The 72089-nt window shown below is 39.2% G+C and overlaps 2 protein-coding genes and 1 long non-coding RNA gene across 3 annotated transcripts in view; all 3 read right to left on the reverse strand.

The window, feature by feature from the left end:
* Positions 1-4402: 4402 nt before the first annotated feature.
* LOC111659689 (sphingosine kinase 1) lies at positions 4403-46661 on the reverse strand. Its single transcript, XM_023412691.2, has 5 exons — positions 46179-46661; positions 29617-29766; positions 16318-16412; positions 15344-15459; positions 4403-9527 (listed from the first exon to the last, which is right to left on the reverse strand). Exons 1-5 carry the CDS (start codon positions 46600-46602, stop codon positions 8639-8641), a joined length of 1674 nt encoding a protein of 557 aa, XP_023268459.1. The 5' UTR covers positions 46603-46661; the 3' UTR covers positions 4403-8638.
* An 8349-nt stretch (positions 46662-55010) lies between these two features.
* LOC111659670 (uncharacterized) lies at positions 55011-58369 on the reverse strand. Its single transcript, XR_002761088.2, has 3 exons — positions 58297-58369; positions 57050-57100; positions 55011-55898 (listed from the first exon to the last, which is right to left on the reverse strand). It is a non-coding gene; the product is annotated as an uncharacterized LOC111659670 (long non-coding RNA).
* An 8820-nt stretch (positions 58370-67189) lies between these two features.
* cygb2 (cytoglobin 2) overlaps positions 67190-72089 on the reverse strand; it is an 18616-nt gene continuing 13716 nt past the window's right edge. Inside the window, exon 3 of the mRNA XM_023412676.2 lies at positions 67190-72089. This exon is cut by the window's right edge and continues 1210 nt beyond it. The gene's annotated coding sequence lies outside the window, so the exon portion shown is untranslated.

Here is a 72089-nt window from a genome sequence, read left to right on the forward strand (position 1 = left end):
CATAAAAATGTTAAGAAACTACATAGTATAGTATGGCATAAAAATGTCAAAAACGTCATAGTATAGTATGGCCAAAAAATGTTAAAAAACGTCATAGTATAGTATGGCATAAAAATGTCATAGTATAGTATGGCATAAACATTTCAATAAACGTCGTAGTATAGTATGGCATAAAAATGTCATAGTATAGTATAGCATAAAAATGTCAAGAAACGTCATAGCATAGTATGGCCTAAAAATGTCAAAAAACATCATAGTATAGTATGGCAAAAAAAGGCCAAAAATGTCATAGTATAGTATGGCCTAAAAATGTTAAAAAACGTCATAGTATAGTATGGCATAAAAATCGTCATAGTATAGTATGGCAAAAAAAGGTCAAAAATGTCATAGTATAGTATGGCCTAAAAATGTTAAAAAACGTCATAGTATAGTATGGCATAAAAATGTCATAGTATAGTATGGTATAAAAATCATAAAAAAAAGTCATAGTATAGTATGGCCTAAAAACGTCATAGTATAGTATGGCATAAAAATGTCAAAAAACGTCATAGTATAGTATGGCATAAAAATGTCAATAAATGTCATAGTATAATGTGGCATAAAAATGTTAAAAAACATCATAGAATAGTGTGGCCTAAAAATGTCAAAAAACATCATAGTATAATATGGCATGAAAATGTTAAAAAATGTCATAGTATAGTATGGCATAAAATGTTAAAAAACGTCATAGTATAGTGTGGCCTAAAAATGTCAAAAAACGTCATAGTATAATATGGCATGAAAATGTTAAAAAATGTCATAGTATAGTATGGCATAAAAATGTCAAAAACGTCATAGTATAGTATGGCATAAAAACGTCATAGAATAGTATGGCCTAAAAACGTCATAGTATAGTATGGCCTAAAAATGTCAAAAAACATCATAGCATAGTATGGCATAAAAATGTCATAGTATAGTATGGCATAAAAATATCAAAAAACATCACAGTATAGTATGGCCTAAAAATGTCAAAAAACATCATAGTATAGTATGGCATAAAAATGTCATAGTATAGTATAGTATAAAAATGTCAAAAATGTCATAGTATAGTATAGTATAAAAATGTCAAAAAACGTCATAGTATAGTATGGCCTAAAAATGGCAAAAAACATCATATTATAGTATGGCAAAAAAAGGCCAAAAATGTCATAGTATAGTATGGCCTAAAAATGTTAAAAAACGTCATAGTACAGTATGGCATAAAAATGTCAAGAAATGTCATAGCATAGTATGTCCTAAAAATGTTGAAAAAACGTCATAGTATAGTATGGCCTAAAAATGTCAAAAAACGTCATAGTATAGTATGGCATAAAAAGGTAAAAAATGTCATAGTATAGTATGGCATAAAAATGTTAAAATATGTCATAGTATAGTATGGCAAAAAAATGTCATAGTATAGTATGGCATAAAAATGTTAAAATATGTCATAGTATAGTATGGCAAAAAAATGTCATAGTATAGTATGGCATAAAAATGTTAAAATATGTCATAGTATAGTATGGCAAAAAAATGTCATAGTATAGTATGGCATAAAAATTTCATAGTATAGTATAGCAAAAAAATGTCATAGTATAGTATGGCATAAAAATTTCATAGTATAGTATGGCATAAAAATGTCAAAAAAAAGTCATAGTATAGTATAGCATAAAAATGTTAAAAAACGTCATAGTATAGTATGGCATAAAAATGTTAAAAAAAAGTGATAGTATAGTATGGCATAAAAACGTCATAGTATAGTATGGCATAAAAATGTCAAGAAATGTCATAGTATAGTATGGCATAAAAATGTTAAAAAAAAAAGTCATAGTATAGTATGGCATAAAAATGTCAAGAAATGTCATAGTATAGTATGGCCTAAAAATGTTAAAAAAAAAAGTCATAGTATAGTATGGCATAAAAATGTCAAAAAACGTCATAGTATAGTATGGCATAAAAATGTCATAGTATAGTATAGCATAAAAATGTTAAAAAAAAAAGTCATAGTATAGTATGGCATAAAAATGTCAAAAAACGTCATAGTATAGTATGGCCTAAAAATGTTAAAAAAAAAAGTCATAGTATAGTATGGCATAAAAATGTCAAAAAACGTCATAGTATAGTATGGCACAAAAATGTTAAAAAAAAAAGTGATAATATAGTATGGCATAAAAATGTCAAAAAACGTCATAGTATAGTATGGCACAAAAATGTTAAAAAAAAAAGTCATAGTATAGTATGGCAAAAAAAGGCCAAAAATGTCATAGTATAGTATTGCCTAAAAATGTTAAAAAAAAAGTCATAGTATAGTATGGCATAAAAATGTTAAAAAAAAAGTCATAGTATAGTATGGCATAAAAATAAAAATAAAACGTCATAGTATAGTATGGCCTAAAAATGTCAAAAACGTCATAGTATAGTATGGCTTAAAAATGTCATAGTATAGTATAGTATAAAAATGTCAAGAAACGTCATAGTATAGTATGGCCTAAAAATGGCAAAAAACGTCATAGTATAGTATGGCAAAAAAAGGCCAAAAATGTCATAGTATAGTATGGCCTAAAAATGTTAAAAAATGTCATAGTATAGTATGGCATAAAAATGTCAAGAAATGTTATAGCATAGTATGGCATAAAAATGTCAATAAACATCATAGTATAGTATGGCATAAAAATGTCACTATACGTCACAGTATGGTATGGAATACAAATGTCATAGTAATAGTAAGGTGTAAAAATGACAATAAAAATCACAGTATAGTATGGAATAAAAATGTCATAGTTATAGTAAGGTATAAAAATGTCAAAAAACGTCATTTTATAGTATCAAATTAAAATGTCAAAAAACTTCATAGTATAGTATGGAATCAAAATATCATAGTCTAGTATGGCATAAAAGTGTCTAAAAACATCATAGTATAGTATGGCATAAAAATATCATAAAACTGAGTTGATCCCAACAAAAGTGGTAGCAAACGCAGTGTAAAAACAAGATGGCGGCCATCTCAGCCAAGTCACTCTACCGCTGATACCGAAATCAGTACAAAACCTCATCAACTTTTATGGTTAAAATGTTATTATTTATACTCAATAATGCTTTTATTTTGACATGGCATGGAAATTTGACAATTCTTAGCAATAGTAAGAAGCTATAACGCTTTTAAACATGAAGTACTCACTTGAGGACACTGGGATTTTATTACTGTTCATTTAGATCAGAAGATGTAAAAGTAAGGAAACATAGCTTGAGAAGATTTGTGAAGAAACCAACATTTAACAAGATTATAAATAGTTCTTGCATGTCCTCCAAATTAGTCTGACATTGATTTGTATTTTTTTTTTATCTAATGTGATACATTTCCAGGGTATATTTCATATTCATTCATTCATATTTCATACGTCAAAAGCAGGACAGTTGCTTAATGCAATATAAGGTGACAACTTTCAGGTGGAAGATTTTTCTGATTGTGATTCTGATGATCCTGTTGTGGATGAAGAATAAATTCCACCTGAATATATTAACCTTGACCCAGAATCTGATCAGCAGATGATAGTGACAGTGAGGCACAACTCCGTCCACATGCATCTAAACATGTACAGAGATCTAAATGACGTATTCCCAAAGGCTGGATTAGTATGGTGTCTCATGTCAACAAACGTCATAGTATAATAAGGCATAGCATTTTAAAAAAATGTCATAGCATAGTATTTCATATAATGTCAATATACGTCATAAAACAAATCATAGTATGGCATGAAGATGTCATAGTATAGAAAGGAATAAACTTATTTAAAAAAACACAATATAGTAAGGCATAAAAAAGTCATTGTATTCATGACGACATTTTCATGGGATTTTTCAATAGAAATTAAACTTATACTTTGATATACCCACCCCTTTATGTTTACTCCTGCTCGCAACCTGACAATAGACAGATGCCTGAGTTAGCTTGCTGCTTAACGCTAGCTAACATGGTTAACATCAGCTGACATTTTTTTTGGTAATGTTAGGTACCACTGTGACATTCTCACATGATGTGAGCCTCCAGATAGACCCCGCCCTTTTAGTAAATCAAATGCTAGCATGCCTAAATCAGTTATCTTGGAAATATAGTCTCTTGGAGGGCACATTGAAATGATCTAATATGACTCCAAACATTTCACAGTTCACTCAAATATTGGTAGGGACAATTCTGTCCTTCCAAAATATTGAAAGGGACATGTCCCATCCATAAGCAAACCTACGCCCTTGTGAGAAACTGTGAACATACACATCAAGGCCAAAAACTGCTCAGATGTTTCGAGCTAGCAGCATCAAAGAAAGCACTTTATCTTAGTGTCCCAAAAGCAGACGCAGCAAAAGTTTCATAAACCAAATCTCAGACAGGTTATTTGTCATCATTTATTTCATTTTTTGATCAAAAACACTCCAGCAGAATGTTCGATTTGATGATAGAAAATTACAGACATTTGTCTAAATGGAAAAATAGATCTCTCTTGGAATAAAGAATCATTCAATCTTCAGTGTGCAAGAAAAAATAAAAACAGTTTTCCCTTCACCATAAACATTTAAACACACAATACAACAATAGTTCAGAAGCAGCAGATAAAGACAATTGGCAAATCAACAGTCAGACGAAAGTGAGTTTCTTCTATCTCCAGGTTTCTGACAGAGGAATGTACATCAGGTCCTTCTTCCTATTTTGTTTTATTAGTCTGATTTACCTGTGACAAACAGACTTTCAATCACACTGGCCTGCAGAGGGAAGCTGGACTCACTCCAGTTTCTTCTCCTTGATGAGAAGAAATGCTGAAGATTACATGATGAGGCGGCACCTTGGTCTCGTTATTAAACAGTTTCTGACAAGAGTACAGATGATTTCTTTTGACTCAGTCTTTAGTTTTTGTCTGTTCCTCTGAGCGTATCAGATTTAAAAACGGTGATGATAAAATTAGTTGACTTTCAAATTCAGCCAGTTGCAAATGGTAAATCAGTGGATGCACCACCAAGTTCTAACCAGCAGGAGGCAGCACAATCAAGGCACATCAAACAGATAAATGGACCGCTGCATCACTCAACAAATCCGACTTTGCATAGCAAAAAAAGATGAAAGTGGTCTGTAGCTCTCTGTGGTGTAAAAAAAAAAGAAGAAGAAAACAAACGTGTGGTTCCCAACCAGGAAAAAACAACCGAAAACACAAAAAACTGTTGGTGTCTCATTTTTCTGATGAATTATTGGATCATTTTACACCTTTTTTTCAGATGCAACAATTTCAGCAGGTAAAATCAAAGGTTTTGTTACCACAGGCCACATTTGTCCACTAAAGCAAGAGCAAAAGCAAAGCGCAACAAGCATGTTTTCAAGTACTGTTTCCATCTTATGTGCTTCTCAATTTTCAGATGAACACATGTTGTCATAAGTAAACATAATTTAACGAAATTAAAGCCTGTTTAATGAACTCAAAGTCATTGGCAACAAACTTACATTGTGCAGAAACATGTATAACAGAAATAAATGTTGGTCTTTCATAATAAATCACTTCTTTACAGTGTCAAACGTAGTCGTGGCATGTTGATAAAAACAGGCACATCAAGGCTTCACAATCTGACCTTCCTCGTTCATATTTAAATCGACAGACATCATCTTTAAAACCAGATAATGGTTCAGGTTCCCTAATTTTACTGTTACTGTGTTTGTGTGTTCGTTCATCAGGTAGAAACACCCTCCTCTTTTTCTCACAGCGTCAGAACAGTTCGCTAATGCTCCCGAATGATTTCTTGTGGTGAGGAGGGAGAATGAGGGCGCCCTGTCAGAAACACAACGCCACTCCCTCATGCAGCATTTAACAAGTCGATACCCTTCTCTCTCTCCTCCCTCCTTTTATTCTGTCTTTCTCCACACACTTACTAATGTGCTGTTTCAACCAGCTTTAACCCCCAAACCCACCGTTTAAGGCAGCACCTACAGTATATTTCACGTTGACTATTGTACAGTCAGAGAAAATTTGTGTCCAGATAAGATATTTGTTAATTTAATTAAACATAACTCATTCAACCCGAAACTAAACTTTTCTATTTGGATTAACATGTGTAGGCCAGAACACTTAGTCATCATTTCTTCCATGTGACTTAAAGCTCAATGGTAAGGACACCTAGGTGATGGTTATTAATAAATCCCCCACTGAGAGTCTGTCTGCGTGTGTGTGTCTGAAAAGCAGCTGAGGCCTGGGACTGCTCTGCAGAGCACTGCAGTACTCTGAGCAGCAGTTGAATGGGTGAAAGCAGGAGAGAAGGAAGAAGAAGACGAGTAGTACGTTAGGATGCAGCCGTGGAGCACATCAGTCAGCCGAGAGCTGCAGCCACTGAACACTTTCACACAGTTACTGTCAATCTATGACGTTCAGCTCGTCTTTTTTTGGAGCACCACTTCAAACCGTCATTGCTGCATCTACTTCAGTTCAAGGATTTCTTTTCTTTTTCTTCTTCTCTCTTTAGTGCCATTGAAGTGGTCGCTGATTTTAGCCACTGACACACAAGGACAGGAGAAATGCCAGCAACCAATTAAATGAACCCTGTGATTACACAGAGTGCAATGAATAGCTGGATTAACGGCTCAGTATTTTCTTTGAGCTCTAGTAAAGATCTAGAACTAGAAATGAATCCTCCACCGGGAGTGAACGATGGAAACATCATTGTAAATGAATTGTTACTGTTATTATTTAATGCTGCAAATCTCTTCCCAATAAAATAAATTTACCAAAAAAATGTTAAAAATACATGCCACTAGAGGTTCATAAGAAAATGAAAATATTGAAGTGACCCTTTAAATACGTTGAAGTCTCGCTGTTCACATTCATTTCACTGCTGCTTTTAACGAGTTGTTTTAACTTTATATGAGAATAAAATCAAGATATAAAAAACGCAAGATAAAAGAAGTGGAGTGACGGAAATGATTCTGTTGTCAAGTGAAATTAAGGTAACATGGTTGGTTTAGGAAACAAGGTTGACGCTAACGTGATTTTAAGGCAACAGATCTGAAACAGTACTGGTCTGGTGACCAAACAGTGGGACCTTCCCAAACAGCCTTGATGTGAGGTAATAAATTAAATATAAATAGTTACATTTAATGATGTATTACACAATATGCCTTCCTGGGATCATTTTATCTCTGTTGCAGCACAAACTGGAGGTACATGTTCCTCCACATTACTCAGCAACGTGCCGTGGCAGAGTAGATGAGCACCATCCTCTCAGACTCAACTACCAATAACCCTGTGTTTTCAATAAACAGTCACAAAGCCTGATCACCTCTGTTCAAACCAGGGCAATGACTCCACACACTCCACACAAACTGTCTCCATCGTTCCGCAGAGGAGCTGTGAACGCATAAATCCAATCCTTAGCTGTTGCATAAGATGCTGTAATTCAAGCTGGTATGTCAGATTCAGGACAGAGAAGACATGCTCTCCATGCAGCGATAAACAAGATGAGATACTGTAGGCTAAAGATGGTGATGGATTTATTTCCATGGAGGCTAAACACTTCATCATGAGATGATGAAATGTGACTTTGTATGTGTCTGTGTCTGTAAAGTGAGGCTAACACTACTACTACAGTACGCTCAATTGTGGCTATGGAGACACCAAAGTGTTAAATATTAAATCAAGATAGGCATTAAATTGTAAAATCAGCTCATCATTATGAAATTGTATATTTTCTTTTCACACTAACGTACGAGTATTTTGCAGGTCATTTCCACTATTCCAGCAGTTTTCTTGGATTGGCTGGTTGTAAAATGTACATGCATAGCAGATTGCAACCTGTTAATCAAAATAATTTCATTAGAATCTAAATTTAATATAATAAAATGGCCTTAAATGTTTAGTCTGCTGCATACGGAGCCCCTGAGAGATGATTTTTTATTATTTTGATTATTATTATTATTTTATAAGACAATGACTTAAGAAGTTTGTTTTCTTTTTAAGGTAATATCTTTACCATAAATATATATATTATTCAGGGCTTCCGTGGGTTTGTAACAAAGTCTTTGACTGTCAGTCAACACAAACCAGTCAGAGCCTCTTACGTCTTTCTGGGTATTGAGACAGAAGCCACAGTCACATCACTGGTTCTGCCCTGTTTGTCTTGATTGAAAGATAAAGACGGTGTGAAACAATATGTGATCAAAGAACAATTTAAAATAATAATACCTGCAATACATCCTCTTATTGTGAAAAGAAGTGGGATTAAATAACATTTCATATTAATAAGTTTGAAAAATGCATTAGATTTTGTCACAATTTCATAGTTATATTCCATATTTTTTCTGCATTTATTCATATGATTATTCATCCTTATTCATTTATCAAATATTGGACACTTTGGGTCTCCATACACGGCACTTGTTGGCTGTAATATCCCATCGAAACATCACAGCATCTTCTATAAAAACATGGGTGTACCGCTGAAAGCACAACATTGCAGATAAAAGTGAATGAGTCTTACATCCATTGCTTTGCTGCTGTACCTGTTCATTTCTGATTTGAAATGCTAAAATTTGTTTATTAAACGCCATCAGCCTTTAAAAGCAAAGATGAAAGCTGGTGATGTTTGTTCATTAAGTTCATCCAGTGATTAATCTTGTCAAACCTCGGTGCACCTCTGCTTGCACCGGCCCATATTCCACCACTTCTCCATCTACTGTTATTATCCCCTTGGGTGAATACGGCTCCAGCCTGAGTGCCCGCACCTTAGTGTGAACCAGATGTTGACAATTAGTCGCCAGATGTGTGCCTTTCTCCATAGCTAGGAACAGCCTCAGCAGAGCGGTGCGTGATATTCCTGCTCTGACGTAGAAAAGATGGATGACGCCGTCGTCCAAGGTGGCGTCCGGTGCTGCCAGCAGGTCCTCTGCCAGGTGGGACTGGTACATGGCCAGCATGAGGACAAAGTCTTCCTCCTGGACCACCACCCAGTCGCTGGGCAGCGGCTGCTCCAGGGGCAGTAGCAGGGAGTCAGATGGGCCGGGGACAGCTTTGGTGGCGCTTTTGGAAGGCGTGCTCTCTCTCCTCCGCACTTTGAGGGAGTTGTTGGAGTGGCAGGAGTTGTGGAAGGTGTTCTTGCAGGGAGAGTCTCTGGACTGGCGGCACAGCAGAGAGGCTGGACTCAGGGAGGAAGCTTGATAGTTGCAGTGCAGCGTCTTGTTGTTTCTCAAACCTCTCTCGTTGCTGTAGTCCTTGGTGGCGGGCAGGTAAGCCAGCTTGCCCTTGTAGACGCGGAGAGAAGCCAGCCTCACCAGCGTGCCCACAGTGAACCTGGCAGCTCCCACATGACGGTACTTCTCACTCTCTACGTCCACGTCTGCGACGAAGCCCCAGGCCAGAGAGAGGAAGGAGAAGAGACGAGGGCTTGAGGAGAGATGGACGGAGACCAGGTCCATGTGGGACACCAGTCCTTTACAGAGCAGGAAACCACAGCTGACCAGGAGCTCTTCACTGGACACCGGAGAAGCTCTGGAGGAGCAGAGATGAGAGTTAGTCACAACAGGCAGAGCTGGACTCTCGAACACCACAGAGTTCATCTTGTGCTGCCTTCAAGGGCTATCTAAAGTCGCGCTCATATAAATTACACCTGAAAGGTGTTTGAATTGCCTTTTTATCTGTCATTCTCTCTCACTTAAAAGTGCTAAATGTGATTGTTGTAAATTAATTGTGTAATATGTTAAGATGATATGATAATTAATAAATATGTCTGAGAATGTAGCTTCAGTACTAACTAGCACTAGTGTCAAAACTTAATGAATGAAGCTGGTCAGACTGTTTGATGTGTAATGAGAAAGCTTACCCTATTTTAAACTGACGCATGAGTGATTTGACATATTTTGCTAAATGGAAAAAAAAGTGAGTTTCAACCTTCAAACAAAGACAAGTACTTGCATGGCGCGAAAAACAACAGTTGAGAAAACGATCCACCTCATGACACTAGTGGTGAGATCGTTTCCTCAACTGAAAAACAGTGTTGCTTTGGTGCAGGTAATGTCACTGAAGAGTTGTAGCAAAATTTCTGTCACCACACCTGACCCAAGAATGAAAGAGAGAAAGAAAGAAAGAAATTGTGACAACCACAACCAATATTAATAACATGCTTCTGTCCGGACTGCTGCTACAGCGCAGAGCCGCTACGTGCAGCTCTAGTTTTAAAAGGAAACAACAGGCACCACAGAATTACTTCCATCTCATCTCTCATCTCTCATGTCTTTAAATAAGCTATATTGTCCAACCAACAGTCCAAAACCCAAATACATGTAATTTGCAGAAATAAATATAACCAGGTGAAAACAGCAAAGAGCTAATTTTTTCTTTTGCACTTTTTCTTCATAAACAATTAATTGCCTAATCGTTTCAGCCATACACCAGTCCTCTAGGAGCAGATACAGTTAAAAACCTAGCTTCAAAAATAGAAACTGCAAGGTGCACTTAATATTTTTGGGTTAGGAAGTGGGTCAAGGCTCGTGTGTGTGTTTTGGGGAGTGAGCTTTAAGAGGAGTGTTACACAATACCAGAGTAACTGTGACCTTATTGTGTAATCAGAAAAATACAGAGGGGAGAGAGGAGGTAGATGAGAAGGGTGGAGCCCCATGGAGCTATGAAGGGAGACGGATGAGGGTGAAGGGGGTAGGGTGACTCAGGGGGGTGGGTTCAATAAACCAAGAGGCTCGGGGACAAATGTTGGAGGTGGGAGAGAATCAGCTTATGGGCCTTCAGACATGACAGACCAGTCAGACAACAAAGACAACCCCATCTGGGAGAATGGAGACAGAGGTGGAAGGTCATGCTAACACCCCTCATACACACACACACACCCCTCATACACACACACACACCCCTCATACACACACACACACACACACACACACACACACACACACACACACACACACACACACACACACAGATTTGCCTGCTGTTACCACCCAAATCCAATTACAGTGATGACTGGACGTCTCGGTGGAGTTCGCTGGCTGTGGCCCTGCAGTTATTCTACATATTCATCATCCTGAATATATTCACCAGTCTGGACATCCAAACAATCTCATATACATTTCCTCGGATTTGTTTCTGTCTAATCATTGTCTGGCAAGAAGAGAGATATAATAAAACCTACAGCTCGCCTCCACCCACAGTCCAGTGTCTATATCATCACTGGTGGAAAGTAACTAAGTACATTTACTCACTTTACTTAAGTGTTTCCAGTTAATGCTTCTTTATTCTCTTACTCCACTACCTTTATCTGACACTTAGAGAAAATACTTACTTTTAAGATTAACTTTTTATATGAAACAAACACATGATAGGTTTCTGATTTAAGATAAAATCAGTGGTTTCCGACCCGTCTGAATTGAGACCTCTTCCAAAATAGTTTTTTTGTTTATTAAGAGCACCTTGTCAAGTTTCAAATGCCCATGAGATATCTAGGGGTCCACTTAAAAAAGCTTCGCCCCTTTAATGTCACACACAGTTTTATGTAGATACACTGTTCAAGGCCCGAAAAGGTCAAATTATCCAATATAAAAAAAATATATACATAAAATATATATAAATATATAAAAATGTCTGAAAAATGAATATGAATTTGTATAGCAGCATCTCTCTGGAAAGCAAAGGGAATCTTTGCCTTTCATTTGCCTAAATTTGACCACGTTACTGTTTGTATTCACTCCAAACAGCCAGTGTACCAGCTTTTCAGATGTTAGCCGTGAGCTAGCCAGCAAAGGCAGAACCGACCGAACTCAGAACTCATCAGAAACAGTTTTTTTCTTTTATATCCAGGTTCGATGTTTTGCTGAAATTGTAATGATTTTCAACTCAAGAAATGCAATTGCACCGCCTCCAAAATTTGCATCAGGTCCTGTCTGAACACACAGTTTGGGAACCACTCAACTAAAGTACCAAACAGTGTATAAAGTAGTTCAACTGGCTGCATTTCGACCAGCTACCGCAGTAAAATGCTGCTTATACATTGAAGAATTATGTCATTTATAATAACATCTCACTCACAGGGGACTTTTCTGACTGAAGAGTATCTGTACTTTTGATAATTTAAGTCCACTTTGCTGAGAATAGATCTTGTAGTTCAGCAGGATTTTGAATGCAGTACTTTTACTTGTAATGGAGTATTTTTACATTGTTTTACCAGTAGTTTTACTTAAGTGAAGGATCTGAGCACTTCTTCCACCACTTACAGCGCAGCAACAGTTTTGCTCACAAACTAGATAATCTAGATCCTCTCCATGTATTTTAAGCTTTTCATGCAGTGCCTGTAAACCACCAGGGGAGGGAGACTCTCCCTCACATCGAAGTGTCACCTCTGTCACTTCAGAAACCACCAGCATTCAGCCTTGCAGATGATGTTCCAGCTCGTGCTCATTATGTTTGTGTACGGAAACACATTAAACCCTCACTCAGCGAACTTGTTCACTGCATTGCATAATACCAGATACATTCTGGCTGTCACTCGTTTGATCCACGCAGCCTCTGTGAACCCTACATTCAGCTGGGAATAATACCAAATACACTCTGGCCAGGGCCACTGCAGGACAGCCTGCAGCAACCACACAGAGAGAGAGAGAGATGTTTTCTGGATGCCCCGGGAGTGTGAGAGGAGAGTAAACAATACAGAGTCTGGTCTCTTCCTCTCATTGTTGCTGCCGCTCCGGCTGGAAGACCATTGTTTGATGAGAAGCTGATTGGCAGATGCAGTCGAAGGGATGAATGAATGTGGCTCTTTGGTGAAGACAGAACCATCAGTGTGAGATGTTTTCCTTCATTTCATTTTATTGTTCATTTATTCAACTTAGCCTTGATTTAGTCAGGGGTCAAAAATCCCAAACAGATACAAAATGACATAAAAAAATAAATGAAACAACAAAAGGGCAAGATAAAGCTTAAAGCGACCTACAAAGAGTAGGAGCAGCCTAAAGGTTGAGGTTTTTCATTTCCTCGTGACACCAGGTGACTTCAGAGTAGAAAGGGCACAGAACACAGTCGGTAACAGTCTCCACACTGTTAACAAATGTAAAAGCAAATTTATGCAGGGGTCCGTAACCTTTTTTGTACCACAGACTGTCATTTCAACTGTCAGGGTTTCACAGCTGGAAAAAAAGGTCAAACATATGGATGCTATACGACATGCTAAGCCTGAAGAATCTGGTACGAGCTCTCAATCTCATTCTGATTTGTACTCATGTTCACTATGTGACTCATGTGACAGTAACAGCAAAATGGTAATCATGGAGTGATGAGCCTTTAGATCAAAATCACTGTCCTGTTGTGGGCATCACAGGTCGTGAGGAGGAAAGACCAACGTAATTATTGCAGAAAAAGATTATAAGAGCCTAAAAAGTTTGATAATCAATATTCAACTCTTTTTTTCCCAAATCATATTGTTTCCTTGCAGCAGGTTAGCAAATGTCTCATGGCCCTGTACTCGCCAATGGCCCAGACAGTTAAGAGTAACATACGAAGCCAAAGACTTGCTGACTTCATGTATCCTGGTTCAGGGAGTTACTGCAAACTGTTGCATGAATCCCAGAGAAGGTGAGAAAAACTGACAATAATGAAAAACTGTCTGTAATTCTACAGGGTGTTTAACTGAGACTCGCTGGTTTCGTATCGCAACCACTAAAAAGCAACTCTTATGATTAAAATATTGTTTAAACTTTAGATTATCATGAAGGTTAGCCGAGACTACTTATATGAATCTTATTGTTTGGGGAATTTTATGTGTTCATCATTTTATATCTTTTTCACAAAGTAGATGAAGGTGACAGGAAATGAGGCAGAGAGATGTAACAAAGGTCTCATACTGACTTGAACCAGGGTCAAGGCTGTTGTATCAAACCGTAAACCACAAGGACACCCCGATCTTTTTATTGATGACGGACTGTTCACAGTAGTTTTCCACTTTTTTCTGACATTCTATAGACGATGTGATTATTTAATTAATTGAGAAAAAAATCTGCAGATTAAGTGATAACATGATTGTTAGTTGCAGCCCTAATATCAAATATATTGATCTAAAAATCGCCCAATACTTAATATATAGTGCACTATATTTACCCTCTGCCATTTAGTATCCAAAATCTGATGCGAATGTATGAACTGTATAATGCTCTCAAATATATATATATAAATAAACAGTTATGAACAATCCCACAAGTCTGAAATGAGAATTTACTGATCACTATAAAATAAACCACAGACTGCATATAATATAAAGAAAAGTCTATGAGTAAATGAGGCAGCATTAGCTTATCTACCTTTGAATCTCATGAGATCAGATACTGTTCATTCATTCATTTGCTCTCTCCTCCTCTCTTTAAGCCCTTCGGCTTCTTCTCTCTGTTCTTTGTTCTGGTTGAATGATCTCCAAACTCAAATGAGCTAATCATTAATAATTAATACAGATGAGATAAGTGCATTTTACACTGAAGAGCACCAGGGAGCAGAACCGTGTGTGTCTGAGGCTTGGTTATAGTTATATGCTACGTCAGATTTTTTTTAATCAGATGTTAGCCAGTATTTCTGTCTGGAGCTGGAGCAGCAGAAATACCTGTTTTTATAATAGGACAGTTGAGACATTGCACCATCAGTATTACAGGCTCTGCCGAAGTACAACAGACTCAAGGGGATTATGGCCTTTACACACAGCACGTCCTTGTCAGCAAAGCTCCCACTGTACATTCTGCACTGCTTTTACTGACAGCTACATCAGTTTCTTGTGTCTGCTCCAGTCTTTCACAGAGCACAGGTAGCTCTGTCTGACGGGGGACAAGCTGAAAGTTTTGGAGAAAATCCTTGACAACTGTTTGAAACTATGAATCAGTATGTCACCTAACTGGTCAGACTGGTTTCTGTGGAGCTCTGTTGAAGGCGATTCTTGACAGAATAATGATGTTACAATGCAGATGATATTTTTTACAAGTTGATGTTCTCATCTACAATAAATAATTATTTTCGCTATTGATTAATCTGCCGTTTACTTTAGCGAAAATTGTGAAAAGTGCCCCTTATTTCCAGTCCAAATTAAGCAACAAAATTCAGATTTACTATCACGCAGTTTAGTAAACCAGGAACCAGCCACTAATCGATTAATCACTGAAGCTCTTCTCCAGCAAATCTAGTGATGCTTCACCGAGCCAGAGCTGTGTGTGAGCAGCCCTGAGGACACTCAGTATCACAAGCACCCCAACATATTTCCACAGCGCAGGTTAGATCTACACATAACGTGCTGATGTTTGGTTTTATTCATCATTCTGCATGTGGCTCACCCAGAGTAGTGGTGTATGGACGCCGCCAAGGCATTGCCTGATCCACCAGGAAGGATACCCAGCGGGGTCTGGATGGCGTCCTCCCAGTCTGGTCTCTCCAGCAGACCATTTATCACCTGAGAGACACAGAAAATACATCTTTAATTGGGCGGACACATAAAAATACAAATTAATATTTTCTATAAGTGACAGAAGAAACTAGACACAGCAGCAGGGTTGAGTATCGAATCTCAACACTGTTACGGTACAGAAGTGACAACACCTTTTTAATCAGATATCTACTGATTAAAATCATAATTTTGACAGTTTTAGACTCTTGAATTCTGTTTGTATTGACCTCTGAAGAAAATAAACATGCTTTTCTACAAAAATCTTTCATTTAACAAAATAAATCTAAAAGTAAAGTTTTGAAAACCTTTTCTGAATTACAGTTCTGAAAATCAAGTATTAGGCTGCACTAGTATAATAAAGGAACTAATTTTGAATTTACCTCACACTGCAGTCTGAGCAGTGTTCACGGACAATACAACTTTAACCACCCATACCATACTAACAAAGGCTAGTTTATAAATGTAAAACATATCAAACTATTATATTTATATATAGAACTGCATAATTGATCTCTGAAATACCAGATACCATACTGCTCATGTCTGACCAACTGTCTAAAACCCAAAGATATTTAGCCTTCAATTATTAAAAGAGTTGCTGTTTAATTTTCTGTCGATCATCTAGTTTAATCATTGTTTCAGCTCTATTTGTAACCATAACCCTTCAGGTTCATAGTAATGTAAAATTTTCATGAACATATGCAACATAACGTTCATCTTTATATACAACAGCAGGAAACAGACATTTGGTTTAAAATGATGACAGAAGTCTGTAACGTTGACTTCAACTGTTCTGAGCTAAATCCAAACAGTCGTGAGTTTGGATGTGAATATAGTGAACATGTACGCCATGTCTCTCTTTACCTCGTGCAGAAGTCCGTCGCCTGACATAATGACTAAAGCGCTCCACTGAGACAGGTCGGCCTCTTTCACCAGCTCTCGGGCGTGGTTCTGCCGCTCTGCAAAACAGACACGTACACAGAAATGGTGAGTGTGTTCGTATAGGTGTGTCTTTCCTGTCCGAGAAACGAGGGATAAGCGTCTATATTTCTCTCATACTTTTACTAAAAGAGAAATTTGTCCTGTCAGCTTCCTCCCTCATCAGCGAGGTCAGAGGTCATGGTCAGCTCTAATGGAGGTGTGACAGACTGCAGGTGTTAGCTGTTGGCCCCTACTGATGATCCAGTTGTAATACAACCTGTCCTGTGTGTGCCTAAATTAGCAATGAGGTTACACATGACACACATACGTACATCGGATCTAAGTCATGCCATAAAGAAGACATTAAGATCTGAGGTGACAGAATAGTCCTAGTCCTCCATACTTTTAATCTTCTTTCTCTTTTCCCCTTCAGTTGCCAAATTAAAGTATCACCTTGGAGGGGAAAGTTGATATATGGTCTTAAATGAAGCGTCTGTCACACTGCCGATTACATCGGAACAACTAAATTACCCAGGAGCACTTCATCAAATTAATCTGGGGCTGTATAATCTGATGAAGTGGGTCTTTGGTGTCAAGGCCAGGTGCCTCTTTAGGTGGATGACACAAGAGTAACTCCAGAGTCAGGACACCACATGACTTTTAGAGTAATGCTTCATTTAACAGATCTGTAATTTCCCTGAAGTTTCCTGGAGAGAACCTTGTGATTTGGCCCCAAGTATGGAGAGAGTAGAGACAGCCTTTAATTAGTACACTTCAATTATTTAATTCTAATTAATTGCATGCATAAGGTAGAGTCTTTTAGTCAGTGGCAGGTCAGCTGAAGACACAAAAACCTGTCTACAGGCAAGCATAATGAAACAAGCATGAAGAATAAAATATCCAATAATAAAGGAATAATTCATAAATATTAATTTGGGTTTAAATTAAATTGCTTCATCAAGGAAAGACCAGTTTTCCTTATAATTACAGTTCTTTTCAGGAACCTTCCTTGGAATGTATATACCCACAGAATAAAGTGTATAAAGTATCTCGGGGTCTTGTTCACAAAAGAGGGTAGGATGGAGCGAGAGATTGACAGGGGGAACGGTGCGGTGCCAGCAGTAAAGCGGGTGTTGTACCGGACCATTGTGGTGAAGCGGGAGCTGAGCCGGAATGCAAAGCTTTCGATTTACCAGTCGATCTACGTTCAAGAGATTATACATCTCATCTGGCCTGGCTGGAGCTGGAAAATGTTGTTGGGGACATCCAGTCTGCGATGCTTAACCTGCTGCCACTGTGACCTGACCCCGGATAAGCAGCAGAAAATGGATTGATGGATAGAAATTTACTGAAGCCAATACACTTTTGTTATTTTGTGGGTAGTAATAAAATCTGTAACTGCTGACCACTGTCTGTGTGGAGATACTGGCAGTGAGAGTGCAGAATATCATTTTAATAGTAATTTCCAGTCTAGTAGTGAAGTTTGGAGAAATTACAATGTTCATGTTTTTATTGGTGGATGCCCTAAAAACTCCTTAAGGATGTCTGAGGGACAAAAGATCACACTTTCAAAAAACAAACTTAATCTGTTTTCCTCTCAATTCTTCGAGTTTTAGACAGAGGTGGAAAAAGTACAGAAATTTTGTATTCAAGTAAAAGTACCAATACTTTGATGAAATATTACTCAAGTAAAAGTAAAAAGTAGTTCATTTGAAATGTACTTTAAGTAAAAGTTACTTAGTTACTTTCTTTGTGTGGGGTGTGAGGGTAGTAAAAATAGGACAAGGGGTCAGAAATCCAAAACTATTTTGTTTTTAATTAAAGAACAAGTGTAACAAATGTAAGTGCAAAAACAAAAACTTCACAACAACTGAACTTCTTGTTCAGTTTAAGTAGCAACTTAAAGTTAGTTGTTTTGTAAAGTTAGTCACTGTTGGTTCTGGCGCGTATTTTTCCCCTGTAGGTTGAATTGTTATTTTTACTCAGTAACGGATAGGATTTATAAAGTAACTAAGTACAATACTTGAGTAAAAACGTACTCAAGTAAAATACAAAATACCGATTTTAAATTGTACTTAAAAAATACAAAATACACAAAAAAAGTATTCAATACAGTAACGTGAGTAAATGTATTTCGTTACTTTCCACCTCTGGTTTTAGAGCTGGTGAGTTTAAACAAGAGCTCGACCAGATATTCAGATATTTTATTAATTATTTGAGTTAGTGATGAGCTGCCACTTGATGTGAGTTTTTGTGCTTGCACCACGTGGAAACTTTGTGCAGTGTCACTGTACAGCTATATGCACAGTTGTAAATGTAATCAAACACTATAAAGTTGAAGAAAACAGATTCACCGATGAATCCAGTTCTACATACTGACTTCAGTTCTGTTTTCTATCTTGACCCTTCAGCTCAGTTTAAACTGGTTCATCATGTGGACATTTATCAAACTAACTTTGACTAAACTCACTCACTGTCACTTATCATATCTTAACATATTTTTGGATTTTCTTGCACCAGCCACGTTTTTTCTCTGGAATCAGGTTTTTGAATATTCATGTTTAGTGTTTACCTATGGAGGGATGTATCTCTCTCTCTCTCTGTCTCTGACTACTTCTCAATGTCTGCGTCCTCTGCCTGAAGGTTAAAGGACAGCAGGAGGGCTGTGAGGTGTGAAGAAAAGCCAGTCGAGTGCACCGAACCGTCACAGCTTCAGTCACAACTCTCCTCTGTTTTTCCCGCTGAGGTTCAGTAAAACTTGCCTCATACCATTCGTTCCTCAATATCCTTCTTGCATTTCTTTCACTTTTTAAAACAAACAGATTTTATTTCGTGTGCTTTTCTCTCTGTTTTTGTTGTTGAGAGAAGCACACAAGGCAGGGCGGCATGTTTTGTTGGTAAAAAATAAAAACAGACATGGAGGCGATGGAGGATATGAACGAGACAAAACACAGAGAATGTATGAGACTGAGAAAACAGATCATAGTGTGATGGAGCGATGGTTGTGAAGCTGTTGCAAGTGGATTTTTAGAAACGTCTGCTACAGCAACAGTTAATACTATAAACCTACACACAAAGATACAGCAGACCTGCCGTAAGGAAGCCATTAACTAGGTTACTAATCAATATCTGGTGTAGAAGCTGAGACTCTAATAATCCCCAAATCACACAAAACTCACAAAGGGTCTACTCCTCAACCAGTATGTTTCTTCTGTATCTGTATTTGTATCTCTCTCTCTCTATCAACAATTCCATGTCTTGAAACTGGACCAGTTTTTTTATGTATCCGTGTTTTCCCTCATTACATTAAAACATTTAGGATGACGTCTGCAGGACAATGTTTATATCTAACACTTTTAAAGTGTCAAAACAAGACTTGTGGTATTTAGAACAATTTTACTGTCAGTCTGATGATAGAGTTGATCTTTAGGGAACAGTTCAACATTTTAGGAGATGCCTGCATTTGCTGCCTTGCTGAGAGTTAGATGAGAAGATGGAGACCACTCTAATGTCTGTAAACTAAATATATATACATATGTATATTTGTGTTAGCCTGGCTCTGTCCATAGGAAACAAACCCCACCTACAAGCACATCTAAGGCTCCCTACAGGTTTATCTCATTTGTTTAATCTGTACAAAAAAAAGTGTAAAATGAGAGTTGTTTGAGGACTTTTATAGGTATGTTTGGAGTTTTTGAGACTGCTTTTCTTTCTCCTTGCACCTTGCAAGCAGGTGCTGTAGTGCCAGACCAACATTTGATATTACACACTTTAATTTAGCTGCTAGATCCAACAGTACAGTGTATATTACAAGTAGTATTTCATTACTGTTTATTATATAAATTATATTGAAAGTTTCTAAAGTTTCTTTTCAAGGCCCACAAATACATTTTCATCTTTTCCAGACTTTGCTGACCTGTGGGCTGCAGGGACCTGAAAATAAGCTCTCCACTTTTATGTCTCTTCCGTGTAACTACTTTGTTTAGTCCTTAAATGCTGCCATTGTGTTAATGTCTTAACCAAGAAGAACGGTCATGTTACACCGTTGCCCCCGCCACTCCTCTAGAGAGGGATCTGATTTCTTGGTCTTTCTTCTTACCTTACCTTCCCTAAACTCTGCAGAATAAAGGAATCGATTCCTCCTTATCAGTCCTGTCACATCACGTTCCCTTATCTATGCAGAGGCTGTACACCAAAAAGGATTGAGGGGCTCAAATCAGCAACAAAGCAGGGACACTGCAGTGTGGAGGGAGGAGAGCAGATTTAGTATGCAACTCCCCTCGTCAGTTAGATTGATGATGGCAAAACGGAGCAATGTTGGAAAACAAATATCAGGGATGTAGGGATGAAGGCAAGTCACACTGCAGAGCAGAGGAGAGGAGTACTTTTGTCCAGCTGAGTTTCTCCCTGTGGGTAGAAGCAGTGGACTCTGACTAACTCATTACAGTCATCTGCTTCATTACTGGCCTCTGGTCACAGCTACAGGACTTTGGTGTTTTCAAAATGTCCTCAGAAGGATGCAGAGATGACTAACCCTCACTAGCGTCCAATATATACATAAATGACAGGAAAGAGTGTGTTTCTTTCTTCTTCATGGGGATCAGTAAACCTACAGATCAGTGTTAGGCTCATGATACTTGCTTTATATCAAAACGTATGATTAAACTATTGTTCGGTTTGTCTACTACACTTTATTACACTCGCCTAAATACTCTGTATATACCTGGAGGATTTAAAGTACAATCAATTCATTGTTAAAGTCATTTTATTTAGCAAAAATACAATGTTTTTTATTGCTGCAGTGGAGGGATGGAAACACAAAGAAGGATGAAAGGCGAGTATGGGCAGGAGGAATCACAGCCCCCTCTTTCATCATTTTAAATGTTTCATTAGCTTCTAGTCAAGGTAAGACAATTTTATTTATATATCACTAAATTTTAACAGAAGTTATTCTCAGGGCACTTCTCACATAGAGCAGGTCTAGACCATACTCTTTAAAATATTATGCACAGAGACACAACATTTCCCCATGAGCAAGCACTTGGTGACAGTGGAAAGAAAAACTTCCTTTTAACACTTTGATCAGAAACCGGCTCTGAGTGGGTAGGTGGCTGTCTGCCTCGACCGGTTCCTTTACACCGTTACAGGTTAAGTGCACGTAAGGTAAGAAGAAGCTCTGTCCTCCTGCTGACCTTGTATCATCCCATTAAAGGCAGCTGCAGACGAATCTCCACCCTGCTGTCACACACATGCTGACTGCAGCTCTCTTCAAGCAGCACAGTCTAGTAGCTGCAGTACTGATCCACCAACATGACAGAAGTTGATGACAGTTAAACAGCACTGCCTTATTAAATACGTGTAGGTGTGTGTGTGTGTGTTGTAATACAGCAGGAAACACTATAAACACTGTGACAGCTTACTCAGCTGCCTGGAGGTGCCTGAGGGCGTGGCCACAATGATGCACACAAAAATTTGCCCACACACACACACACACACACACACACACACACACACAGACACACACACACACACACACACACACACACACACACACACACACACACACACACACACACACACACACACACAACCTTGCAGTCTCTCTCACACACACACACAACAGGGAGTGCCTGAGGTGTGACCCTTACACTGCATTACACTGTGATCTGTGATGACTTTTGCTGGTGAGATTTTCTTTGTTTGGACAGAATTTTTCTCTGAAAAGCCTTTTTAACCATCTGTGTCACCATCTCTAACTGTAGCTCAGTCCTTCCCAAAGCTTAAATATCTTCTATATATTGTATCTCAGAATGACTTGTCCATCAACATGAATATCTGATGCAATTAAACAAATTTAGACTGGTTGGGTTTGGCAAGTTTGCATAGGCTAAGTGGTTTTATTATAGCAAAATATGTCAAAATAGCAAAACACATCATCGCCGCAGTGTGCAAAAGGTGGCCATACAAACTTGCGCTCGTTTATACCATCTCATTCACCATCCCAACAACAGAGAAATGTAGTCTTACTCCAGTCTTAATATGTCTACTCTAACAGTCCCTTCTTGAATCTTATAACATTCATGCCACTCTGCATAATCCAAAAATCGCCACCGAATGAGGTCTAGTTTCACTGCACTGACTTAATACGTGTGACTGAGGTTATATTTTTTTCCCGGAGTACAGTAATAGAAACACGCCTCATCACATATCCAGAGAGACTCCAGTAGGTTGTGTTGATGGCTGCAGGCGCTGAGAGACACGTCCTGTTCTGACACTGCCCTCGGCCAAGCCTGAACTCTGGAAATATCTGCTAACAAGAGCTTAAACATGGCCAATGTTTTACAGTCTGAGAGTGGAAAAAGTACCTATAATCAAGATATGGTTAAACCTTAGAAAGTATATTTACACCGAGTGGCAATTATATGAAGTGGTAACAACCACATTAAACAAGCAAATCCTGGAAATGATGATACTTTTGGGTCACAGAGTGGTGGTGGAAAGACTCGTCACATTTCACAAACCCTGTGCCTATATGAACAGGGAGGTGCTGCTAAAACCCGTAAGTGATTTGCTTTTTATAAGCTGCATTGGAAAAGATTTTATCTGGAAAATTAACAAGAAATGCATCTGTCACTAGGGATGAGATCATGAGAACTGATACTTCAGCACCAAGTTGATGCTACAATTTTGAAAATCTGACAGTACTTGTTTTTCTTCAGTACCATTAATACGTAGGTACTTGAGATGTAATTCGTCCAGGACTGACGAGGGCAGTGTAATAACCCTACAGAAGTCCTAGTCAGACATCAAACTTGAAGAGAGGAAGAAGGGAGCCACAGTAATCAATAACAACAACACATGGAATGGGAGCAAGTACAGGTGCAGCGACAGGTCTGCTGCGACTTAAAAAAAAATATATATATATATATATGGCAAGACTAGTGTAGGGAGACACTTTGTATTTGATGCAGATCATCAAGGACAAGTTACAAACGACCAAAAGCCAGTATTCAAACGGTGCCATAGAGCATTTCAAATGAAAGCAGGAAAGCTTATCCAAGCAGCTCAACAACAGACATCCAGATCTCTACACAGAATTCAGAGTGAGTGAGTTTGATATGTTTAACTTTTTTATTAACAACATGTCGTTAAATGTTCATGTCCTGAAATGTTTCCGTTATTGTTTGTGAGTTGCAACAGCTGGTATCTGTTGTAGCAACGCTCCACACACAATGTTCACAAAGACCAACATTAGCTTGTTAGGCTAATATAGCAACAGCTCATAACGTGAGCTGGGAGCTCATATTATTAGTTGGCTACTGTCATCACTGTTCAGTCAGAATATAGCACCGACTCAATTTAAACTACTGCTTGCACACTGACTATATGGAGGTGTGTGCATGTGTATTCGTATGTACACGTGTGTGTGTGTTAAAACATTTGTCAGGCAGAAATTTATTATTACTGGAGAATTGAAGCTTTCCCCTTGCAGGTGAAACATGAAGCAGTCGTATTAGACCCTGCAAAGACATGATCAATTATCCATCTCTCTTGAAATGGTGTGTGCTCGAGGTCGGCCTATTTTTTTTTTTTTTTAGGTTAAGAAAGAGATGTTTTGCTACCAGGTGCGCAATGGGAAATCTGTGTGCTGTTGGTCATAGCTGAAGGGCTCATTTTGGCAAGTTATGCACAGCTGTTAGATGCTAAATGTGAAATACAGAGGCAGAGATTATGCTCTGATCCTGCAGCCTTGCTAGAAACTAAATGGCCTTCAAAATCTAAATGAGAAAAAAAACAACTAAAAAAGATCTAACAATTCGTGGGAGGCCTTCTAAAGTTGTCTCGTGGGCCATATTTGGCCCTCGGGCCAGCAGTTTGAGACCACTGCTGTAGATTCAACTACACCCACAGGAAGTAACTTTTATTTTTTCAGCGAAATCAAAACATCACAGAAAGAGAGCAGAAGTGAGTAAAATGTAAATTTCACAGAGCAACCAGAGCTGTACAGACGTGTCCCGTGTCAAACGTCTTGTATAACTTTGTTGTCCCGTTCCAGTGAGGTTTCCTGTGTTCCTCTTCAACAGGATACTTTGATAATTTTTTAAAAAGGCTTTGTTTCCTCAGGTTGTAGGATCTAGGCTGTTTCCAAGATCCTTGTCCTCTTCTTGCCCTCTGAGCTAGAGTTACAATAATTGTCTTAACATCCTCACATTGGCCATGACACAGAAAGCAGCTCCAACACAGTATGGGCCTTGTTAAAAGAGCCACGGGATTTTTTTTTAAGAGAGCACATGGTTTGTTGTCATAAAAAAAGAATAAAAGATAGAGAGAAGAAGATAGAAAAAAAAGGAGCAGCACAGAGAGGTTGTTCGAGGGGATATCTGTCTCTTCTAAACATTTGTCATTTGTATTTAGCAGATGAGTCTGAGCACGAGAGGACGACGAGCATGTTGCTGACGTTTAAATCAATACGAGGCTGCCCGGGAGCAATCAGTGTGTCATCTTAACTAACACATAGACACGTGCAGAAGCTCACTAACGAGCACAGAAACACACACTCTCTCTCTCTCTCTGCATTGGACCCCCTTAGCCGAGCAGTCATCCTTCCTCTATCCTCCACCCCTGGCGGTGCCCACAGCTGCCACAGCCCAAGACCCAATAATGAGTCTGTCTACTTCTGTTAGCATCCACATACAGAGACTTCCGTACGGCTCACACAGATGCCAGTGATTCTCAAGAGCAGATGGACATGCTGCTTTGCAACTGTTTTGGCCAGACGTGTTATTATAAAACACATTTTCTCTTGTTACGGAGAGTCGCAATTGGCGTTCGCTAAAACCCTCAAACAGCGAACTCTGGAATCGTAGTTTAGCAACTGCTGCACATGTGACCTTACTGTAGTATGAGACTTTAGAGGGATCTTTTATCGCCTTTCAGAAACTGGAAATACTCTACAGTAAATTAGCATCTAGCTAACTAGCTAACTTCTTCTAGCATAGCATAGCATTACATCCAGAGCCAAGAGTTAGCACAGTGTTAGCTGTTTGGGTTATTATGTGCTGTTACAGGTGCTGTTAGAAAAAGCTACGTTCACGACTGACACGTTCACGACTGACACGGTGTAACATCAGCATCAGATGCTAATATACCAGTGTTTAGGACAGCATGAGCAGCTTTGTCCTGCTCTTCATGGGATTTAGAGAAGTCGATATACTGTTGTTAAACTCATTGATTCATCTCATCCTTAAAGACTTATTTAAAATAAAATATATTATTAACAACTTATAACAATAGAGCTGCCTAAGTAACCCATTATTGTCTTAAAGTGGTGGAATATAACTAAGTAAATTTGATCAAATTGTGAACTTAAGTCTATTTTATTCTACTTTATACTTCTATTCTGCTACATTTCAGAGGGAGGTATTGTACTTTTTACTCAATTTCATTTATTTTACAGCTACAGTTACTAGTTACTTGGCATATTAAGAGTTTACTTAAAAAAGACATTCGGTAAATCAGTGTCTTAAGCACTTAAAATTTGCTTTACCTCTAAACATTAAAATACAGCTTACATGTTCATATATCAGTATATAAAATGTAATAATATACAGTAACGAGTGGCTATGTATTGTATTATATGTATATGGTATTGCTTCTTTTACCTGTATTAACTAAAGGATCTGAATACTTCTTCCAACATGATGTATTTCAGTAGGCCTACTACACATTTGTTTGGTGTATGTTTTGACAGTTGTCATTATAGCAAGTGAAATCAAAGTTATTTCAAATCAACAACCCTTTGTTTAAAAACCTACCAATTGCTGCTGTTTAGGAAATCAGTTTGTGTTTGTGTTTGTTATTGTTCCACTTCAGGTGGGTGATACAGCTTCAACATGTCACCAGGAGTTAATTTGGATAAAAGGACAGTCTACAACATCTAAATCTGGACGGCTCCTTCCTAATGCCATTTTCTTTTATCTCACTCTCATGGTTCACTGCATTATTCAGACTGCTAAATGTTTTAAATGCAATATGCAGTAATAAGTAAAACTGTGTCGTATTGAAAACCAATCATATTGGAGCTGCACTGGGAAACAGATGAAGAGACATCATATACAGATATGCATTAATCAATCAAATATGAGCAGTGCAATCTGCACTCATTAAAGGCAGAAAAGCTCATGTGGGTGCAGGTTTCCAGCAATTTAAAATCTTGTTTTATGTTTGCTCATTTAATCTGCTTTACACAGTTTGACAGCAGCTACCACCTCTCCATCTGTCCCCTTGTACAGTGTGTTTCATCAGGTAAACTCTCTCGCAGAGATTTTTTATTCATTCATTAATGAGTCAATTTGATTTTTAACTGTAAAAGTCTCACACTAAATACTGTTCAGGATTATTCAGACTCTCTAATCCAAGCAGCCGTGTGTTGTACTAAATGTTTACTGCAGAGCAAACATGTTTCAGTGCCATGTACAAGGAGTTTATACCTTGTAACTAATGGTTAATTAATGGTTTAGTTACGTGTTACAGGTGAGGTACCAAACAACAACTTTTGGGTTGCAAGATTGTGAAAAATCATTTTGGAATCATCCCTTTTCTTACCGTTAATAACCATTAATAGTAACGCCTGATAACCATTAACTAACTAAGATGTAAAGGCAGACAGAAAATAGCAGCTAGAGGAGGATTTTTTTTACAACCTGAAACCTAAAATGTCTTATTAATGGCTTATAACTGATCTATACAGCATTACTAAATCATTAACCATTTATAAACTCATTAGTTATTACAACCTATAAACCCTTCTTAGAAGGAGGTACCAACTTTTCAAAAGATCAACAATGAACTGCGTAGCTTCATTCTGGTCACTGTCTGCCCAGATACTGCAAACTCAAAATATATTTTCTAGTGACGTAAGTCGGAAGGTTTTGGTTGTAACCTGCCAAACCCCATCAAAATGATATAATAATGTGCACTATTAATTAAAAACATTACAGATTTCAGCTTTAACACAGCTCCTGTATTGAATTTCAATTGAATTATGTAAATTAAATGTATTATTTTACTGTGGATCTTAATTAGGATTGTTGGGGAGTTACTGAACTGCATGGAAACTGAAAAAGTTTAAGATTCTTCTACTGAGACATTATTCAGGGCGTAAAACATTTGGGAGAGATAACGGTGAAAGGTTTATTTTAGAAGTCTATCAGTCAGAGAGATCGTCTATGGTCATGCTCTTTCACAGATCTAGATTTGAGGATTAAATCTATTCTCCAGGATTAACTTGTCAAAAAGTTCATCTTGGAAATCACAAAAAACTCGATCTTTTGTGTGTGTTTTCCACATTTTCAGCACAGTTAGAGGAGTTAGAGGATTTCTCATGCGTCCCTGCCTTCCTCACTGTGATTCTCTCTCTCTCTGTCTGCCCTCTTTTCTCTGTTTGCGCATTTCCCACTGTGATGAAAGCCATATTTTCTCTCTGTTATCTGACACTGCACTGATTTATGAACAAAGCCAGACAGAGGATGAAAATCAAAAACAGAAGACAAGGAAAGAAGAAAACTCCCCCCGAATAACTGATATTATCAAGCTTACATTGCATCTGCTGATCAGTTATTTCCAGTGCATTCGGAAAGTGTTCAGACCCCTTCAATCTCTTCACTTTTTTTATGTTTGCAGCCTTATGCTCAAATTTAAAAAATCCCTCATGGATCTAACTTAATACACCATAATGACAAAGCAAAAACAGAATTTTTGAATTTTTTGCAAATGTATTAAAAAGGAAAAACTAAAAATATCATGTTGACATAAGTATTCAGACACTTTGCCATGACATTCAGCTCAAGTGTCTCCAATTTCTCATGATCATGTTTGAGATGTTTCTACGCCTTGATTGGAGTCCGCCTGTGGTATATTCAGCTGATTGGACATGATTACTTATGTCAATGTCATTTCAGTTTTTCCTTTTTAAAAAATTTGCAGGAAAAAACAAACCTGTTACTTTGTCATTGAGTCCAGACTGATGAGGGAAATAGTGATTTTTTTTTCTTATTTTAGCATAAAGCTGCAACATGACAACATGTGAAAAAATGTACCACTCTGAATGCACCGTATCTGTCCCGATACGGCATGGATGAGTGAGTGTGACCAGCACTGCACTGTGTAATCATAACTACGTATGTATGTAGATTACAGTGATGACTATGAACACATCAACACGCAAGATTATATCAAAACAAATCATGGCAAATGGGGATTTTGTGTAAATGTGTGTGTTTATTGTGGATGTGTCTATATCCATATGTGTGTCCTACTGTGTGTACACATATTTATTACATAACATCTCTACATGCATATGGGTCAGATGCAGCTGATCAGCATAATGATGGTGACAGCAGGAAAACATGAAGAGGATTTAAACTAGAGGAGGGATACTGTGATACAGTGAGCAAAAATCTGTGGGACATGAAGGGAGCTGTTGCTGTTGTTGTTATCATGGCCTTTGCTGAGCTGTGTGTTTGATTGTGTGTGAGGCTGTTTGTATGATCATTCAATGCAAGAGATATTACAAGTGGGAAGATTTGTGAAAGCTGAATGTCCGTGAGACCTTGACAATAAAAGAAGCGAAAAACGTGTTTTGTTCTGTGCGTGAGGGTGTGATATGTGGGATCCATAATGTGTCTATTCTGGGTGTATTCTGGGTGTGAGTCAGTGCATGTGCAAACATCTATTAATTTTGTTGGGCAATCAAGCAACTCAATCAACAAAACCAGAAATTAACAATGCCCAGGAAAATTACATCGTCTTATTGACCAGTTTCTTTCCACCCTGTGATGCAAGGAGGGACATCTGGGCATGTTTGTCTGGATTGATATTGATTATCCTGCAGACCACACACTCATGATCAGATGATCCCTTCATTGTTAAAAACAAATCCCTGGGTTACACCTAAACTGTGGGTGTAAACATTCATCACACTTTACAGGCGAACTTTCAGGTTCAAATTTGAGACGACATAATTGTCATAGTCGTGCACATTTGTGCAATGATGGATTATTAGCAAAATTACTTTAAGTTTTATCTCAAAATGAACAGGTTTAGCTAATCTTACTTTAACACACAACAATTTGATTCTTTCCTTTGCATGTTGTGCACAACTCTGCAATAATGGCGTGCAATAATGTGGATATTCTCAGGCTGTATATCTGTGTGTGGAGTGGACTTGTGCCTTCAACTCACCAGTGATGACCAGAGTGTGTGGGACACCGGCCTCGTTGAGCATGCGTTGAATGTGGTTGTTGTACAGGGTGAGCGCCTGTCCTTTCCCGCTCTGTGGATTCACTAGCAGCATCATCCGACATGGCCGAGACAACTCGCCCATCAACACGCCTGCGGAGGAGAGAAAAGAAAAGGCACATAAATGCAGTTATACTGTAAAGTCTTACACTGAAATGAGTGGTATGCTGCAGACAGAAGAGTTTCAAGATGGACTCGTTATCATTATTATTACACTGCAAAACCAAACAAATGGAAGGAGAAAAATTTGTCAAGGGGCAAAAATATATAATATAAGGTGACTATTGCAGCTGATTTGTGGGTTCATGCGAAAACAAAGGTCAGTGTTCACTAAACTAAACTTGCATCTTAAGATGGATGAGCACAGAAGTAGCAGGGCTGATACAAATTAGTGTTCAAAATATCTTGGGGATCAAACAGATTTCAGAGGGTTTACATGGGGTTAGAGAGCTCTTATAAACACAGATCCTAGATCTTTTTTAAACACTCTCAGAAGCACAGCATGGGGCTGAAAAAGAGAGGAAGTGGAAGAAGCTGGTTTAAGCCGTATCTCCCACAGCATCTGCGGAGGATTAATGAATCGCTGAAAGTTTAAGGCTGTGCTTTGCCAAAATATAAAATTATTATTCAATATCTGAGACAAGATAGGGAACACTAAACAGAAATATAGATATGATGGAGTTGATGATGATCAAACTGTGCTCATGTTAAGGGGGAAGCAGTAGTAGTTCTGAGAGAGAGGTGAGCAGGAAAAGTTCATTCCTGAGATGAGACAACTGATCAATGTTAATCAATGTTATCAATGTTAATTAAAAATGGTTTTCTAGCAGCAAAGCTGGGAAGGAAGTCAAATAAAAAGAGAGAGAGGTGTGACAAAAAGCTGTCAGCCACATTAGACACATTGCAGCTGAGGGATAATTTTGCAGGTAGGTACACAAAGTCCTCTCTGTTGTAGAAGCGGCACGCTCCACTAAGACTGTTTTCTATGTCACGCCTCGTCAATACACACACATGCACAAACAACACACACACACACACACACACACACGCCAAACACAACAAACTATACAGCCCCATAAGCAAAACAACCCTGCAGTGATATTCCTTTTGGAGCGTGATCTCATTTTGTATAGCAGCCTGCTGGATCTTTTAAAAAGATCAAAACATAGTGCGGGTGGAGGGAGGAGAACCATCCAAACAAGTCTGACAGCTGATAAATGAGTAACGATGGGTTGGAATAACCGAAGTGCAGACGCTCCTGGGAAAAGCATTTCTAACTGGTTCAAAACCAAATCGTCAGGTTTCGTCTTAATTCATACTGCACTTCCAGTGGAGTCGAAGTGATACTGCTGGAATGCAGTGAGTCAGGTCAGAAAAATGTTCACACACATTAACGCACCTCAAGCTCTGTTTGACCTGAGGTAAACTCTTCAGTCTTCCAGGCGTTGTTCTCTGATAAACCTGTTAAACTGTATTGCGTTATTATAATGAAAGATGTGTCTAACATTAATCTTCTCCTCACTGATACATGTGGACATGCCTGATTACAAATATTTATACATTTTTTTCTCAATTTCCCCTCTAACAATGTTTTTCTCAGAGTTTAAATGGTGAAAGATCAGTTGGGGGATAATAATTAATCTCACACGCATCGGGCAGATTTGACTCGTTGCAGTCACTAAATATTTCTATGTAATTCATCATGTTAAATCAGCAAATTCAGATCTTACATGCATTTTCTATAAATACATTTTGATCAAATAATTAGTGGAGATCTATCTATCCATTTTTTTATTACTTTATTTTCCTTTATAGGGTGATAGGGGCTCCTGACACTATCTCAGCAGGCAATTTTAGGGGAGGTTGGAAGTACGAATAGGGTGTAGCTTTACATGACACCCTTTTTTTTTTCCAGATCGTGTTGTTCACATCAGTCTCCAATAAAAACACAAGCATGACCATGTGAGTGTGTGGCTTGTCTCATGGTGCTACTACTCCAACTGATCCAATGCACTAAGACTTCTAATAAGTACAATAGAATAGTTTTGTTTCCAGAAATCATAGCGATTAATTGCAAGTAAATAAAAATAAAGCAAAGGTAGTGCAAAACAACAGCTTCACATTTCCTTGTATGATTTAGACAGATTTATAAAGGCGCAGCCATTTTTTCTGTGTAATGAAGATTTCTATGGAGTCATCTCAAAACCATAATGACTGGACTCCTGAGGGAAAGCCAAAGAGGATCCCTCATGAATCAACTGGCATGACAGCTGGCACTGAAGGCCCTGACCTTGCTGTCTGAGTGCCCCACCACCCACACAAGAGACAGACCTTGTTGGCTAAATTCAACCCCATGCCACTTCCTGTGTGCCACCCCTCCCCTTCTCAAAACATTCCAGAGGGCACTATCTTTCTACTCTTGTCTCTCCACACTCTGGGTTTCCTCCTCTATCATTAGCTCAGCTGGAGCAGCGTCATGGCACAGAGCCAAACTATGACATACGTCTAATACGGGACGCTAAAAATCAACACAAACAAAGATAAAAAATATATTTTATAACCCTCCCCGATCTATAACTAGACATTATCCAGCATGCTGGACATTTTGCAATGGATTTTAAAGCAAAAGAAGATTTTTGTTCTTCAAACGAGGATTGATGGGTTATGACAGCAGATAATGTGTCTGGTTTGTTTATATAGGGATGGGTGTAGCCCTGATTGTCAAGTGATGATGTACGTTGCTGCTGATGACACTTGTCTCCACCCGGTCCTGTGGTGACAACATTCTGTTTCTGGTTAGTTACGTTATCGGTTTGTTAAATGAACCAAAGATTATGATGAACAACGATGACAGGCGTAATTACCAAGACAAAACAATTCTGGAAGAAATCACCGTCTTGGATGAAGTGATAAAGTGGGTGACACTGCTGGAGATTAAGAAGCAGCTAACTGATAACCATCCTCACAAACAGCTGCTGAGACACAACAATATGAAAAACAACAGCAAACCTACAGCAACAAAGCTCTGCCCCCAATCTCAACTACATTCACTTGATCTGTGACGGCAAGACGTCTCATCTGCTCGCTTCAAACTCAGAGCAGGGGGACTGTCCCAGATCTTAATGGAATAATTACTACTGAGGTATTTGTCGTAGGAAATGACAACTTCAATGAAAGGGAAAAACCCAGGAGCCGGAAAAAACACGTTTTCTAGCCTATAATAGCTATCTGGGTGCATATAGAGTCTGAGAGTAGACAACTCTCTTAGCTTTGTATGACAGCTCTCCAGTACATTCAGCAGGATGTCAGCTTCTATTCACAAGACACAGACGAAGGTTTAACTATGAACTTCTACGTACATCTGCAAAAAATCTACATCACCATTCTGTTGAAATAGGACAAAAGTAAAATGCAATCATTATTATCCCTGACCTTACATGGTCACCCTTTCTATCTACAGCACCGTCACTGCTCGACGACTCATGCTGACTCATTGTGATGACCAGTGCGTAACTCGGTCTGTCATACTGGTGTCTGGCTCAACTTCCTTCAAATCAGCTCCTCATCACCAGCAAAGCATGACAAAGCATTAACTGTGATTAAGCAATGGAAGTGGGAACCTTGGTAGAAACAGCACAAGTGCAGCTCTTTCACCACACTAAGCTGAGTCCACACCACACCACTCAGCTGGCATAAATTTGAAACTCAGACTCCCACTGTGTCCAGGCCTGGTGTCATAGGGGATTTAAAAGGTGAAAAGAGACATTAGGACGTGTTTTACTTTGTGCTTGGAAGAGCATTTCATTTTAGGAAAAGTCACATTCACGCAGCCAAATCAGAAAAAAACCTTCACATCAGCCTTGAAGTTTTATGTAAGACATTGAGCCACAATATCTGTGTTAATGAAATGAATGACACACAGTAGTGTCACAAGCCACTGGCTAAACAACTGCACAGCTGCCACTACTGGCAGTTACATCTGCATAAAATACAACATTAACACTAACACAATTAATTAGGTGAATTTAAAAAGGAGCTTCATCTGATTTCACTTGTTAAAGATGTGGAGACACTGTGGAGTTTTTGACCACTGGCAGGGAGCAATGTTTCTATGAGTGGTTCCTCGTTTTGTTTTCTTGAGAAAGAAAATACATTCAGCATGTTTGTTAGACCTTAAGGATACCCAAAGAATTTTGGCAACTAACACTGAGTGTAAACAGAAACTTGTTTGTTACTAAGAACTCCATTGGGTATATTTGCTGCTCTAAATACATAACACAGCAAAGGTATATAATTGAGGTTAGGTACATGGTGTGACTACAAGGCTTGCACAATCTTGGAAAAACGTGATACGTTTTCCTGTTCTTCATTCTGTTGAAATATCTTGAATGCAGCGTTACGTGTCCTGCTTCACGTTCAAATGAATACTGCGTGCGATTCACAAATCTCCTACTCACAAGGAAAACACGCTACAGATGGATGTTTGAAAAATGCCTTAGAAGCAGAACCCGAACGGCATGTACCGATTATTACTGTCATTTGAAAACTGGCTCTGTTGCTGATTCATCATTGAAGTGGGAAACAGTGCGAACCAACCAGATTTACTACTTTTAACCAGTCAAAAATCACATATGCTCACAGCTGGCACTGGTGTGTGCTCACACTGGTGTGTGCTCACTTTCTGTGGCATGCGGCACATTTATGGCATCCTGTGGTTTCATACTGTTAGCTTCGCTCAGTCTGCACAGGACATGAACACAAGACTGAAAATTAAGAAGAAAAGTTGTGTCACTGTAGTAATAAAAGTACATTTAAAAGTAATTTTTTTTTCTCAAGCAAAAACAGAGAGCATGGTGACAGAGGTCTCCCCCCACAGCCACCCAACCACCAACAGGTTTGAGTCCCACTGAAGGCGCCTCTAACATTTCTGCCTGTTGCTCAGTGGTGATGTGGGTGCTAAGCCTTGACAAACACCCATTAGGAGAGAATCCAGTTTCCACATTAAAGGGATTAATGGATTAACATGTATTTGACCTGGCGCATATACTCTCCCTCTCCCGTGTAATATGACAGATACATTCAATCGCAATCTACTAAATGTGAGCTTTGTCACAGGCCAGCTGAGGGCAAAAGCTGGCTACTCTGTAATACAGGAGGAGGAGAATGTATTGTACCAAACAAAACAAGCATTTGATCACAAAAACAATACATCTTAACTGCCAATCAGTGGCTAATGCTGAGATTTGAGTTCGGAGTGCAATAAAAAAACATGTAAACGTAGAAACTGTAACCATAAGGTCGTTTTAAATAATAAATGACAGAACTTAAACTATAGGGATTTTTTCTCCATTGTGTCCATGTCGTGTTTTCACTCTGAGCTTCTGCATCCAGCCAGGTGTGCTGAATTCCTGAAAACATCGCTTCAAGCAGATATGAGACTGCCATTTGATAGCAGCACAATGCCTCGCCTCTAAACCGAGCTTCATGAGCATGCTGCAGTTAACTACATACCAGCTGTAACCTCATGACAGCAATTTAGAGATACAGCACAATGTCTGGGGTGTATCCGTCATAATTAGAGGTTCAGTTCAGGATGATCTTATACTCAAATGTCATATCATTCAAAGTCACATGCTTTATTTGGAGCTTCACAAGGCTCAGATCCAAACCCAACTGCAAATTAGTGTTCATTAAACTGTATGTACAGACATATTTCATTCTGTTTGAGTGTTGCAAGTGTGATGAAACATGCACACACTCTTATTAGTGCAGGTACATTGTCAGATTGTGTGTAGTTTTAATTAAGTTAAATTCAGAATGGTAGGTATATTTTTTATACTCAGAGACCATTTACAGTACAAAGTGAGAAATGCTTGTTTCTTTAGTTTGTTTTGTTCTGTTTCTACAGAACAAAGTTTAATTTCTTATGTGATCATAATTGAAATGTAGCGCTGTTTTACTAATGTTTTTACCAGTTTTATTTAACTGCAACTGACCATGCGTCAGAAAACATTAAAACCTGTATTGAAAGAGACCTGTCCTTAAATTTGGGAGTGTTTTTATTTGGGAGTGATAGTCTGATCACAGATTGTACCTTTAAAGAAACCTCGCCTACCCTCACAGCTCCTCACTAAAGTAACATTCAGCGTGCAGCGAGGTGATAACTCTTGTCCGTAATGTTGTGTATAAATCAAAAAGTGGAAGCTGCTCAAGCACTCAGATTTTTGCTCAGCCAGAACCACAAAGGGTGTGGAATGGGGGAGAGGAGGAGGAGGTGCTAGTGGTTAGCCTGCTGTGGATCTATATTAAGAAAGGCCAAGGCACTGAGGTTTTTATTAAAATCATCCTGCGCTGTCTGTCATGTAGCTGTCGCTACATTATCCTAGGCTTTGTGCTGAGAGACAGGAGAGGATGTAACCACTGTCTGTCACTCCGTGCAGCGATGTGCATCCCATATGGGTATTTTAGGGTCAGATTAGGGAGGGGAGGTTAGGTTGCTGCATGAAAACAAACTCCAAAGCAAAAACTTTCCAAAAGTCGGCCACTTACATTGCCACTAATTAAAGGTTTAGTATAAGTTTTCTTTTAAGGAGAAATGGAACTTTAATTCTTAATTAACGTCAGCTCAGATGGCACTATGTTCGACTGTATGTTTACTTCCTGCAACTATTAGTCAGTTCCAAATATAAGAATTGTGTAAAACTGTAAAAAAGAAAAAAAAAAAAAAGGTATATACAGTTATATACATTAAAAAATGCAATATGTGGAGGCGTATGGAGGAAATGGACTTCCCACCATAAAAAACCACAACCACATGTTCTTTTACCAGGCAAAGACTGACTTTCTCTGAGGTGAACCAGCTGCTCTCTAGGCTGAATGGTCAATTAGTGGTTGTTGTTGTTGTTGTCGGCCTATCATAGACTGACTTGAGAGGCCGTTTCTGAGAATAGCAAAGTGGATGAGCACTGAATGCTCTTTATGCTTTGGTGCTATGATGTACAGATCAGTCATTCACCAGTTTGTGAAGAAGATATTTTGTTACAAAAAGCAGGATCTGAACAATGTTTGATCAGGTTTTGCTTGGAGTGTATTTTTCAAAAAAGTCTCTGCATCCTCCATCGTTTGGATTGGTTCATGGTAATACAGACGGGGCAGGACACTGTCAGTGCAGACACAGAGCTGCTGTGAGCCCCCTGGAACCGTAGAGAACTCCAGAGTATGTCTCGACAGCACGTCAAGCTCTATCACAGCGTACGTCCAATAAGGAGGAGTCCGCAGGGAGAGGGTTGCTGCCACAGTATTACTGCTGTCTGACTACACACACACGAAATCAAAAGGGGGATTGATGGGATCAGTTGCATCACTAACAACTGACAACTCATGTTTATCAGTTATCACCTTCACACAGCCACAGGTGGGTGGAAAAGCCTGAGTATATGTGCTAGATTTGATCTTCTGTAGAGTTCTTATATACTTACAAAAACAGAAAGGGTGTAAAAGTGATGCATGCAACATTTGAAAAAATTTCCTAAATCTTGAATTCCACAGGTCACCCTTTGTCATAAAAACAGCATCGCAACCGCTAGGCACTCAGCTAACAATTTCACCAGGACTTCATCCAGCCGGTGCTCCCAGCTCCTCCGCAGCAAATTCCAGAGAGAGTAGGACACTTGGTGTGCTTTGTTATAACTCGTATCACTGGTTTGTCACATACACATGGTGTAATTTCAGTTTGGGGATGCTATCTTGTTGAAGAACGTTACAATTAATATGATGATCTGAGAGTAACATGTAACTGTAGAGATCAGCAATTCTATGCCCTGAAAAGCAACTTTAGACCATGACTCTGCCTTTTTCTTTTTGACTGCTGAAAATAAACAAAAGTCACATCTTAATCCTCTTTGGACCTCACAACATTTGACAGATACACCCAAATATTTCAGATCTTGAATAATCAGACTTCCAGTTTGTATATTTTTGTAGCCAAGGAAGGTCTCTCCCTGTTAATCTGAACTTGAGAAACAGTAACTTCACCCCGTTTTTTTCTTTTATGGTAATCAGTGAGCCTAAGAGGTGGTGTGGCAAAACTGAATCAAAAATATTGATGCAATGCATGCATACAGAATAAAAAGGTGTGAAGAAGATGTAATAATGAGATAAAGCTGAAGTGAAGGTGAAATTTTCCTTTGCAGTGGCTCTTCTCCTATTAAAAAGACACATCGCATGATCATATATTTTCACATAAACTTCTTTCTGCTTCCACTTCTGAAAATGTGTGTAACAGAGCATACAAACCATTGCCCCAGTTTCAACTCTGTCTCGGCCAGAGATAATGTATCAGTAATAGTGCAGACTGACTGAGAGAAGCCTGGATTTTGCTTCCAAAAGGAGGTGCGCCGGTCCCCCAGAGAACGTTGAATACGGTGCTTCTTATCTGACTTTCCATCAGTGTCGTTTCCATGGTTTCACACTTTTATTAACAGCCTTATTCAGTTCTAGTACTTTAGCACGGGTCATGATTCCTGTGATGACTCAGAAGCTATTTAGAACATCTACTGTCACCACTGGACAACCTCTAACAGACATATCTTGGTTTCAGTTACAGAGGATAATAATCTCAATCTACAGTGTTGTTTAGGCTACACTTACAGTGCAATAACATGATAATGACAATGAATGATAATGAAGGTCTCACAGGAAAGAACACTATAAAAGGAGCTCACAGCTGGAGCAGAATCTCCATCATGTGGTGGATACGGGAGGATGAGAAAACTACATGTTCACAGCATCCCATGCTGAGATGAGCCTGGTGCCCAGGCTGAAAGTGCAACTGCAGCACTGATAAACACTTAGCCCTGGAGCTTAAACAGAAGCTGGCTGATTACAACACTATTGGTACGACCACCTACTGCCATTCAGGGACTGCCCCTCACATGCCTCCACCTTAAATACAGCTGACAAACAGGTGTTGTATGTTAGGTGAGGTGGAAGCATCCACAGCTATTATTGGATTTGAGAGCACAGATGTAGCTTTAGAGTATATGGGTTTCAACAAGACAGAGCTGGAGCACAAGTGCTCAGTGTTAATAAACTACCTCAGCGAGCTTAACGATTTCCTCCGGCTGCCTCGACAAAACTCTGCTGTGACTTCATGGACTTTTTCCAGAACACAATCATTTTCATCTACCGAGAGTTACATAATATGTCCATGAAATTTAATGTTATCACCACCCCCTCTCCCCTCCCAGTTAGCTATTTTTTAATTATCTCCCCTGTTGATGAGTGGTATGTAACTAACTTCGTTACAAATTCTTGGTCTACCACGTGCCATCTTGACCCAATGCCCACTCCTCTGATAAAATCATGCCTGCCTGTCCTCTGCCCCCTGCTGACACAAATCATTCGTGCATCTCCTCTGTCTGGCTCTGTTCCTTCCAGTCTAAAAATGGCTGCTATCATCCCAGTCCTAAAAAAAACCTGGAACTGATATGCAGGACCTTAACAACTACAGACATGTCTCCAATGTCCCATTTATTGCAAAACTCATTGAGCAGACTGTCCCCAGCCAGCTCCAGGCTCATATGTCCAACAACAACTTGTTGGAAGAGTTTGAGACGGCAGAGATGGTCCTCACCAAAGTAACTAATGATCTGCTTATAGTTGTAGGATACTGGTTTTCTCAACATACCTATCCAGTTAGATCTCACTGCTGCTTTTGATAGTCCGTCATAGATTCCTGATCGACCGATTAGAAAGACTACTTGGTGTCACCGGTACTCCATTACCTTGATTCAAGTCCCACCTCACAGCTAGAAAGCTGTCCGTCTCCATTAGAGGCCCCCCTTCCCCCCTTCCCCACTTCCCCATGGTGTTCCTCATGACTCAGTTCTTGGGTCATTACTGTTCATTACTTACATTCTCACTCTTGGAGACATAATTCACATGCCCTCTACTTTCACTGCTATGCTGATGACACACTGCTCTGCATTCACACCCAACCCTCAGACATTTTGCCACCATCCAGCCTGACAGACTGCTTAAATGATACCAATTCTTGGATGACCTGCAATTTGTAGGTTACGCACCTATCTTTCCCGAACTGTCGTGGAGACTCTCATTCACGCCTTCATTGCATCCCAGTTTGATTATTGTAATGCCACTCTCCTTGGTGTACCCACTCAGGGATTAAATAGACTTCAGTATGTCTAGAGTTCTGTTGCAAGAGTTGTCTGTTACTCCTGGGAGCACATCACCCATACCCTTCAGCAATTGCATTCAATTATTTATTCATTAATGTATTCATTGTTGCTGCTGTTTTTTTGTTTTATGTTCTGAATGTCTTATTTGTATTTGTGTCCTTGTGCATCTTAAAAAGCGCTTATAAATAAAATGTATTATTGTCATTATTATCAAGCTAAAAAAACAAAACATGTAGATTGTACAGTATGCCTCCAGCTTACTGTGCTCTCTGAAGGCATCTCTAAAATGTGCAGTGAGATTTGCCAAGGCAGTCCACATGGCGCCAGCATGTCATGGAAGAGACAGTGTGCTAGGACCAGTTCAGTCTCTCCCTCCAGTACTATCAGCCATTTACACTGTGTCTGCTGGGAAATGGAGCCCCTACTTGAAAAAAACCTTTTAACATCTACTTCCACTTAAGTGTCACCAGAAAGTCAGTCACCATAGTTCCACTCAATTAGGCTGAGCCCAACTTTACTTAATGTCCACTGACTTACAGCAAGGTTTTCTTAATGAGGGATGTGGTGACTGGAAAAACCTTGCATTAATAGTTTGTCCTCATGTGTGTCTTGATGTGGACATGGCCCCATAAAATAACATTTACCATTCAAATAGACACAACAATAGAGGAGATGGGATAAACACATTTTCATATTTTCAAGACCTTGCTTTAGAGCTTAAAAGTGGACCCACAGTTCACATAGTAACACTATACAGACCACAAAGGCATTTATTACTGTTTCTTCCTCAAGTCAACTTTCACCAGTTACAGAATAATTTAAAAAGGGGGCCTGGACATTCAAATTCAGAGTTATACTGATGCTGATCATACTGCTGCTGAATTCATTAACCTATTAGACATCCTAGAATTTACTCAAAATGTCACGGTGGCTCCCCATCAGAATAGTAATATCATGTAGGCTACACATTAAAATGTTACTGTGTTTGACCCAGAAACACTTTGTTACAAAATGAAACAAGGATGTATCACAGTAACTGTGAGTGTCTGTACCTGCCAAGCATTTGGTCACTAATCAGATATATTCTGGAAACCCTAATTAATTGATTTTCATTAGCTGGTGATTTGCTTGAAGTCATTGTCACTGGGCAGTGGCATCCAAGTGCTCAAGCCAGATGACAACCCAGAGTGACTGATTTAATCAGTATGAGCAACTTTCACCTCATTGCTCATGATAATGATATGTCCACAGCTGAACTGAATCCATTCATTGACAACCTTGGATCAATACTATTTAGGAAATACTTGACCATGCATCTAAATTGTCAATTGTAATTGTCAGAGGAGGGATGAAATTTATGGGGAACTTGACTCAGGGCCATGACACACAACGTAGATCACACAGTTATTGTGTCAGCAAAGAGACTGAAAGCTTGAGCATAACCTTATCTGACGTCATTCATTCTGTTAGAAGTTGCATGTGAACACATCACAAACACTAGAGCTAACAGACAGCTGACCACGAAATGCAGTATAATCTTCTCCCTGAGAGGATATAACTAGTTGGTAAGTAATTATTAAAATTAAAATTAGAACTAAATTATTTAGAAAGACAAACAAAGCAAACTTATACACAATTTTCACAACAATAACTGTCTGCTCAGAATACAAATAAAACATATACTTGGGAAAAAAAAGAATTACAAGCTTTGCACGAGCATTATCAGTCAATGGTCTGTGACCTGTCACCTGTCAGACACCCAACTCACCAAAAAGTATTTAAAACAATGCAAAACTGACTAGTCACGGCCTCAACAGATGCTTGGATAAATGATCATTACCATGCAAACTAGTATTGATGCCATGAACAGAAAAGCTGAGTCAATCCCTATCATACAGCTTTGACGGTGTTATCTGTTAGAGCAGAGAAGAAACGCTGGGCAACCTGAGCATGTGCAAACATGGACGACACCTGTTTGTATTTGTCCATTAAAGAGCAAGAAAACCAAATATAAGAAAGAAAAGATTAAAAGGATAGAGCTGGTAACTTACTAGCTTTGTATCTATCACCTTGGTAACAAATCCTTTTGGAATAATACTACAACAAGGATATATATCATACATTGCACATCTAAATCCAAGACTGCAGTGGGTTTCTTTAAGCTACTGTTTAGAATTGGACACCATCATCAGCAGGCCTCAACATGTCAGCAGTAAATGGATGCTCTCTATGGATGCTGACTAATTCTGAGTAAACCGGAAGTCAAGCCAATGACACACAAACCAGTATTGATGGAGAGGTCAGATAGGCAGCACTGACCTCATTTAGACTAATGGTTTGGAACGCAGAGCTCCAGAACATGATTTAGTTTGGTTCCCAAGGCCTCTGGCATAATGAGCACCTTACTGAAAACTGCTTTTTAGACAGAAGTCATGCTATCACCATATTTCAGAGATACCACAGACCTCTGCAGCATGAGCGAATCTACAGCCCATGTTTTTGCTCAGCACTTCCATCGTCCAAGGGGATATCTTAAATGTGCTTGTTTAATCCAACCAACCAACAACAAATACATTCAGTTTACCACAATTTAAGACAAAGCAATGCAAAAAATATTACATTATTGGAGTCTGGCACCAGAAAAGATTTGGTGTTTTTCCCTGAAAAGTGATCCAAGCGATTAATCGATTGACAAAATTGTGACCAATTTCTGTTTGTCCATCAATTGCTTAATCGACTAATTGACCAGCTGCTAAACCAATCCCACAAACAGCATGTATGCCATCAGGTCTATCAAGCAATGAATTTCTATACTATTGCCAAAACAGTGTGCATCATGCTGTAAAAATGATTCAGTGTTCTAGCTAACGTTAGCCTAAAGGACAATAATGTTTATCATTGCTTGGCAACACTAGCTGGTCCAGGACTTACGCAATCACAATCACAAAAAAAGTTCAAGAGGTTTTAGACGGGATCTGTGAACCCGTCACATAATCTGGGCTGAATATTGGTATCGACCAAGGTGCAGGACTGGATTTCTCTTCCCATTGCTGGGAGGGGTGAATCAGCATTAAATTGGCCCAAAGCTCCTGTAGTCTGAGCCCAGTTTTAACAAAGGGTCAATTGTCTCAGCTCTAGTTTCCAATGTTCCTCTTTGCATCCACGTGATGATTAAACCAAGTTCAACATCTAGGAAAAAAAATAATTTATGCATAATGGCTCCAGATGCATCAGGTATTCCAAAGACGTGGGTTTTAGTCTGAGTAACTGTGAACAGGTGGAGGTGCATTACATTCCTGAATCCAGAGCAGGTGAAGCCATGGAGACACCTGTGTTTGGTTCTTGTAGAAAACTTGTTGGGTTCTCGTCTCAGGTTAAGCTCCAGGCAGTTGAATCACAATATGTTTCAAAGCAAATAATACCGTCTAGGATTACTAAAAGTCTGCTGTTACTTCTTCTTCTGACAATGACAGGGTGTATAGAATTACCGCATATTTTCTCTTGTTAAAAATTATTTTGTGCGAATGAGGAAATGCTATCTGGGTCACAGTGTACCAGTGATACCATGGCTGTGTGGGGAAGAAAGTTTGTGTGAGGTAAAGAATTGCATTTAGTTTTTTTCATTTCATTCAACCAGGATAGCTTGGTTAGGACGACAAATAATGAGATTACTTATCTTTAGAAATATCCCATTACAGAACATTTCCCTGTGGATTGGTTATACCTCTTGGCATTACATGAACTCAATAGCAGTAATATTGTCTCGTTTCTCAGGTGTCTTTTATGCTAAAATGGTTTGTTTGCAGACTGGAGTTACCGAAATGTGACTCTCCATACCACACCAGTCCTATTGTTTTATTCAAATAAGCAGCGGGAGAAAAGTAATAAAATATCCTGTGACAAAGCAGAGCTGATAAGAGACAAGAATACAGTTCTATACAGGATATACCTCTTGACATTACATGAACTCAATAGCAGTAATACCGCCTCAGGTTTTTCACATGTATTGTATGTTAACCGTATACAGGTATGTATATAGTCCCTCCTTGTTTAAATCAGGTTAGACCCCCGGACTACATTCATACATTCCAGTTATCATTTTAACCTGAAAATTAACCTTAAAATGTTTGTTTGTTTGTTTTTAAACTAATTCATGACTTTATCCAGAAACTATGGACATTCTGACCAAAAGGTAGGTAACATCAATCTTAAAAACTTTAGAAGGAAAATTAATTGGAAAAACTCTCTGTCTACAGATATCTTAGAATCTGGCTGGATTATAAATTATCTTTCCATACTCACATTGATGAGTTTATTGAAAGATTTAAAGAAAGGCTTTCCCTTTGCAGCTAGAAAAAATCTTGTTAAGTCCACATTTTTAATTGTTTTAGATAGTGATAACCTGTATATGCAGGCATCAGACTATTGACTTTGTAGGCTGTCTATTATTCATCTCTGCCTTTTATTAAGAATGTTGGAACAAGAAGTAATCACTGTAATTTAAAAAAAATTAACTGAATGGACTGGACTGAAAATGTACCTTTTTTCATCTTTAAAGCCATCCTTGGTAAACTTCCTGTTTACTTTAGTGAAATGCTTTCTCCTTTTTCTCACAGCTAGTAGGCCAGATTATCTAGATGGATCATCTTTGTCCTTAGAATCTGCTGATAACCTGCTAAAACTCAGCATCTCAGTAAGCACCCTGGGCTGAAGATACTTAATCTGGAAACACTGCCTTCATTTCTGGCATGCAAATGCAATTGTTTACAATCTTTCAATTCAATCACTTTTATGCCTTAATGTCAGGTCTCAGATTTCGTTGCTTTGTATGTGACCATTGTAAATTAATGATGTATGTTCTTATGTAACTATGTGACACTTATCTCCCATTGCCCTTTTGGCCAGGTCTCTTTTGTAAATGAGGTAATATATCTCAAGAGACAACCTGGTTAAATAAAGGTTACTTAAAAAATGTGATTCGATATCAGACCAACCCTGCTGTTTTATTAATTTCAGTAGTAGGTCAGTAGGAGTAGGTAATGGAATAATAAGCCTCCAACAAAGGCACCGCAGATACAGTGACAAGAAACTAGTTCTGCACAGAGAAATAAGGATAATATTAGTTCATTGAATAGTAGTGGGGCAAAATTAATTTAATGAAAAACTAAATCAGTAAAGATCATCATCCCACCCTTTATAGTTGAAATTATTAAATGATGTAAGTGACATTTTAACAGTGATAGTTAGCTAGATTCTGAATCATTGAAAGACAAAAAAGGTTGGTACTATCCAAGAAAATGACTGAAATGACTGTAACAATGACTGTAACAGCCTAATGGGAACTCAATAGTATTTCTCCCTTCCATTTCATTGCTATTAGACATTCAGTTAATAAGGTGACAGAAACATGGGATACTCAATAGATGTTATATGTGACCTGGTGTATCAACCCTATACCTTCAGGACTCATATTTACACACCAGTTCCTATATTATAGTGTATCTAAGATAGATATAGGCACCTGTAGGTAGTTTGACTGCAGTATCTTTTCAAAATATAGTTATACAGTTATTCAAACATAGGGGAGATGTGATGGGACCTGTCCTCACTACAGAGTCATGGAGGTTATTTCCCTCAGTGACTAAAGAAACAGCAGTTGAAATTATTAATGTGACAAACAGAAAATCAACAACCATTTTGATAATCAGCATTAAAACAAACTATACACTCCAGTGATAGAGGCTTTAAAACCTCACCTGTATGCCTAATCTTGTAAAGGGGCCTTAATTTAAGATTTAGCCTAGCATTTACTATTTCAGTTTTGTGCTAATATGGTGCATTTTTATAGAACTGCAACTAACAATTATTATTATTATCAATTAACCTGACGCACTTTTCTCAATTAGTCGATTGATGGTTTTACCAATGAAATGTCCAATGAAATGTGAAAATGACCTGGGAGTCTATAATCTACAACAGCTCAAGATGTATTCAGATTACTTATTCGAACTACAGTCTAAAACCCAAATATATTCAGTTTATTGTCATATGACAAACAAAGCATTAAATTTCAGCATTATATTTGATAGGCTGGAACTAGCATATGTTTGGCAATTTTGCTTGAAAAAAAAAAAACTGGTCCATGTGTAAACAAGCGCTCAGTAATTTCATTTTCGTCTCAGGAAACACCGTGTTATCAACGTAAAGGCATAAACATAAAGTGGTGTGTGTAGTCCTCTCTCTGAACTCATCACACCTGTGTTAACGCACAGTAAACATTGCCTCTCGTTGCTACCAAAAACTCACCGTCTCTTAGATACTGTTGCCGGCCAGCGCGTTCTCGGACAGCGCGAGCCCACTTCTCTGCCTCCTCCAGGTTAGCGCGAGGGTCCTGGAGCGCAGCGAGCCGAAAGCAGTGCTCCACTCTCTGCCGCGACACCCCGGAACTCATCCAGCGGCGTTTGAGCGGGTAAAAGTAGGCTGATACGTACGCCGCCTGATCCGCATTGTCATCTTCCCAGTAAGCCCGGCAGCCGACACAGTCCTTAAGGCTGAGCACCACCTTGTTCCGCCCGACAGGTGCCGACGTGAGCTTCTGGACAACGAGGTCCCTTTCGGTCAGGCTCACAGCACACCTGACTTTTCGGTTACCAGTGACCGTGAATTCCCCGTATAGTGTTACCGGGCTGCTGCCAGTGTTGCAGTCCGTTTCTGCTCTCCTCTGATCCATCCTGAGCGGAAGCCGGACTGGGGAGACCGGGACGTAGCCACACTCACATCGCCACCCGCCTGAATGATGCGAGGAAAGTGGAGAGCACAAGACTGAGACGGAGAACCTGCTGCTCGGACCGGTGTCAATGGAGAGGAAATCTAACACACCACATCCGGCTACATTTCGAAATAAGAGTTAGACGAACTAATGTGTTATGCTGAACTGACACACACTGACACACACACACACACACACACACACACACACACACACACACACACACGAAATACATAAGATACATGTACTTAAAAACTATTTGACCATTATTTCCAACGAGGGGAATCTCAATAAAATTAAATATACTGAATGTATTTTCCAGTCATCTAATCAGCCTGTGATACAGAGGACAGCAGGTGAAAATTGTTAGTGTAAGTATGTACTTAATGAGGTGATAGAGAACCAGCAGTACCTAATGTTAGTCCTGGTGGGCCGGAGGCTTAATTCTCCAAAACACAAACCCGGACCATGAAACACATTTTTGGTAGTACAAGAAAAAAGATTTTTAGTTAGTAAATTTCTAAATCAATGATTTTAGCCATAGTTTTACTCTACGTGTACTGTCATAATTCATTATGAACAATTCACCAACGGCAGACTCACGCTTTTATTTTTAAGGATGCCCAAATTCTTTGTGTGGTTGTGCCGTGTTTCTTTGTGGCTTGACGCATTTCCACTGGGCTGCAGTTTACGTTCAACTTTACTGCTGTTCATTAAATCTGCCCGTGCAAAAGAGGTGGTGTGCTGCCCCCTGGTGGTAGGCTATCATGGGGTGACCAGAGGTTGCAAATCTAATAATCATCATCATGTAAACTGAAAAAAATATTGGGCCACTTAAAACTATCAACTGAATTAAGTACATATTTTAATGCATAGAAAACTAGCTCAAAAGATGGTATGTAACATTTACGTATATGTCCTCATGAAGTGAGACCTGGGTTTGTACAGTGAGCGAGTGATAATACAAGCACACAACGTGGAGTCAAATAGACGGAGACAGAACAGCACTGTCTGTGGTTGCTGCTGGGATTCACTTTCCTGTAAACTTTAAGATAAGACTTTTAAGATATCCCAGATATCCCAAAGAGACAGTAATATAAAGACTTAAAAGACTTACTTAAGTACCTTTGGAAAAGTAATTTAAAAAAGCTACTTTAGAAGTAATGAAATCTACTTTAGAAGTTATATAAATGTCACCAGTAAGAAAGTTTGTCCTCCATCATTGATGAATATTGATGCAAAGTCTTATCAGAAACTACAGCAACAAATGACTTCAGAGAGTGTGGCTCAGTGTTTAATTAAATTTCCCACATGAATACAAATGCACTTTGATTAGTGTTAATTGGGATGAGAAAGAAAGGTTTTGATCAAAGAATAATGTGTGTTTCATTATATAAGTGTCCTTAAATATGTCATTGAAAATCAGAACAGGTTGTCTGCAAGTGGAGAAAATGGTAAGATTGAAATCATTCATTTGTCGAGGGGTGATTTATAGAGATTCGTGGCCTAATTTTGGTTCAAATAAGTTCAGTTCAATTTAGCTTTTTCTGTGCTGGGGGTGATGACAATTGTGTGGTGGGCAGCTGAAGTGGAAGAATGAATCCAGAAGAACAATTATTATGCAGCACAGAGAGAACCATCATCTCCACAGAACAAATGAATTTCAATAAATCCCAACCTAGTGACCACTAAAGTTGTCAGGTAGGAAATACTGTGCCTAAATTATGCTCACACACACACACACACACACACACACACACACACACAGCCCACTATGTGATGGTGGAAAGAAGCTAAATACAGTTTTGAGGTTCTTGTACTTTACTTGAGAATTTCCTTTTTATCCTACTTTACATGTCTACCTACTACAGTTCAGAGGAGAATATTACACAACTACCAGCCACTTTGCAGATTAAGATTATACACTGAAAAACATGACGTATGATGAGACCTTAGAATATAATGTGTTGTTACGTAATAAACTACTCAGCAGTATATTGTTTACAGTAGTTCAAATTAGCTCCACTGTGACTATATACCAGTCACAGAGGCCATTAAATACATGTACCACCACTGCCACTATGTCACAGATACTGTAGATGGATAACTGTTGTCAGATTTTCGTTTTTCCCAGTCATCATCTGAATGGAGCAGGTGCTTTAGTCAACCAGCAGATGGTGATGTTGGATTCAGAAAAATACTGAATGCATGAAACTCAGATATGTTTTCAGTTGCTGTAACCCACAGATGAAGCCGTTCTGCACTAATTCATATAACTTCTGTGTTATCTGTACAAGGCAGAAGTTTAAAGTAACAGTACAATGTTTTAAGTGCAATTTTTAAGGCACTGTCCCTTTACTTGATTATTTTGTGGGACATTATACTTCTACCCCCTGCACATTTGACTGAGAATTACTGCAGATTTTACCACAACATTTGACACCTTACACTTTGCAGTATACATGCATAGAGTATAACACAATGATATAAGTTTTTGTTTATATTGGGGACTTTGACGACCAATGACTTTGGATTATCTTTCACTATGGAAATTCTGCTTTTAGTAACTTTTCAAATCCTGGTACAACCATACCTCTGTAGTGTGTCATCAGTGCCACTATAAAATGAATTACCTGCAACATCATTTATCTTCGTCATTGCAACAGTGATGTATAGAGGAGTATATTGCTTTGAGAGAGTAATAAAGAAGTTGTCTGACTTCTCCTTGGTCAAATCAAAGTCATTCTTGCGTTGTTGTTCTGCTCCAGGCAGTGGCACATGATCCACAGAGAGGAGAAGAAGAGTGGGAGGTGTAGGAGGAGGTAAGCATATATGCAGATGGGAATTAGTGGTCCCAGTAAACACCTGGAGCCAGAGGGGAAACGAGATGATCTTATTCACATGCAAGTCATGTGCTTCTAAAACGCACAGCTTTTCATCCACTTCACACCAGAAGATAGGTAGGCATCACCTTAATTCCTACTTTGGCTGTGAATGCAGCTTTCCCCCCAAGGCACTCCGGCTTTACTTTGAACATGAACATATTATGTAATTTGCTGCAACAGGAGAAAATGCCTCTGAAAAACATGCATGTTTCTTCAGCGTGAGATCATTATACACACTATCGCCTTCACAACAAAAGAGGCCTTTCATTTCAAACTGCGGGGTAGATGCTGATTTCCTAAAAGCTATTGATTGAAAATGGCACAGCTGAGGAGCGGGAGAGGAGCCATGAATGGAGACAGTAGATTCTCACTTCCACCGTTCTCCAGCTGTGAGCTCTATGGCTGCCTGGCCTTGGAGGGGGAGAGAGGGCCGTCCCTGCATATGGTGTTTTTCAAGGGATTTAAGAGACAATGCTGTCACTCCCATATGTGCTTGAGTCTATAGCTTTGAGAGGTTTCATCTCAGAAGAGCAATGAAAACCAAGTTTTTGCTGCACACTTTCTGCACACATGCTCCAGTTTGCACTAATTGCCATCGCCGGCATTCCTCACCATCTGGTTTTATCTCCTTAACATGAGACTGTTGACACAAGCTTAATAACTGATAAGCAGCCATTAGGGTGATGCAGCGCAGATGTCAACTCAGTGCATATCAATACGGTCAATACATTAACCTAATTTTTGCTTATATAACATACAACTCACTGAGCCTGTCTCTGCCCTATCACCACCCCACACCCTTCACGCACACACACTGACAGACAACTGAGTGGGAGGAAGGAATGTCATATACCTCAGCATTTAGTTAGCATTGGCATCCAACATGACAGATTCCCTGTCTGGGTCGCTTAGCCCTGATGGCTTGCAGAAAGGTTTCGCCTGTCTGCCTAGCTCTCCTTCAGTTGCCCCTTAATTCTGCTCTGTTTCTTCAGATGCCCACCCCCTTTGTCAAGGCGCTGCCATAATTATATAAGAGTTATGCAAACCTGTCTCTTGCTGGCAAACAATGAAACATTTCAAACCCTGAAATGAGAGATATACAGCCGCATATTCTGAAAATTATCATTTAAAACTAATAAAGTTGTCGCTGCCAGGGTGCCTTTCGGAGAATAATTTTGTGTAATTTCATGCAAAACCATTCTCAATCTTCTGTAGACTAGCTACTGTGAAAACTGAAAATGTGACTCTAAACGAGACAAAGAGTTGAAAGCCATGAGAGACTATTAGACACAGCAGGGCTTTGATCCAAGTGGTAACCTCAGCATGCTAACATGCTAATAACAGCATTGATAATATGCTGATGTTTAGCAGATATCATGTTTATCATGTAGTGAACATTTGCTAATTAATCAATTTTTTGGTTAATCAAAAATTGCTTGTATTGTCTGACCAGCAGTCTAAAACAAAATATAATCAATCTGCTGCCATAGAAGACAAAGAAAACCAGCAAATATTCATATTTTACGAGCTGGAACCAGTAAATTCTTGATATTTTAATTAATTAATTAATTGTGGCACATCGATTTTCTCTCCCTTGAAAAACTTACTGATTCAACTGAGTCAGCAGTAAGTGCGTTATAAAACAAATGATTATTTACCATGGGCCTATGTTTTATTGTATTTATCCCTGATGTGTGAGTCATTGGTGATATCAAGTGGACAGCTCTCTTCTCAGAAGTTTGTTTGACCTGCAACACAAACAGCAGCCAATTCCAGTATCCTGAAAACACCAGGAGAAGAGAAGCGGCTTGTAGGGCCCACTAGGCCATCTTTAATTCAGCTGCCACCCAGCTGCCATGGGGCATTCAGGAGGCTGAGTCACTCACTGAACAGAAGATATGCCAAGAGGAACAGACGGGGGAAAGCCCAGGCCTCTCCCTCTGCAGTGGGGGGAATCACTCCTCGTTACATGTGGACGTGGTTTATCGGGTCACCTCCATTCTCATGGCCTGGTTGTTGGAGCGTGGTTGCGGGGGATTTGAAAAGAGGGAACTGGATTAGTATGATGGTATGAGCACTGATATGTGTCACAGGGGGTGATACGCACTCTTGCAAAATGACTGAACCAACTTGCCTGACTCGATTAGAGGGCGTCCATGTAACCCTTGAAATGCAGCGCCGTTTTAGAAATACGCTGAATATTGCGGCCAGTGGGCATTACTGACATGTCCTGGGGGTGTGTTCACTGAGATGTGCTATAGATGGTGTAATGTGTCGGCAGGCAGCAGTCACCTCTTTGTATGTACACTTTGAGATAGCAAATGTCATGGCACTGTGAAGCAGTCAGAGAGAGAGAGAGTTCCACTTAATGTTCAAGTCTTTTGTGTCTGCTGAGTCAGGTTCCTTCCCTGGTCAAAATATTTAATGCGGTGTATCAGGTATTTATGGCAGTGACAGCTACAGTACATGTTTCTGGGCTTCTCACTGCTGTGTTCTACATCATCTCATTTTCCAGTCAGTGTCAACCACAGGGTCAGCTCTCATGATGCTTATATGTAACCTATTAGAAGTAGCTCCACTGTATATCGCCGCTCATTTCCTGAAGTGGTTGCCTGGTGGTGCTGAGAACAGAACAAACATATCACGCTGGTTGAAGCGACACCTTGCTATTCTCATAACCTCTCCAATCCACTCAGGCCCCCCGACAAAACCACAACCTATAAAACCATGGAGAAAAAGAAAGCAAGTGAATGTGTGTGTGTGGGGGCGTTCTCAACTGTGTATGTCTGAGGGGGCTGGTTGAGAGTTTGGAAGGCCGTTATTGTTGCTGGTGCGTGTTAATTGCCTCTGAGTGGATTCTTATCAGACTTTTGCTCTCGCTGCAGGAGGCCGCTGCTCGCTGTATCAACCTGCTGCTGATTATGAGGTGCTCCCCTCACTGTGTGCATTACCTTAAAAGCAAATTCATTTTCAGACATTTCAAGAAACAATCACTGGGAGTGATCACACAGTACCCATGTGGATATCCCATCATCATTACATTAAAGTACAGCATTAATATACACATGTTACTTTAAGGTACAAAACACATGCTGGTGTTACTGTGTCCTTAAGTAAAGCATAACTCATGCAGGATGCATGATGATTTAATTACTGCTGGGTGTATCATTAATTCCTGTTGCTCACCATTATGATCAAGTCACTGTTAGTTAATGAGATTAGTTAATGCTTAATGGATCATCAATTAATGAATGTTATCTCAGTTATTTCATACATTCATGTCACTGGATTAGTTGTGAACCAGTTAAAGGGAACAGGGCATTTAAGAGAGTTGCATCTCTCTGAAAGCCAAAATGTAAATGCAGTATTCTCATAACATAAATAAGACGCAGCATTATTCTATGGGTTGCAATGTTGGTGTGTCAGACGGTTGTTCAGACCACCGCTTTGGTCTAGGCTGAAATATCTCAACAACCACTGGGTGGATCCGCACAAAATTCATGGTCCCCGGGCAATGAATGCTAATGACTTTGGTGATAACCTGACTTCTCCACAAGCTTCACCTGAGGTTCACATTTGTGGTTATGAGTGACATATCTAAAAAATTATTGAGTGGATTGTCATGAATTTTGGTATTCATGCCCCCCTCAGGATAATAACTCTGATGACTTTTCAATTAGTGTCATCATCAGGGAAAAATTGCTGTTTGTCCAATATGAACAAATACCTGCAAAGCTAATGACTAAGCTAACATGCTAAACTAAAGTGGCGAACATAGCAAACATTATACCTGCGAAACATCAGTATGTTAGCATTGTCATTGTGACCATGTTAACATGTTGAGCACTGTTGTTCCTTGTTCCTTAGCCTAACAGAGCTGCTAGTTTTGGCTGCAGAGTCGTGTTTTTACTCTCTACTCTAGTTTCCAAGTCAACAACAACGATTACAACTGTCCTTTAATTAAACCATAACTAAAGCAAGCCACTGTTTTTTTGTGTTCATCTCCAATCCCATAGTGCAATACAGAATATACATTGGTGTATTCATTTTCTGCCAAACAAGTTTAACCTTAGGTGCTGTACCTCAGGGAGCATTCACTTACTAATGGGAAAATGACACCTGACCTCAAATACAATCCTAAAACAAAGTGTCAAATGGATGAATTTATTTTTGAGTGTATAAAAAAAAATATATAAACACTAGGTCTGTGTTTCCACCTTGCCCTGCATGACGTGACTAATACTAACAAAAACTGGCCTATGTATGAAGCTAACCGTTGACCCCTTCTTTATGGTACAGTAATATGAACACATACATTAAACAATGCCTGTAGGCTATGAATCATGACTGATAACTTTAAAACAGGTCACAACATTGAGTTGATGTCTAAATGCCCTGCAACCAATAAGTTTGCTTCTGTTCCTTTGAGTCCCGCCAGTCCTCGCTCAGGGTTTTTTCTATATTGAATCTCAAAGTCTAGAGGAGAGATGATTAAGTCTGCTGATCAACTGTGCTACCCAAATGATTGGGGAAGAAAGAAGGCTCTGTATTAGAGTCTCCTTCAGTCCCTATACCTCTCTGCATCTATTTCTCTCTGAGGCCATTATGAGTCGTGGCTCTCTCCCCCATCATTAGATTAACTCCCATGCTTTTCCAGAGTGTGCAGGAAGACCATACTCATTACCCAAGCTGCTCTGCTTTAGCGAGCACACAAAAGCCCCGCTTTCACCTTGTAATTTGAGTCAGATAGGCTCGTCAGGGCAGGAGGCAACAGCGAGATATGGAAGTGCTGCCGCCACTATCTGCAGATACTCGTGTCCTATACCTCCTTGATTACACAGGCGGATTCAGAGTGCACGCTTGGCAGAGGCGATGTTCCTGGGGACATATTAAGCACATTAGTTCCCCTGGCTTCTGCCAATAGTGTACTAAGGCTGGAGGGATTTGGTACACAGTTGTCAAAATGACAAGCAGAAACATTTAGGATAATAGAGTTCTTAATAGAGTAGATGCATAACATTAAGCCATATTCCTGTCACAATGGTGCATTTGGTCCCTTTACAAAAATAACTCTGTGGCCTGGTGGTCCCAGTGGAGCATAAATTGAATGCACACTAGTGTCCCCCGGACAACAAACAGGAAAACAACCTTAATATCAACAAGGATTCAGTCATAAATGTAATCAGGGAGGATATAATAAGATCTCATTTGGTGGCATAGGAAATGGTCAAGCTCATAAAAAGACATAGAAAAGAGCATCCACTGCAGAGTACTGTATATGACTATTATATTGGTCATTTAATTGGTTAACATGATTGGAAATGAATACAAATGATACAATAGAATAACCCTGGTAGCTTGTTTTTTGTGTGTGGCGCTTTTGTGCTGCTGACAGTGTGGGTGTGGATTTCCCTCCAAATAAAGACGTAACAGGTCGTGTACAACACAGAAAACACTTCTTTTTTGTTTTTTTATTTCTGATCTGGCAGCAGAGTAATTTAGCAGTCATTCCAGAGAACCTTAAGTTGGAAACTACTTTTCATTGCTTAAGGGACAGTTGAATAATTATACAGTTACTTTCCTCTCCTGAAGGTTAAACAACAGCTTTATTAAGAGAAGAGGTCATTTCAAGACTGGCTGAAGAGGTGAGGCTTGCTAAGGAAACTGGGTTCAAACAAGGTTGACTATAACATCTGTTACAGTTTTCATGCTCAGGACACAAAGCATACTTTCCATGGCAGCAGGCACACAGCAGGCCTCCAACGAGATGTTGTTATTTGGTTGAATGTAGTTTGTGATGTTGGGTGACCAAACATCAGGACAGCGTCTAATGCCAATGTAAAAATTACATAGAATACTGACAACAGCTGATGTTGATATTTTATTAGTTTTAAGGTGTTGTTAAGTAACCAAAATCCAGCATCTTCCCGATGCCAACGCCATCCTGACATAGAAGACATTATAGACTTGGGTAAAACCCAACATCTGTTAATGTCACAGTGTCAAGTAGCCAACGTTGGGTTTTGATGTCAACCTGATTTTTATTACCAACAAAAGTTTAACGTTTGTTTACAGTCAATGTCTTTCTGATGTTGGATGTATGGTGCCTGCTGGGATAGGTGCCTGAATCTTGGTGACATCCCTATTTGCTGTAAAAATTTAAAACAATTTACAGGACAACTTCAGTCTGTCTGTTTGTTTGGGACAAACAAAGTATGTGATATGTCTTGAGTTCTGCTGTCAAATAGCTGAAGAACATCTAAAGCCACATCTTTTACTGGAGAGAGACCTGCTGTGGTTTGAAGAAGATGGAGGAGGACACACTGGACTGTTTCCACTCATATCGCGAGGATATTTCCCCAGAGAAGCATTCTGGGAACAAGAGAGGGTTAGTTAGTTTGACACTTCAATGCCCATAATAAGCGACAAAGAATCTCATCCAAAACACTTTGTGACTTTAGAATTGAAGTTCTACCTGATATTTTTTGTCAAAAATAGTTTCTTCATGTGACACCAACAAAAGATCATGTAATTGTGCCAAATGTGATGTTTTGAGACCTAGTAAATGATTTTAAAACAGACACTGTAAATGAGACTGTTACAGATGCCAGCTAAGTTGACAAATATTTTTTTAATCAGTTTGAACTCAGTGAAAAGTGGGTTTTTAACATAATTTAAGAAAGACTGTTTGCTAGTTCTCAAACTAAAGTTTGTTGATAACTAACCTCATGCTACCTCTGCCGTGCTGCTAGCTGGGTTTGTGTCTGTTTGGCTTGTAACTTGTGTATACGGACATAAAGTGACGACATTCAAAGCTCAAACTCTCACAGTAATAACTGCAGCTTGATGAAAAGTGAGTCCAGAAGAACAGCAGACAAAGGGACTGCAGCAGAAAGATTGATAAAGATTTTGATATTTTATAATGCAAGAGGGGCGGCACAGTGGTGCAGTGGTTAGAACTGTCACCTCGCAGCAAGAAGGTTCTGGGTTCGAACCTCGGTTGGGGCCTTTCTGTGTGGAGTTTCTCCAGGCACTCCGACTTCCTCAGTCCAAAAACACGCACATTAGGTTAATAGGCAACGCTTAAGTGCCCATAGGTGTGAACGAAAGCATGATTGCTTGTTTGTCTCCATATGTCAGCTGTGCGATAGACTAGTTACCTGTCCAGGGTGTACCCTGCCCCTGCCCAATGTCAGCTGGGGTTGGCTCCAGCACCCCTGCCACCCTATACGGATAAGCAGTATAGATAATGGATGGATGGACAATCAGAGAGTCTGTAGGCTGCCTGTGGTTTTGCTCTGCATGATGTGAAAACAGTGAAGCTCCCTCCAAACCACACATAACACAGATAGAACAATATAATTCTAAGGTCACAACGTGTATAAACTGAAAAGAGCCACTGACATTATTACTTTACTATCCTCTCTGACTTTATCTATTCAGTCATATACAGTCAATATTTGAACACAGCAGGTTAAGCTCCCACAACCATCAAACAACAAGTCCTGTGGACTTCAACTCACCAGCTGTCTGGCCATGGACCTGAGGACACCCTCCACATCTGAAACCCACATCTGTGTGGAGGAGGGAGAGAGGGAGGGAGAGAGGGAGGGAGGGAGGGAGAGTCAGAGGGGGCAATAGGAAAGTGACAAATTAAGTATTTCATCATTTAGAGAGACAGTTTGCAAAGGGGAATTGGCTCCTTTTGATCATAGCAGACCCAGTTCTGAGTGAAAACAGCAGTTTCACATTTTGGTTGATAAAATATTAAACAAGCTCAGGAAAAGTTCAATCTTCAACCAGCCAGATGAGCCAATATATAAACAAATATGTACCAACAAGCTCAGCGTATATTATGCGCTTCTGAAGGTAAAACTTTACTGACTCAAAACAATGGGACTCAAAAGTCAAACAGATAATATGTGCAGCAGTAACTGTTCATCAAGTTTTTTCCTTTCTCTTTTCTTTTTCTTTTTATATTTGTGCAAACATACAAACACTCAAAACACTCAGGAGAGCTATTACACAAGAGCTTCAGCACAGTTAGGAGATAGGAAAAGGAGAACTGCCATTGACTGATCTGCTGGACAATACCCAGAGGCATTGTACATAGAATAGCCTACATAACAGACTGTCTGAATGACTTAGTATTGACTGAACCAGGAGAAAACAATGGACAGCAGCTCTGCGTTCAGTCTGTTTGCGCTGAAATGTGCACGAGCTATAAGAAGGACTGGTCCTAGAAAACAGCATCACAAAATGTTCAGGCCACTAAAAAACTGTCTTACTCTGTGGCTTTGTCTCTTCTCTATGCTCCACTCTCGCACATCCCTCCAGTGCTCTGGCAAACATGCATCAGTTGCCCGGCTGTCTCCCCTCCTAGCCATGATGTCCCCTCCACCAAGCCAGTGTGCTGGGTCACTTCACTGACCACGTCCGCCCCCTCAAGTGTCCAACACAGTTTCCTACAATGTAACTCGACTCTGGTAATTGATACTCTCCAGCACAAAGCTGAACTGTGGGTGGTAACGGTGTGCAGGATCAAAATCATTCTGCTAGAAAGACATAGCTTAGCAGTGTAGATAGATGATGTGGCTGCACTACACTCCCATTATCAGTCCACTGAAAGCTGACAAAATGCACATCTTTAAATCCAGACATCCTTTCACTGCAGTGTTTCCGATTAATGGAAAATGATTCACTGTGTCATTAGAGGATGCCAGTGTGTAGGTTTGGTTACATGTGACAGTCAGAATAATGCAGGTCTCACCTGGTGAACATATTCCTATTAAGTCTGATCTTTAAATGCAGTTCCCCGCTGGAGCCTGCCTACATATCTGTGGAGAAATAAAACACATCATGATTAAATGGGGCATCAGTTTTATTCCAGATATAGTTTCCTCAGTTACAGCTGCAATTGTTATTAGAATGTGGACTGATATTTTATTGAAGTCATACAAAAACTTTTTTGATGTTTTATGTAAATCCTAGAAAATGTCAGAGACACTCGAATTGGACAACATAATAGAAACACTTTACTGTTCTTTCCAATCTAACATCACCAAACGATACAGCCATGAATGTGTCCAAAGACAACACAATGTCAAGAAAATCTGAAGAGAGAGGACAGCACTCCACTGGTCCAGCGGACTCACAAAACTAATGGCACATTTTTCCTGAATTTGTTTACAGAGCTACCAAACAAACTGGGAAGTGTGAAGTCATTCTATCCACTCATTGCACCACTATAACTGTATTGACCATAGTGATGATGATTTCATTATTTAGCCCAGATTTTAAAAGAATCTACTATTCAATTTTCTGTCATTAAGGCACTGAGGAAACACCACTTTAACTAGCTTTATCATTAGATAAAACCTTTCTAATACACTTGCCTGAGTCTTTTTGAGTTTTTGAGTCACAAAATTGAGCAACACCAGACCTTTCAGACTCAGTAGACACAATTTAAGATGTGGCTGGTGGTTCTGGTGACACTACACAATCAGAATGGTTCAGCCCTGTTTCAAAAGAGGAAGGCTTTCAAAGAAAAGATCGCCCTCTGACCAGCTGGTTGAAAAACAAATCAGAGTATCCACAAACTGCAGATCACAGGGTCGACTCTGACATCCCAACCTTCTGTCACGAAAACAGAAACAGTGACCCATGGAACAAGAAAACAGTATCTCTATCATTGTATACCTGAGGTGGATGCCTGGTAACACACTGAGGCTCACTTTTCCGAGTCTCTGCTGCTCTGCACCCGGGACGCCTCGTTCTCCCCAGAGTCTTTTGGAAAGCTGAGAGGAGGAAGCGATGGAGGTGAGGGAGAGGTCAGCAGAGTGGGAAGTGGGTAGAACTGTACATTACCAAGATTATAATGAATTAAATGAGGGAGACAATGATGAGAAACATTTTTGAAGGTGATGAGTGGAGTGATTATGGTGAGATAACGATTACCAGCAAGTCAGGAACAGTAATCTGAAGCCAAATGGAGAGTAGTCACACTTTCACAATGTGAACGTGTGTGTGTGCGTGTGTGTGTGTGTGTGTTTGTGTGTGTGTGTGTGTGTGTGTGTGTGTGTGTGTGTGAGAGAGAGAGAGACAGAGAGACTTTGTTGAAGCATCACTTCAACACAGTCTTTTAAGTCATTTGAATACAAATGCAAAGTGAATCTTTCCCTGTTTGGAAGTGGTTTATTCTGCATGATCACTTTCTGAACCAACAGTTATGTTGTTACTGCAGTTTGTAGTAGGATGTAGCTGGTTGGTACAATTACTCAGTGAGTGCACACAAAGCCAATTTGATTTCCTGATGATGTCTTTTAATCCTATCAAGAGAGGAAACAGTGTAAAAAGTTAATTTTCTGCATGTGCTGCTGAACATTTTTATAAAGTGGATTTTAATGAATGTATTTTCTAGTTTCTAAGCAGCCACTGGTTTAAATTTACAACACTGTAAAAACAACTTACAGAAGCTTTAAACTTGCTTAAAATCCTGTACATCTAAACACATTTTTTATTTTATTTTGTTTTATTAATCTGTCATTGTAAGAGCTCGACCGAGAATGTAGGCAAGCCAGTTTTTCAGCCAATTTGATGTCAGATGATAGGTAACAAGAAATTTCCGCACAGAAATGCCGAATATCTGGTTACGGCAGTTTACAAATATTGTCAGCAACATTATTTGCTCACCAGAGAGCACTAACAACCTGATTTTGAATTTTATAGTAGCCGTTCAGTCCAATACTTTGCATCAGACAGAAATGAGATGAATTGTCATGAGACATTCATTGTCCCCAGAGGATGAATCATAATAACTTGAACATGCATAATCACCATACCTGCTAAACATCAGCATAGCATAGTCATTGCAATCATGTTAGGATAGGGAAATCAGCATCAGAATCATGAATTTCCCCCAGGGGATGAATAAAGTATGTATTTATCCATCTATGTATCTAGATGTTGTGAGGAAGAGAAATGTAAAAGGTTGACATTTTTGACATTTTGCAGATTCATCCAACAGAGTATAATCAGGATTAACATAACAAGACTAAGACTCTACAGCCATGCCAGTGGCACCAGGCTGTACTTTGAGCTAAATGCTACTGTCATGATGTTAACATGCTGATGTTTGATAGGTGTAATGTTTATACCATTTTCACCATGGTAGTTTAGCACGTTAGCATGCTAACATTTGCTAATTTAAAGTAAAGACAAAGTACAGCTGAGGCTGAGGCATATGTCAACATTATGTCTGGACGTCAATGTGTTTTCTCAAAGTACATTTAGTTGGTGCAAAATAATTGTATATGAATGTAATTAATTTAATAAGGCATTATTAGCTGAGTGTGGAAAGAAGGGCTATTTCATTACTGGCCTTTAACACTGTTGTATTTCTGATAAAAATTAAAAAAACAGAAACAAATCCCTTTCCATTTCCTCTCTCTCTGCGTGTCTTTTTATCCTTTCGGCAACCAAATACAATATAATTATCTGTTCTATGTTTATTTAGTTGAATGTCAAAACAAATAGATGGCTATTACTGGATGTACCTGTATAATTAAGAAAATTATCAGTTAGGATCTGTGATATTTCATGAAAAAAAATATGTTCCTGAGAAAAAAAGAGTATCTACATCTCTATCTCTATCTTGTTCAGTCTTCAAGCCATATACAGTATGTCGCATTTATGGCATGTACTGTATGTCATTGTATTTATAACCTTTATTGTCAAGAACCAACCTTAAAATCTGTCACATTAGAATGAGGTGTTTGTTCAGGCGCTTATGCAAAACAACCCCTCTTAACCCTGCATCAGCTTTTGAATCTGTCAGTGTTACTGCTCTTCTCAACATAATAATCTTGGCATTTGCAATCAGTATTTACCAGCTCAGCTCAGAATAGCATCCGGCTCTTGGAGATTCCCTTTAGTGACAAAACAGTCACTATGAGGCTGACTAACTGAGACAGACAAAAACATTTCACAGTAATCAACACTCGTTTCCCAGCACACCGTCACCTTGGAATCAATTCAAGCCTCAAACCGTGGTGTTATTCACACCACATAATTACTTTGTTCATCCGTGGATGTTCAACGTCGTAATGAGCTAAAGATCCAACAACAGGCGCTGCCCAGGGTTGAGCATCTGAAGGCAGGAAAGGTTCTTGGAAAATGACTCATGTAGTGGTCTATACTTGTCATGCTCTGGCATTAGACATGGATCTCCAACTGAGGCGCCGTGCCTCATTACACATAATTCTGTGGAGAGATCAATGTCTGACAACCTGAATATGATAACATCTAAAGTAATTTATTCTCAAATCTGAAGATCCCTGCACATTTAGAGCACCTGAAGAAAGCAAAGCCATTTCACTGTATTTAAAGAAAGAGATTTCAGTCTGAACCTGCTGAGCCGTGAAACTGGACAGACAGAGGGTGAATTAATGTTTTTAACATCACTTAAAGACACTACGATTCTGATGAAGGCCAGAAAAGATCTGTATAGATTTAGTTTGACTGAATTTTTTCGAACATGTTTGTTGACTGTGTTGGATTTTTTTTTTTGGGGGGGGGGGGTTTCTGAGACACATTGTTGATTTGACCCATCAGCGTTTTTAGATGTAATTGGATTTTATGAAAATTTATAAATGTAAATGTAAAATATGAATTCACTTATGTATATGTTATTGCAGCACAAAAAAAGAGGCAAGAACAACTAACAAAACCTTGTTCTAGTTATGTAAAGGTTAAACAAAAAAACAACTTACGTCTTGGCTTGGCTGACGAAGTGCCGGCGCAGTACGAGAGCCAGAGTGGAGAGGAACATGATGGTGGTGCACATGGTCCCTAGAGACCACCACCCTGCAACCAAAGAGGCAGCAGTGTTAACATGAACCAGCCATAGTGGATGGTGGACTTTTCCAGTCCCCAGGTGTTTGTTTGTGCCTCTCTCTGCCTGTCTGCCTGGATCAGGAACGTCAGGGGATTAGTCAATCCCAGATTAGAAAAGATGACATGGTGCATTATTGAGGCACGGCACTGCTGCACATCTAAGCTATGTTGTGATGTGTGTGCAGTTATTGTGCATGATGCAGATATTTACTTCATAATCTCCAATGAAAAGCACATACCTACAAACTTTTGCCAAATTTCTTAGCTGTAACATTTCCTGTAATACCAGACTCTGCCTCATGGCCCAGCAGGTGTGCTCTTCCTGCTGGTCTCCAGTCACCTGATCATCACCTGCCTGCACCTGCCCCTCACTACCCTGGTCAGCCACCTAGTATTATTATATACAGTATACCAGCCCATCTACAGCTCTTGTCTGTGGATAGACTGTCTAATGTGCTCCTCGGCCTTGTTTGTTGATCATGTCATAAGAACATATATTCCTGTATATATTTGAAGATATATTTTTTAGAACCAAAAACCATTTCAATGTAGTTTTACATCTCTTCTCTCAGGCTTCTCTCTGGAGCCCTAGCAAAAACTAGACTTCACTTCAGAACCTGTTTTCTCTTATGAACCAGTCAAATTGTCTCATAACCTTACCTGCTAAGCCTCTGTGTCCTGCTCTTGGGTCCACACAACACTTTATTCATTCATAGTAAACTGATGGCAACAACCCAGACTTTTCATTACCATTATATTTTCTAGCAGCATCAGTAGACGTTAACAAAAAGCAATGACCCACAGCGCTAGACATTACCTTTTACTTTTCACTTTTGCTGTTCATATGGCAAAGTATTTCTATGTGAACCTGTCAATAACCGAGGATAACCTGCAGTAGCATTTCAAGCCACATTCAAAGCTGTATCCCACTCAGGTGCTTTAGCATGATGACCATTGTTAAATGGAACAAAACAACAACCTGGCAACATAATGAGGATGGCTACAAGACAGAGAAATGCTATAAATACACACAAACACACACAATGGACACACACACACACACACACACACACACACACACACACACACACACACACACACACACACACACACACACACACACACACACACACGTGCACAAACTATTCTCTGTCTCATTAGGCTGCAGTTATATTTCTTGCAGACAGCAGGACGTGGATATTCTCAAGCCAGGGATGACATTCACCAGCGTCTGTGACTTTGCTGTCACCGCTCTGTCATGAAACCTCTGGTGCACGGACGGCAGACAGATAGAAGTTCACACAAGTGGCTGTCAGGAATGTCAAGTTGCAGCGATGTGGCTGTGCATCTCATCTGCAGCTTTGAGACAACCTCATGCCGCCTAATTGGAAAATTCTTCAGGCTTCCTCTCAAGCTTTGTGTTGATGGAGAGCTGCTCGGACTCACCAGTGCCTAAAAATCAGGGGGTTTAAGTGCCACAGAGCTGTTATTTGTGTTGACCTGCATGTGCTGCCTGGCTTAGCCGTGCTCTGGGCTTGTTTGAATCAACGAATTAAGGGATTTATTGCAGCAAATTTGTCAGTATTTTGAGCAGTTACATTTAAGGAATTGCATTCAAACTGTTCAGCACATGAACGATGGATGCTAGAACAGACCTGCTATTATATTCTTTATGCTGGATAGATTTAAACTCATCCAGGGAGGATAATGTCGGTCCACCACTCTGATCCAGACTGAAATCTCTCAAAAGTTATTGGATGAATTGTCATAAAATTTTGTTCAGATATTCATGGTGCACAGAGGATGACCTCTAATGAGTTTTCCATATTTTTAGAGCTCATAAACAATTCATGGTCTCCATGCCACTGCCGTGGCCATGAGGGTTTGCATGACATAGATTTCGTCACTTGCCCATGTCCCTGTGAAAATGTCCTTGTGCAGAGATTACATGCACGGACTGATCCTGTGCCAGGAAAGTATACTCGACGTTCATTTCATGCACCACACATGCTGTATTCCACATTCTTCGTCTTACTCAGTCTAAAACACTGTTTTTTTACTTTTTGATGTATTTCCAACAAACAAAGGAGCTCTTCTTCTTGTTGTCAGAAGGTGAAACTCTTTAACTACTCACTAAGCTTGACCTTTAGCTGTGTGGCTCTGGGCAGTGGTGGCTTATCAGGGTTTTTTCTGTAATGTAAACGCTAACCAAACAATATGATGAAAACAATGAGATGAAAGATGTTAAAAGGCTATCTAGAATGACTATCACTATGATCAGCCTCTTTCACATTACACATATGATCCCTTGTTGACATCACAGTTGAAAAACATGGATGAGTGTAACTTTCCTACCAGTATACCACCTGCCACCAATAATACAAAGCTGGTGAATCACCAGAGGTGATCTCTCACCAAGTTATGCTCCTGTGTCCGTTTACCCTCAGAATAATTGGTTAATCTGAATATCTCATTACCTGCTGAGAGAGACATACGTGTGAGTGTGTCTGTATGATTACATGAGAAATGTTAATGCATCTTCAAGCTTAAGGAATTTATGTCTAGATAATATGTCAAGCTATTTCTGCCTGTTTCTGCTAGTGATCAACAGATGCCTGTTGTTCCTTTCCAGTTTTAGCCTCTGTGTGTTTTCAGGTGGGTGCAAAAGTAGTTTGTCCAGTTGGGTTTGCACATCAGTCCCATGGGATGCGATAAGCCCCTGTTACCAGCGCTCTCCGGATCTGACAATATCTGGCAGTGGGAAAATGTGTCGCCATGGTGACAAGTCAGTGTCCTGTCGACCATGCTGTGCACGATGGATACACTAATGGGAAAATGACTCTATTTTCTGACTCTCGTAGAGCTGTTTACTTGCTTCACCTATTCCTGTTCCTCAAGCCAGACAGAAAGAAAGAAGGTAAAGATTATTTCCTGAATATCATGTTGATTCCCACAGACAAAATATTTTAACCCAACCGCTGCACAGTAATGTACCGTGAGAAATGCTGAAATTGTAAATAGCTATAATATTTATAGCATGTATGAATGCTTTTTATGAAATATTAAATATTAAATATTAAAAACTCCAAAACACTCTCCTGCATTCAGAAAGCAGATATAACAAAGTCGTCTTTTCCATTTGCTGAAAGGATGTACGGTCTGAATAAATTATTGTATGGATTTGAAAAATTAGTGTCTTCTTCCCTGCATGAACCTCCCACTGGAGTCTTAGATAGAGTCTCGCCTGGAGCATCAAGCAGCGAACAGGCAACCATTAATCATTGATTAAGAACATTTACATCTCATTCCATTTAATTATCTCTTGTTCCTGAAACTGTGTGACTGCCAAGCAGAGTATATTTGCACTGACTTCCTGCAGGCAGGAGATATGTGTGAGGCTCGGTTTTCTGGGTCAAGTTCACCTTTGACTGAGGAGATGCAAAACAAAAAGAGAAATTTAAAAACCAGGATTAGACTGGAAATGCAGAAAAAAAAAAAACATTTGTCCTCGGAGAACAAAATATCTTAGGAAAAAAATCCTCTCTCCTCACTCACTCAGCAACACAAGAAAGTGGAACACGTCACACCAGTTCTCAGATCTTTGCACCGGCTCCTTGTGTGTCATTGAATCGATTTTAAAATACTACGGGTTTATAAAGCACTGAATGGTTCAGAGCCAAAAACACATTTCTGCTACGTTATGAACTATCCAGGCCTCCCATGGAGAAGCAGCATTCACTTTCTGAGCATCACATATCACACCCTCCAGCTTTCAGCTCTTTTAAATCAAAGCTTAAAACCTTTCTGTTTGCCACTTTTTATTCATGTGTTGCAATGAACAGTAAGGTCTCATTCTTCTCTTTTATCTTGTTTTCTTTTAAAACTTTCTCATATGTGCCCATTAAACTCCCTTGTGCTTCTTTTATATTTTGTTTATATTCTGTCTAAATGTCTTTTATACCCTTCATGTTGATTAGGGCACAAAGCCTCTGACCTTTGCACTTGTTTTACCTTCATGATTTAATAAATCTAATCTCTAAGCACATGTGTTTTTATTCAAATCTATATGCTGTGCTGATTTATTATTGATAACTACATAATGTTATGTTTTGTTTTTCTGCAAAAAATACTACAGAATAAACAACAATGAACAACATCAGATTTTATCAGAGGAGACCGCTGTAAGTGCACCCCTATAGTTTTTATTTCCTTACACAAACAGTGAAGGGAATTCATTTTTTCCAGAGCTGGGAAGTGAGTGAAGTGAGCCATTAGGGGTTAAGTAAACTGGTGGTTTAGCTTTACACTTCTTAAGCCTGATCTCTCCCATACGCAAATAATAATTTTAATATATGTACTGAATTGTATTGAATTTCCATAATTATACGACATGTATGTACATGTAGAATAAAAGCACATATGTAAAAATTATATATGAAATGTATTAAAAATTGGAGCAATTTCATATATTGACATATATGCCCATACAAATAACAGATATCCATTCCGAAGCTTGTCAATATATGTGGATATTATACGCAATGGGTTCCAAAAGTCGGAGACCACTTTCCCAGAATGGGAAGATAGATGTTTAGAGTTAATGAGACATTAATAAAAAAAAACATATATAAGCATAATGATTTTTTTTAATGTATATTGTTTTAATAAACTTGCATATATAAATCAACATATATGGTTGCAACACCATATAAAATGAATCATATAGAGTTTTTAATATATGTACATATACAAATATTAAGGGTATTTTATGTTATAAACTTATATCTTCATATATCCAGAGGATGAACAGTATATATGTGATAAAATAGGGGCGATGTACGGCAACATCACATTCATATTACAGTTTTGTTACTTGCAATTTTGGTGATTGAGGAATTGACTTTAGTCCTACTCTTGTCCACACTCCAAGTCATTCTGGATAAAAAAAAAAAAAAAGGCAAGTCTCCGTTAGAGTCAAATGTACAAATGCAATTTTTTTCAGGTGATGCAACCTGAATGTAATATTTCTTGGTGAGCATGGACTAGCAGATGCAACAGCCACACACCTTAGTTAACGTCTGTCTTCTCTTCCTCACTGGGAACTGATCATTTCACCATTGACAGATCTGATTAATTTTAGGCTGAATGTTGACCTTAGGTCATCTTGCTTGTCCGTTGTCTGTAGCATTAGATGAAGCTAGAAGTCACATCTTCATTTGGATCACCTATGTATGTATAAAATCTAATGCATTCTTTAAAAACTTCTGTCAGGATTGGACAGACAGAGACAAAGTTACTTAAGTATATTTTATTGATGGTCATGATTCATTTTAACCAGGTCTGCAAAGATACAAGTTTGTGGTAGGCTGTGCAAACATGCTCAAAACACTACAAAGCCACTGCACTCGCTCCCACCAACAACGCAGTATACAAGGACATATTCATATACAGTATTCAAATACATAAGATTCCTTCTCATAGATATATTTAGAAAAATATAAAGTCCTAACTTTTCAACTGATAGACAGAAACATTTCACAACAAAGACACATAGTTCCACAGATGCTGTGATGCCCTTATTTGCTGGAAGAGAATGAATGTGAAATGAATTAATGAGCAAAGGAAGGTTTGTCTAATTTTCAGCTGAAAATGGTTCAAAATATAAACTGGTATAAGTGCTGCAGTTGTACACTTGGCATGCGAGGACATGTCCGACTTGGCCAATTTAATGCAAGACCATATTTGTGTGTGCATGTCTGAGTGAGAAGCGATAAAGAAACTGAGTGAGCGTGATTGGGTTGTGTCTGAACATAATTGAGTGTGTGTGTTTCTAGTGCGATGAGAAACATGCTGCATTTAAGGAAAAGAGACACAAAACCTGCAGCTTAGCAAGAGAAACACTTAATCTCTATTTTGTGTGAGTGTGTTTGCAGATGGATTTCATATCACACAGTGTTTAATAAACAAGATGTCGGGGGGAACTCTGCTTAACAAAAATATTCCTGAACCTCAAGCTGCTTGAGGTTTGACCTCAGGGGGACACAACGTCAGGAGTCGGGAAAAGAATAGGACTGGTGTGTACTTTGAAACGGATCTTTTATGACTGACAACAGCTTTACGGCCTCCAGACCTATTTAAGCCAAAGTGGAAATAGTTTAGCTTGAGGTTTGTTTGACTCCTGTGTGTATTTTTATCCATTTGTGTGACTTGACTGGCTTATGACTCTCCAGTTAAACTTGAAAGTTTAATGTGAGCTTTTCATAAACTTTTGCAAGAGCTGGATGTAAATGGCCTGTGTGTACAGATACTGAAGTTGAGAGTGGCTTTGGTTGCTATAATTGTTCTTAATCGTGTTATTTCAAGTTAACAAGTTATCTCATGATAACCAAATCTTGCCATAGCAGATTAATTATCGCATTATCTCAAGGAAAGAAACTGTTATATTGAGCGCATGAGTAAGCAAGATAACAAACCCATGATAATGGGACTTTGAAAATGCGACAGCTGTTCTTGGCATTCATACACCTATGCATTAATTTAAATGACATTTCAGAGGCGATATTTAGCAAAATTCACCCTGAATAAATCTGTCAGTAAAATCCACCCATCCATTATCTATACTGCTTGTCTTTGTAGGGTTGCAGGGGGGGCTGGAGCCAATCCCAGCTGACATTGGGTGAGGAAGGGGATAACCCTGGACAGGTCGCCAGTCGCCAATTAACCTAATGTGCTCGTTTGGACTGTGGGAGGAAGCGGGAGCACCCGGAGAGAACCCACACAGGCACAGGGAGAAAATGCAAACTCCAGACAGAAACGCCCCAACCGGGAGTTGAACCCTCTCACTGTGAGGTGAAAGTGCTAACCACTGCACCACCGTGCTGCCTGTCAGTAAAATGCCTGAACCATTTAAATAAATATTTTTTTCTCCAATCCAAATGTAGTGCAAAAAATCAGCAAAGGAAAATGTTAATTCATATACATTTCCATCCACCACTTTTATGCAAATGATAGGAACTGAGCGCATAAAGCTGAAGAGACAAATACACAGAACAGACAACAGTCGCATTTTCATTTTTAGAAACACAAAAACTTCTACCTCAGCCAAGCGTATTTCTGTCTTTTTTCAAATTTCTGGCTTTTCTGATTATACTTTTTATGTGCAAATTGAAAATGAGCACAGAGCCAGGTACATTTAACAGCGTGGTTGAAGGCAGTGGAGCGCACAGAGCCAATACAGGGGGAGCACATATGACCAAGGGAAAGAAATGAGCAGACATTTTGACTTGACAAACACAGGTGTTTCTAATAGTCTTTTAATCGCTGTGTGCCAAAGATTGCTGGATCAGAGCCATCGTTAATGTTATTAGTTACACCTCTGCATGACAAGTAAAAATGTCTGCTGTGGTTAAAGGTCTATAAATCTGAATTGTTTGTGAAAGACAAAAGGAGTCAGGTTAGCAAGATGCATCCAGAAAGCAAGACAACAAGTAAAGTACAGGATGAACAGATGTTTGACCGTGAGGAAAAGAAAAACTGTCAATACAGCAGCAGAGCCTTGTGTCTTCCTATGCAAAGACAGTTTTAAGAATTGTACTTTGCACTTATGGAACAGAAACTAATTAGCTAAATAATTAAAGACATACCGATCAGATTTTTGATTATGTTAATTCAATTAGATTTAACTTGGCTCCTTTTTATTAATTCATTTTTTACCAGTTTCCCCAGTATTTTGCCTAGTGGATGAAAAGTCAATCAATTTACACACCGGGGGAGAAAGGGAAAGCATGATAGAAAAAGTTTGGAAAGCAGTGGTCCAAGACAAGGCATAATGTGTAAATAATGCCCCCAGGAAGTCACTTAAAAAATTTTTTTATTTTATTTCTGATACGTATCCTTGAATGATACTGTGCTCAACTCATTCTCTTCCAAGTAAATGAAAGAGATTTTTATAAAGTGTTGTTGTGAATTGCTGCCATGGTGTGGTGGCTTTAAGACCATCTGCCCAGTCATAATTGTTTTTGTCCTCAGTGACGCGGCCCTAACGGAGGCAATGGGAAGTTACAGTAGATGAATGACCAAATGAGGAGGAGAGGAGACTCATTACCTCCTCATTAATGCCAGATGCCGATGCCAAGGGGGGTTCAGACTGGAGATACAGGACGTCACTGGAGCAGATGCAAACTGAAGATTGGATCAAATGTCCATCCTAAACTGATTTGCTGTGTATGTTTGGGAATTGACTGGAGAGAGACTTGCACATGGGGACCGCAAACAGTGGTGCATGCACCGGCGACAAGAACGTGAGGTTAAGTAAGGTAAAGAAAGGCATGTTTGAGGAAGGGCAGACAACTAAATATGATGTCTGCAGAGTTTAGGGAGAAACCGCAAGGAAAAATGACATTGATCTTGCGCCATTTCCCTTGTCAAATATAAAGAAAACATCCACTACGTTGGAACATAGGCAGCACAATTGAAATTATGCGGTTCATGTATTTGTATATGATTTCTTGTGTTGAATTGGTAGGAAGTCAAAAGAAACGGACTGATGGCACTTCTAAAGCTGACTTGTTTCTCGCAGACCTCCAGAGTGAGTTTCAAAAGCCCTTAATGGAGCCTTTAATGCAGCATGTCTCTCTGATGGGGTTTTGAAGAGGTAAACTAACTGACAGTCTTGTAAATATTAGCACAGGGGAGGTCTTATAGCATGCCTCTGTGTGAATGTGTACACGTGTGGTTACTGACTGTGTCCACCTGCTGATACTTTCCTTCACAATGTGTGTTTGTGTAATGAAAGTGATAGACAGGAAAAAGTTTAAAGCGTTGTTGATAGTCCAAGACGTAGCAAAGAAAAAAACAGCCCTCTTCAACACGTCAACAGGTCAACATGCCAATGAGTTGTAAACAAAGGCAGAAGAGTATGCACACTTGCCCACTGTACAGTTATACAAACAACACCTCAGTAAAGTTAAACAAGACATTAAGAGCACGCAATGCATCAATAGAGAGAGAAGGGGGCGCAGGTCCCCTAAACATGAGGATATACTGTAGTAGAACACAAAGAGAATCTATTAACAGTCAGCAGCTCCATGGTCCCGTAGCTGGGGCTTCAACAACTAACTGCCCCCCCCTCATAGCTTAAAAATCATTCCTTGTCTAAACATTTCTTAACCTCTCTTTCAAAATATCATGAAGTATATTCATATGTGTGGCTTAGCCCGAGGATGTTTCTCTCACTGCAGGTTTCCACAGAAATGAACGCTATAAAGTAATAATCCGCAACATTTTTGTATAAATAAATGTCTGTTTCTGACATCCCCAACTGACCATTCACTAAAAGCCTACCCTGACCAGCGATGGTCCAGTCACACCTTAGGTAACTAGGCATGGCAAGCCTGTCAAGCTTTGGATTTCCACACATGCAGTTAATGAAATCAGCATAAAGAGTTTGGAGAGTGATGTCTCTCTCATAACCTTTACAAAACCATGTTTATCTGCTCTTAATGTAAGCCGCAAGCAATAGCATGTCTGCCCCAGTAGCTTATTACATACAGCAGAAACATAGCTTTAAGGCTAAGGAGCACATCATTAGCTATTTTGTGGGATTATAAATTGTAGTTCAATTTTATAGTATTGAAGCCATTCCCAGGTGATGCGTTCCTTTTTATTTTT

Source organism: Seriola lalandi, unplaced genomic scaffold (assembly GCF_002814215.2).
Source record: "Seriola lalandi dorsalis isolate HSWRI2012SDOR001 ecotype SW California unplaced genomic scaffold, Sedor1 jcf7180002054486, whole genome shotgun sequence".
Taxonomy (NCBI): Eukaryota; Metazoa; Chordata; class Actinopteri; order Carangiformes; family Carangidae; genus Seriola; species Seriola lalandi.

Coding starts and splice junctions, on each gene's coding strand:
- LOC111659689 (XM_023412691.2), bottom strand. CDS start 46,602: ATGGATCAGAGGAGAGCAGAAACGGACTGCAACACTGGCAGCAGCCCG. Junction 29,767..46,178: donor GCAACAGTATCTAAGAGACG/GTGAGTTTTTGG, acceptor TCTCCTCCGCAG/GCGTGTTGATGGGCGAGTTG. Junction 16,413..29,616: donor ACACACTCTGGTCATCACTG/GTGAGTTGAAGG, acceptor TCTGTTTTGCAG/AGCGGCAGAACCACGCCCGA.